The sequence below is a fragment of the Rattus rattus genome, chromosome 16, assembly GCF_011064425.1.
Source record: "Rattus rattus isolate New Zealand chromosome 16, Rrattus_CSIRO_v1, whole genome shotgun sequence".
Classification (NCBI taxonomy): Eukaryota; Metazoa; Chordata; class Mammalia; order Rodentia; family Muridae; genus Rattus; species Rattus rattus.
In genome coordinates, this window is record NC_046169.1 from 16872922 (window position 1) to 16944288 (window position 71367).

The 71367-nt window shown below is 50.1% G+C and overlaps 2 protein-coding genes across 2 annotated transcripts; both read left to right on the forward strand.

Annotated features, from left to right (window-relative positions):
* The first annotated feature begins 1389 nt into the window (after positions 1 to 1389).
* Positions 1390 to 12386, forward strand: LOC116885206 (mucin-17-like). The gene is made up of 10 exons (XM_032886439.1): positions 1390 to 1714; positions 3345 to 3466; positions 3816 to 3874; positions 4948 to 5102; positions 6095 to 6166; positions 6608 to 6770; positions 9130 to 9291; positions 9471 to 9568; positions 10350 to 10429; positions 11832 to 12386. The coding sequence occupies exons 1-10, from the start codon at positions 1423 to 1425 to the stop codon at positions 11871 to 11873; spliced, it is 1245 nt and encodes a 414-aa protein (XP_032742330.1). The 5' UTR covers positions 1390 to 1422; the 3' UTR covers positions 11874 to 12386.
* Positions 12387 to 31949: 19563 nt separating this feature from the next.
* On the forward strand, positions 31950 to 34982 carry Trim56 (tripartite motif containing 56). The gene is made up of 2 exons (XM_032887010.1): positions 31950 to 32151; positions 32282 to 34982. The coding sequence occupies exon 2, from the start codon at positions 32283 to 32285 to the stop codon at positions 34485 to 34487; it is 2205 nt and encodes a 734-aa protein (XP_032742901.1). The 5' UTR covers positions 31950 to 32151; position 32282; the 3' UTR covers positions 34488 to 34982.
* Positions 34983 to 71367: the final 36385 nt, after the last annotated feature.

The following is a 71367-nucleotide window of genomic DNA, read 5'->3' on the forward strand; positions in this document are numbered from 1 at the left end:
AGGTTGGGGAGATGCCTAGTCAGTAAAGTGCCACCTATGCAAGGATGTGGATTGAACCCAGATCCCCAGAACCCATGTAAAGAGCTGAGCAGGCCAGTGCACATCTGCAATCCTGCAAGGCAGACACAGAAGGACCCTGAGACACACTGGTCAGCAAGGCTAGGGAGAGCAGTGAGCTCTGGGCTCCGTGAGACTTAATCTGAATATACAGAAGTAAGGAGGGTGGAGAGCAGTTGAGACAGATACTGATATCAACCTCTGGCCTACACCACACCACACACACACACACACACACACACACACACACACATACACCACACCACACACACCACACACACACACACACCACATACACACACACCCCCACACACACATATCACACACACCATACACACACACCCCACACACATACCACACACACACCACACACACACCACACACACACCACATACACATACACATACCACACACACATACACACATACACACCACACACCACACCACACACACGCACATACATACATACACAACCCACACCACACACACGTACATACACACACACCTACACACCACACACACACACACCACACATATACATACATACATACCCCACACCACACACACACACACACCACACACATACAACACACAACACACATACACACCACACACATACACACAACACAACACACATACACACACATACACACCACACACACACACCACACACACTACACACACACACACACACACACACACACACACACTGTGTGCATGACATGAAATAAGTAAATAAGACAAAAAACTTAGCTACTTCAAGCTGCTCTCCGTCGGTCATGAGGAGTTATGAGCAGCTCCTGCCTATCTATTTAAACAGTGTCTACTCCCTCAAGCCCCATGTCTCTAGAAGTCAGGGATTATAGGCAGAACCGACAGACTCCTTGGGCACTGAAGAGCTAGCTCAATACTAGCCACCCTTGGTGGGATCTGCACTGCTCGGCTGCCCCAGCCCACTCAGTCTTTGTCTCTGTCTCCAATATGTCACCCACTCACCAAGAGTTTTCTCTTCCATGCCTTTGAGTGGCTGTAGTGCAAACTGGACTCCAAGAAGGGGTCAAGCCAGCCATGGTGGGGTCTGAACGTGTGAACAGGGGTCTCATCTACATTGCTTCTGTCTGGGACATGAGGGTGATGCTGACTCCTGTGAATAGAGGGTCTTGTCAGAATGTCTCATTACATGGGCACACTGGGTGTAACCCAGACATGGTCGTCCATTCCTGGCCTCTAATCCCAGGACTCAGAGGCTGAGGCAAGAGGGTTGCAAGTTCAAAGTCGGCCTGAACTACATAGTAAGAGGCTGTCTCAGAGAATAAGAGAAGTTGAGAAAGAGGGAAGGAGGGAAAGAAAAGAAATTTTAAAAGGATGGGGGGAAAAAGAAGGAGAGAGGGAGGGGTAACATGTCAAGTTGTAACATTCTATGGAAATGTGTGTTATCAGATCTCTGCTTTGTCTTTTGCAGTGAATTGCCTGAACGGAGGGTACTGGTCAGGTGCGATGTGCGTCTGCCCCAATGGCTTCTCGGGGGATCGCTGTCAGAACAGAGTCCCCGTGGTCGACTGCCAGAACGGAGGCACGTGGGATGGGCTCAAATGTCAGTGTACCGGCCTCTTCTATGGCCCAAGGTGTGAGGAAGTGATGGAGAGTGTAGAGATAAGTAAGTGAAATTCAATTGGACTACAAAGTGTGGGCGGGGCTCTCCCTCCCCGGTGTGGGCGGGGCTCTCCCTCCCCGGTGTGGGTGGGGCTCTCCCTCCCCAATACCAAGCATAAAAAGTCCCCACAGACACTGGTCCTTGCCTTACTCCTTATGGCCCATATTTTTAAAAAAGATGTATTTGTGTGCATGTGTACGCATGTGTGTACAAGGGCCAAATGTGTGAGCATCCACAGAGGCCAGCAGAAAAGTGCTGGATCACCTGGAACTTGAGTCACAGGTGGTTGTGAGCTTCCTGACACGGGCTGGGAACTGAACTCCAGTCCCCTACAAGAGCAATACACACTGTCAATCACTGGACCACCACTCCAGTCATCCCTTATCTTACATTTACCTAGTGGTAAAGACGTTTTTAAATGAACAAACAACAATAAACAGAAGCAAGCAAGATGGCCCTTGCCACCAATCCTGATGGCAAGAGACTTCGATCCCTGAAACCCACATAGCAGAAAGAGAGAACTGGTACCCACAAGCTGTCCTCTGACATGTGCACATGCATGAGAGTACACAGACCCCTCTACATACAAACAAGAAAATAAACAGAAGAATAAGACTCTGTTTTTACTTTGCTGAAACAGTAGTGCTATTCTGCAGAGACCCTGCTTCAGATTTTGAATCTTCCTCTGGGCTGGTGCCATGTGCCGTGTGGAGCCATGCTATCTCGAAGTGCTGAGCTGTAGCTCCCACAGTCAGACACGCAGACACACACAAGTGATCGGACTGGGGGTGGGGGTGCACACCTTTAACCCCAGGGTTTAGCAGAGGCAGAAGAATCTCTATGATCTGGAGGCTAGCCTGATCTACATAGTGAGATCCAGACCAGCCAAGGATACACAGCACGTGCACAGACACACACAGACACAGACACACAGACACACACACACACACACACAGACACACACACACACAGACACACACACACACACACACACACACACACACACACACACACACACTGAAACAATCAACCAGGCTGTGCTACCAAACAAGAGTGTGCTATAGGTTTCAGGAGCAAGTGCTCTACATATTGTGTGTGTGTGTGAGTGTGTGTGAGCATGTGTGAGTATGTGAGTATGTGTGTGTGAGAGAGTGTGTTTGAGTGTGTGTGAGCATGCATGTGAGTGTGTGTATGAGTGTGTGAGTATGTGTGTGTATGTGTGAGTGTGTGAGCATGTTGTGAGTGTGTGTGTGTGAGCATGTTGTGAGTGTGTGAGTGTGTGAGTGTGTGTGTTTGTGAGTGTGTGTGAATGTGTGTGTGTGTATGTGTGTGTGTGAGTGAGTGTGTGCTACATCCCCAGATTAAGGACATTTTTAATTTATGAAAAGTTCAATGTCCTATGGACTTATCAGGATATAACTCTACTATAAGTGGGGGCTGGGGGGCACTCTACATCCAATACAGTTGTCATCCATAAGCCCTAAGGAGTAAACTATGGCTGGCTTCCTCCAAGGGACAATATGCTGGAAGAGGCCCTCGTCTCTCCCTGCATCCAGGGTGGGCCTTCAGGGACTGAGGATTTCACTGGTAAGGGTCCATCTCAATGATCAGTGCTCCTGTCTGTCCCATTTAGAGCCGACGGTCTCTGCATCCGTGGAAGTGAGCGTGACAGTAACTAATCAAGAATATAGTAATGAGCTACAGGACCAAAACTCCACAGAATTCCGTAAATTCAATGAGACATTCACAAAGCAGGTAACCCTGAGAGAACCACCCCACCCAGCCCCCCCCAGGGCCCTCAGCTCTCCACCTCACCCCCATCCCCAGTCCCTAGGAGGAGTCTGAAGGGGTTAAGATGGCAGCTGGGTATGTTAGATGCATATTGTTCACAGTTTCCCTGGGTCCTCAGAGCCAGCCAGGGCAGGTGAGGGATGAGAACCAGGATTTGCCTGGTAGCAGGACAGACCTGGTCCCGTGACAAGAGAACTTTCTATTTGGTCTCTGTGTCACTGGTGGGTAGGATGAGAATCGGGGAGTGCTGATATCCCACACAGAGAATCCCAGAGGTGGGACCTGTGGGATAACATATTGCCTTGCCTTGCAGATGGCAATAATTTATGCTGGTATCCCGGAGTATGAAGGAGTTATCATCAAAAATCTGAGGTGAGTGCCTGTGTCTGGAAGGAGGAGGGCCGTTTGCATGGGAACAAGGGTCACGAACAAGGGTCATGATTACAGAGGCCATTTAGGGGGCTGCCTGCATGCCCCACAATGGGTGCCACGCAGGGACACCATCGGCTATAGCTTGAACAGCAGTAACGTGTTCTGAGCTCACAGCTCTGGAAGCCCCTGGAAGGCTGAGCTCAAGTACAGTGCGTTCTTCCCGCGTCCTTGTGTGATTTGTTTCCCCTGTGTTCATATGTTAACTATCTCTTTGTCTAACCAAATGTGTGTGTGTGTGTGTGTGTTTATACATGTGCACACATGTGAATGCATGTGGAAGCTGGAGGCCCATAATGGGTGCCTTCCTCAATCTTTCTCTTCTTCCCATTGTTTTTTGTTTTTCTTTTTTTTGGAGCTGGGGACCGAACCCAGGGCCTTGCACTTGCTAGGCAAGCGCTCTACCACTGAGCTAAATCCCCAACCTCTTCTTCCCATTGTTAGTGACGGGTCTATCACATAGCCAGGGGTTCATCAGTTTGGTTAGGCTTACTGGCCAAGGAGATCAAGGGACCCCCCAGTCTCTGCTGCCCCTGGAGCCAGGGTTACAGATGCATGCCAGGTCATCCAGGTTTCACCTGAGCACCTGAATCCAATTCCTCGTGTTTATACAGCAGAGACTTTATTAGCTGAGCAATCTCTCCAGAGCTCCCCAACGCATATATGTATGTATATATGTATGTATGTATGTATGTATGTATGTATGTATGTATGTATGTCTGCCCCCCCTCTGTGTGTGTGTGTGTGTCTGTGTCTGTGTCTGTGTGTGTGTGCACGCATGTATCTTTCTCTGTGCCTTTGTCTCTATCTCCCTTTTTCCCTCTCTCCATCTGTTTTTCCGGTAAAACCTTGCTCTGTACTCTAGGCTAGCTTAAACTCACTACATAGCCCAGGTTAGCCACAAGCTCTCCATCCTCTTGCCTGGAATTCTTCCCAGGATTGTAGAGGAGGCAAATCCTGTTCAGGGAAGGGATGGAAAGGATAAGTAGCAAGTGTGCCGCCCCTCTCTCCCCCAGCAAAGGCAGTATCGTGGTGGATTATGATGTCATCCTGAAGGCCCAGTACACCCCAGGATTCGACAGCACCTTAGATAACATCGTCAGTAACCTGGAGACAAAAATCAAGAATGCGACAACAATTCAAGTACAAGATGCCAATAATACCTGTTCAGGTAACGTAGTCGTAGAGGGACGCACTCTCAGAGTGTCCCATTCATCTCTCCACCCGAGAGAGACAGGTGGGATGCTGGGAAAGAAGGCAGGTGGAGCTTGTAGAACACTGGGATCTGTGTCCAGGGCTGGGGCTTGTCATTCCTGTCTCGCTCTGAGATAACCCTGGATGGAAGGGCACCGAGCAGGCTAGGATGGAGAATTCCCGTAGAGTGTCGATATCAAGGGGACTGAGACAGATGGCTGCTGGGTGCTAAGGCATCTCATGACTCACTACGTAATACAGTGAGGAGTGTGGGGATTTCGGCCGAGGGGGTGTGGGCCAAAGAGGAGCCACAGAATCCTGAGTGTGACCATCTGGAATCAAAGCCTGACATCCCCCTCTACGTCCACACCTACTAGTTAAAAGTGCCGTGGCCAAACTTGATGGAAACAACTCAAAAGAGGAAGGATTTCTTTGGCTCCTAGTTTGCAGGACACAGTCTCCCCTGGAGGGGAAGGCATGGCCTTGGGCAGCCCTGTGATAGTCAAAGCCTGCTCTCTGCCATTTCTTAGGAGGTTCTGATCTGGCCTATGTGTTGGCCATCTTAGAACGAAGCCCTTGGGGAGTCAGAAGCAGGCGGAGCTTTGCGAATTTGAGACCAACCTGGTCACACATTGAATTCCAGGACAGTCAGGGCTACAGGCACAGTGAAACCCTGTCATTCATAAACAAACAAACAAACAAACAAATCCTTAGAGCAGAAGGCTCAGATGAAAGTGGCATGGTCTATAACCTTCCAGCCTAGTCCCAGGGAAGTCCCATGACCTCCCCTAAAGGTGCCACAACCTTCCCAAAGAGCATCATCCTGGGAAACCAAGTGTCCAAACACACAAGCTGGCAGAGATCGCTTCCCATTTAACCACTGCGCTGTCTTGGTCCTTCCCTTCTTCCCCACACACTGAAGGTGCTAAGGGGCCTCTGTAACAAAGGCTTTATGTGTCTCCTTCACAGCCTTACTGTGTTTCAACTCGACTGCCACCCGGGTGGAAACCAATGTTACAGTAGTCAGTGACAATCTTGAGGGTACGTAATATGATGTGTGTGGTTCTGGGAAAGGCTGGAGAGGCAGAAGGCTGGGGCAGAGAGGAGCCGGGCAGGGGGCGAGCAGGGCAGGAGGCTGGGAGGAGCAGGCAGGAGGCAGGGAGGAGCAAGCAGGTGGCAGGGAGGAGCAGGCAGGGAGGAGCTGGGCATGGGGGGGAGCAAGGCAGGAGGCAGGGAGGAGCAGGCAGGGGAGGAGCTGGGCATGGGGGGGCAAGGCAGGAGGCAGGGAGGAGCAGGCAGGGAGGAGTTGGGCAGGGAGGAGCAAGGCAGGAGGCAGGGAGGGAGCAAGGCAGGGGGGAGCAAGGCAGGAGGCAGGGAGGAGCCAGGAAGGGAGGAGCTGGGTAGGGAGGAGCCTGCCAGGGAGGATCAAGGCAGTGTTCCTGGCCTCCTGATTCTTAACTGTTCTTCCATGCCACCCCCCAGAGATGTGCAAGAAGGAGGCTGGAGAGGACTTTGCAAAGTATGTCACCCTGGGGCTCAAGGACAATAGGTGGTACTGTGTCACGCCTTGTTCATCAGGCTACAGTACCTCCAAGAACTGCAGCTATGGCAAATGTCAGTTGCAGCGAAGTGGACCCCGGTGCCTGTGAGTAACCCCCTTTGCCCATGGGGCTGCTCCACTCTTGGAGACCAAGGTCATGAGATTCTATCCCTACACCTCTTGAAAGTATACAGTTGTGAAAGAATCAGAGTGGGTGGGTGTGTTAAAGGAGTACGGGTGGCCAAGTCCAACGTGACTAAAGTGGCTCAGGAACTGTCCAACCTGGTAGAAAACATCTCCAGGACAGAATAAGAGATGTTCCAGCTTCACGAGGCTCCTGGGCTAGCAGAGGACACGGGGTCTCTTTCTCAGAGGACGAGGACAGGTGGGAAAAGTGGAAAAGGTGCTCACCACTAAGCCCCAAGAGAACCAACATTGTCAAGTTCTCTAACCTCCACAACATACACACACATACACAGACACACACACACACACAGAGGGAGAGAGAGAGACAGAGAGACAGAGACAGAGACAGAGAGATGGAGAGATGGAGAGTAAATACATGTAATTTCATAATTTTTTAAAAATAATCTTTCTCATTTTAGAATTATAAATTTATTTTATGTATATGAGTATACTGTAGCTGTCTTCAGACACACCAGACAAGAGCATCGAATTCCATTACAGATGGTTGTGAGCCACCATGTGGTTGCTGGGAATTGAACTCAGGACCTCTGGAAGAGCAGTGAGTGCTCTTAACCACTGAGCCATGTCTCCAGTCTCAATTTCATATTTTTTTAAAATGGCCCCCGCTATAGAAATAGATAAAGAAAGCTTCGTGTCTCCATGAGGACAGGAAGCCCATGTAGCCTAATCACAGACACAGGACATAGGAAAGTCAAGAGAGGCATTGCAAACTGAACACTGAGTTAGTGCCTTGAATCTGTGTTGCCAGCACTTGGGAGGTAGAGACTCCAGGAAGATCAAGAGTTCATGGTCAGTCTGAGCTACCCAGAGAGGCTCTGTCTCAAAAACATCCGGGGCTTGAAAGATGGCTCAGCTGATAAAAATGCTTGCCAGGCAAGCATGAGGACGTGAGTTCCGATCCCCAGCGCCTATGTAAAAAGCTGGGGGGTTGGGGATTTAGCTCAGCGGTAGAGCGCTTGCCTAGCGAGCACAAGGTCCTGGGTTCGGTCCCCAGCTCCGAAAAAAAATAAAAAAAAAAAAAATGCTGGGCACGGGACCCACCTGGTGGCTGACAATCCCCTATAACTCCAGGTCCAGGAAATGTTATGCCGTCTTCTGGTTTCTACGGGTACTGAATGCATATGGTACCTCAGTGTATGTGCGGACACTGTCATATTACATAAAATATTAACTTACTTCAAAAATTAAAGATAATTTTAAAAACATGTTTCGGCACTGGCGACAAGTGGATCTGTGGGGCTGTCTGGCCAGCCCACATGGACTACTTTTCAAGCTCCGAACCAGTGAACTAATTACTTTTGTGGCTATGATGAAACACCATGACCAAAAGCAACGTATGGAAGGGCATTTATTTAGATTTATCGTTCTGTAGTGGGGTCTCATACTGGCAAGGAAGGCATGAGAGCAGGTAACCCGGACAGGAGCTAGCCAATCACCTTTCATCACACCGGAAGCTGAGGGAGCAAACCGGAAATGACGAGAGGCTATCGGGCTAGAAGCTCTGAAAGCTGACTTTGAGGTGCACTTCTAGCAAGGCCCCACATCTTAAAGGTCCCATAACCTCCCAAAAGAGCATCGCTAAGTAGGAGTCAAACATTCAAAAACTGTGGGGGACATTTTTCAGTCAAACCATTACAACTTGGAGTGACTTGTCTCAAAAACCCAGGTGGACAGTGCCCGAGGAATAACACCTCTGTCTCCACATGCGCACACACACATGCACACGGCTGTGAACATACACACGCACACACACGCACGCACATGCAAATCAGGAATAGCAGAAGGAACAATTCACAGGCCTGAATTGCTATCCCAGACTAACCTGAGTGGTTTCTCTGGGATAGCTTCTTGGAGCAGCGGCTCCCAAGCTGATTTTAGGTGGATCCAGGAAGAAAGGGATAGAGAGAGAGCAGCTCAGGCAAGAAAAGCTTGGGGCAGGAAAGACAGGCTCTGGATCAGAAACGGAGGCGAGGGTGTTTGCAAATAGGACTGAAACTGAAAACACCGAGTGACCACTAACTTGGGGTGTAGATGAAGGGAACCGGGTTAGAACAACTGCCCTGGGTCCCGGACTACTGTTGGGGGCAAAGGTCTGTAACTGGGCTTCTGGTAGGACCTGCTTAAAGAGATTGGACTTGGACCTGTCACCCGTTCATGTCCTCAGAACTCCATTCGAATTTGCACCCCATTAGGTATCCGTGAGCCCGGAGCAATGACTGACTCTCTTCTCTCCTCTCTGTTCCTTCTCCTATCTCAGCTGCTTGTCCACGGATACTCACTGGTACAGCGGGGAAAACTGCGACTGGGGCATCCAGAAAAGTCTGGTGTATGGGCTCGTGGGAGCCGGGGTGGCAGTGCTGTTGGTGATTCTCGTGATCCTTGCTGTGTTCTCCATCCACTACAGAAGAGATGCACAAAGGTATGGCGCATGCGCATTCTTCCTTCGCCATCCCTAATCCTCTTTCTGCTTTCTCTCCTTGGGCAGTCTCCGTCCTCGAGGAAGACGGTGGGCTGTTGGAAGCAGACTTGTAGCTCATCGCGGGTCCTTGTCTCTCGTCTGTGATCATAACTGGGTCCCATGGCTCTTTCCCCCAATAGGCAAAAGTCCAGAGTGTCTGAGATGTACAGGTGGGGTGAAGAGGAAGGCAGAGCATCTCCCGGAACCTTCCACAACATTGGCTTTGAGCACAACGAAGGTAAACTGGCAATCTCTGTGGAGATCACAATCAGAATCATAGGAAAGATGGGAGACAGGAGACCCGGGAGAGATCTGGGATCGTTTCCCATCTCTGAACACTTAGTGCACATTCAATGGCTTCCCTGGAACCTGGGTCAGACACAACATGAGGATTATACGGCAACAGCCTAGAGGAGGCACGGAGCCAGCTCATGGTCTAGGTTTCTCTAGAGCATAAATCCGTGCCTTATAGGGGCACAGATGAGGGCCCTGGAGTGAGTTTCCTCAGAAAAGAGGTTAACGTTATAATTTCTAAAAGCGGGGCTGAGGGGCTGAGTCAGTGGGTAGAGCACTGGCTGAGCATGCATGGAGTTTGACCTCTAGTGCCACATAAATCAGATGTGGTGGTGTGCCTGCATACTCCCAGTGGACAGGGCCACCAGGAGTCAGTCATGCTTCACTACACAGTGAATGCGAGGCCAGCCTACGGTGCATAAGACCCTGTGCCAAAAGGGGAAAAAAATGCCGACCTGGTAGTGGATACCTTTAATTCCAGCACTCTAGAAGCTGGAAGAAGTGGGTCTCTAAATTTCAAGCCCAGTGTGTCTGTGTACTTTCTGAGACACAGCTTATCTGTGTAACTCATACTGACTGCAACCGATTTACACAGTCTGTCCCATTCCCATCGGTTTTTGTTTCATGGTTGTGGGATGAAGCCTCCTTCCCATCAGTAGGGCCCGAAGCAATGGTAGGCATTGGTCTTCCTAAATACCCACTCCTTGTGCTTTTTTCTCCCTCAGAACAAGAAAACGATATTTCCTTGGACTCTGTGTACAGCAACTTCCAGCCCTCCCTAAGCCACATAAACCCTGAAGGAAAGGTAAGAATGACCCGGCTGAGCCACCCCTCCTGCACCCTGAGCCCTGCATTGCTCCTCAGGCAAGCAAAGCCATTGTGTGTTGGTCCAGTCAGTGGCGTCTGGAACACAGATCAGTGGAGGTACTCCAGAGGGCAGGAGTTAGGGAGGAGGAACTCCTGGCGTCAGACTCTGTTTCTTTCTGGGCTTTAGGTATGTCCTTGTTACCCTAGGGCTTTAAAGGTTAATTTTATGGGGGAGAGGCTGGAGAAATGGCTCAGTGGTGAAGCATACTGTTGCTCTTACGAGGACTGTGTTTGGTTCCCAGCACCCACATCATGGCTGACAACCATCCACCTCCAGTTCCAGGGAACATGACACTAGGAGACATGACCCCATAGGCACCATGCATGCATATGGCACATTTACATACGTGTAGGCAAACACTCACAAACATAAAATAAATAAATCTCTTCTTTAAAAATGTAATTTCTTCTTAAAGAGGATCTTACTGTGTCGCCCAAGCTGGCATCAAATTTGTGCTCCTCCTGCGCCCAAGCTGGGTCATTATACTGTTTAAAGTTTAGTGTGCTGCTGGGCATGGGGCTCAATTGATAGAGTGCCTGCCTAGCATGCACAGAACCCCGGTATCCATCCTGCCCTTTCATAAGCTGCTGGTACAGCCTGGTAGGGTAGACGCAAGAGGATCAGAAATTCGTGGTCTTCCTTGGCTACGGCATGAGTTTAAGGCTAGCCTGGGCTACATGAGACTGTCTCCAAGCATTTCATTTCAAATATGTGGACTATTTGAGGACAGGAGAAGCCTTAGGGTGAAGATAGATCAACCCATCTGGCCAGGAAGAGAGAATACAATTTGTTTGAATTAGACTCTAAAGAACAAGATTCCAGGGCAGGCAAGACAACTTGGTGGGTAAGGATGCTTGCCCAACAAGCCTGATGACTTAATTCCCAGGACCCACATGGTAGAAAGGGGAAACTAGTTCCCATTTGTTGCTCCTGGACACACACACACACACACACACACACACACACACACACACACACACACACAAAATCAAATGTAGAACCAGCATAGTAACACACATATTTAATTCCAACAGGAGGCAGAGGCAGGTGGATCTCTGTGAGTTCAAGGCCAACTTGGTCTATAGAGTAAGATTCAAGCTATCCAGGGATATATAGTGAGACTCTGTCTCAAAAGACAGAGAGAGGGGAGTGGGGGAGAGAGGAGAGAGGGGAGGGAGGAGGGGAGGGAGAGAGAGAGAGAGAGAGAGAGAGAGAGAGAGAAAAATAACTTTTTAAAAGAAAAGCTCCAGCCAAGTTTCTATAGACTCAATCCTTACATGCTTCTCAAACTTGATTTCTCCTGTGCTCAGCTCTCATCCGTTTCTGTTCCTCTTTTCAGATCCAGATTCAGAGACCCCAGGTGGTCATGACATCGTTGTAAATACTAACACAAAAACGGTTTTGCATGGATCTGTGGAGCTGAAGACCGAGAAGTGTGTTTGACCAAGCATGGCGGAACACACCCTACGTTGAGATTTCCCCATGGAGACTTATTGGGAAATAGACCCTGCAGTTAGCAAGAATGGATATGAGAGAGACGATGCTGGAAGCTCAGACAGTATGGAAACTGCAGTGGCCACGTTATGACGGCAAGCGATCCCTACCGGAACCTCATCCCCAGAGATGCTCTCCTTCCCGTGGGCCCACATTCAGCACCAAGGACAGTGCCTACCTGCTGCCATTGCCATTGGTATAACATTAGATTGCATTTTACAAAACACACTTCTAAGAAAGCTTACCTCCCATCTCCATGACAAGCACTGTTTTTTAACACAGACTATCCATCTTTGCAAGGTCATACTTAGTTTTAAGTTTCTCTTTAACATATTAAAGCTTTTATTTTGTTGAATTCTAGTTTACCTTATGTAAATAAAAGTATATGCTTATTTTCTAAGGCTTATTTTGTTTTTAATTATGCACATGTGAACGTATCTCTGTGTGTGTGTGTGTTTGTGTGTGTGTGTGTGTGTGTGTGTGTGTGTGTCCCGCACGCATGAGTGCAATTGCCCATGATGGTCAGAAGAGGGCATCAGATCCTCTGAACTGAGTAACAGGCTTTTATTGTGAGTCTTTTGTTCTAGAACTGGGAAGTGAGCTCAAATTCCTCTGTAAGAGCAGTCACACTCTTAATAGTCTCTCTGACCCCCCCATCCCCCATATAGGCTTATAATAACTAAAAGCAACCAAAGCAAATTGGTTGCAAGTTTTATAGATTCTAGAACTTTCTCTAGTTGCCCCATCATTGCAGGTTCCTGGGTTCTCTGTCCTCTTCCCTTCAGGATGTAATTCAACCCTCAACATTATGAGAGAGATTGTCTTCACCCAAGAAAGGTACCATCCCCCCCCACCCTTCCCCAGCATCACTTGCTGGTCTCTGGGGAATGACATGAGGCAGAACCACATTTATTCACACACCCGAGGATGGCGCTCTCTGCGGTTTGGAGAGAACACTTTTTGGGCAAGCATGAAGACTTGAGTTGAAACCCCCCACCCCAGAGAAAGATACGTGCATACATATACATACACAAAACACATAATTAAAATATACGAAATGCTTTTAGAAAGCTGTAATTGCCAGAGATGGTGCCTCAAAACTTTAATCCTTGCACTTTGAAAACAAAGGCAGGCAGGTCTCTGTGAGTTCAAAGCCAGCCTAGTCTACAGAATGAATTCCAGCCAGTCAGAGCCTGTCTTAGTCAGGGTTTCTATTACTGTGACTAAAACACTATGGCCAAAAAGCAAGTTGGGAGGGAAAGGATTAATTCAGCTTACATTTCCAGATCATAGTCCATCAATGGAGGAAGTCAGGACAGGCTGTCAAGCAGGGCAGGAACCTGGAGACTGGAGGTTATGCAGAGGTCATGGAAGGATGTTGCTCACTGGCTTGCTTCCCCTGGCTTGCTCAGCATGTCTCCTTATAGAACGCAGGACCACCAGCCCAGGGGTGGCACCACCCACAATGAACTGGATCCTCCCCATTGATCACTCATTGAGAAAATGCCCAACAGCTGGGTGTCATGGAGGCATTTCCTCAGCTGAGGATCCTTCCTCTCGGATGATTCTAGCTTGTGTCAAGTTGACATAGAAAACCAGCCAGTTTAGAGCTACACAGCATGTCTCAGAAAAATAAACATTTAAAAAAATAAAAAGCTGTCACCCACATTATCTGAACCCCAGCTGCCAGCCCAGCTGCAGAGCCAGGGTCCCATCTGAAGGAATCAGAGCGATGGAACAAGTCACCTGACTTTCTCTCCTCTCATCTCCGTGTGTGTGTGTGTGTGTGTGTGTGTGTGCACGTGTGTGCATGCTCGTGCACTGGCACACGCTCCACTTACACACATGAGAACACACACTCCACATATACACATGAGAACACATACATGTGCACACACATGCACACACACATGAGAACAGACACACTCTGCATGCACACACACATGCATATAAACTTCACATACACACACGAGCATTCATACACACTCTGCATACACACATGAGCACACACACAAATGCACACTCCACGTGCACACATGAGCACACACACAAAAACACACTCCACGTGCACACATGAGGACAGACACACACTCCTCAGACACACATGAGCACACACACATGCATGCACACATGTGCATATATTCCGCATACATACATGAGCGCACACACTCCACAGACACACACATGCATACATACTTCACATACACACACACATACTCCACATGCTCACACACACTCCACAGACACACACATGCATACATATGTCACATATACACACACACTCCACATGAGCACACACACTCAATATACACATGCACACTCTACATACATACAATAATAGTAAATTTGAAAACAACCCAGGTCCGGGGCACTGAACTCAGGTTGTCAGGCTTGGCAGCAAGCACCTTTAACTGCTAAAATATTCTCACTGGGCTCTTAGGCCCAAGTTTTAAATGTGACTCTTTTTTAGCTTTGTAAACGCATGCATGTACAGGTTTGCGTGGAGGAAGGCAGTCACATGTGTACCATAGATAACAGGAGAACAACCTCTGGTGTCCTCTGACTTCCCTCCCATCTTGGTTAAGAAAAGGTATCTTCCTGTTCACTGCTACCTGTGCCAGACGAGCTGAGCCATCAACTTCCAGGCGTTCTCCCACTCCTGGTCCCCATCTCAACACAGGAACACTGGGGTGTCAGACGTGTGCTACCGGTCCATCTATGTGTGATTCTGTGCATCCTCGCTCAGGTCTTTACACTTGCACATCACTTTACCCAGTGAGCCCTCCCCCAATCCTTGGGGATGATACTGTTTTGTTTTTTGTTTTTTTTTTTCTTTTTTTCGGAGCTGGGGACCGAACCCAGGGCCTTGCACTTGCTAGGCAAGCGCTCTACCGCTGAGCTAAATCCCCAACCCCTATTTTTTATTTATTTGATCTGTTTATTTATATTTGTGCATGCCTGCATGTATGTCTGTGTGACGGAGTCAGGTCCCCTGGAACTGGAGTTACAGACAGTTGTGAGCTGCCCCGTGCATATGGTGGGAATTGAACCCGGGTCCTCTGGAAAAACAGCCAATGTTCTCAACTGCTGACGTTTCTCCAGGCCCCTTATTTATTTACTTTTGAGACAGTGTCTCACTGTGGTAGCACTGGCCAGCTAAGAACTTGCTGTGTAGATCAGGCTGGCCTCTGACTTACAGAGATCCACGTGTCTCCTGAGTGCTGGGATTAAAGGCGTGGCCTGGCAAGAAAGGGACGTTCATTTTTTATTCTTCCGGTCTCCAGATTGAGTGTCCATTTTGCCCTTAGAAGGCCTCCCACTTCACTCCTCTTTAGAGCCTAATATAAGACACAGCCTTGACTCTGCTGCCCCCTCGTGTGCACGATGAGCATCTGCAGGCATTGGTCAGTTTCTCAACCATTCCCTAAGAAAATCTGCAGCCTAACACTTGGTTCATTCTTGCATGTACTCTCAAACCCCTCAGCGTGTTGAATCTAGAGGTCTTCACTAAGAACTGCTTCCCTGGGGACTGGCGAGATGGCTCAGTGGGTAAAGGCACATGCCGTCAAGACTAACAACCTGAGCTTGATTCTTGGGACCCACAGGGTAAGAGGGAGCCAATTCCTGCCAGTTGTCTTTGACCTTACTTGCCAAGGTGCACGCGCACACACACACACACACACACACACACACACACACACACACACACATGCATACACACCCACATACACATGCATGCATGCACATGCATGCACAAATGCACATGCACACATGTGCAAACACACATGTACACACATGTGAATGCACACACACGCATGCACGCACATGCACATGAATAAAACAAGTAAATTTTTTAATTAAAAAAATTCTCTCTCATGAGCCTGCCCATCCATGAAATGGGAAGGGAACCTTTTTCTTCTTTCTTTGCATCTAAAACAGGGTCTCTTGTAGACCAGGCTGGTCTCTCACTTGAGATGTAGCCGAGGATAACCTTGAACTTCTGATCTTCCTGCCTCTACCTCCTAAATGCTGGGATTGCAGACGTGAACTACCACACCAAGAGTAGGGCTTTCAGTGGACCATTACCTCCATTTCTCATGATCCATGTTGACACCTTTCCCTGCTTGCTCCCACCGACTCAGTCGAGCAGACAGTGTCTAGCTCCCACACTCAGCAGCCACTGGCCATGTGGGAAGGTCACTTCCTCCGGACCCTGTTGTCGAACTTGTAAAAACCGAGCGACCAGAACCTGCAGGATGACTCAGTGGGTAAAGGCACGTGCTGCCAAGCCCAACAACCCAAGTTCAATTCCTGAGAGCCACACAAAAGAACTATTGATTTCTTTCTGTAAGCTGACTCTTGAGCGCTGCACATGCACAAAGCCGTGCACACAACAGTTAATCATTAATTAGCTAAACGTGTAAAACGGAGTGACTGTTATGTCATAAATGAGGGCATCTGAGGCAGAGAACAGTGATTTGCCCAGAGCGCTGAAGAGACACTCTAAGGACACTGGCAGGCTGAGGCAAGATGATCATAAGGTCGAGAACAGCCTGGACAACATAGTGAGATCCTGTCTCCAAGATTGAAACAAGGATGACAGCAAACAGGCTCTTGCTAAAAGAGGGAGGACCCTACTCTAAAAGGTATTCTTTCCAAAGGGGGATGTTTGGACACAAAGACACACATGCTGAGAGCTCGCCAGCTAACACGGGGAGACGGGATGAGGCAGGTGATGAGAATACAAGCGGAGGACACCAGAGATGGCCAGCAAAATGTGGTGGGGACTGTTTATGAAGGTGGTTTGGTTTTGTTTTTTTCCCTGAGCTGAGGATTGAAACTAGAATCTCACCCATGCTTAAAACTCTAACCATTCAGCCACGCCCCCAGTCCCTCACTGGGGATTCTAAGCAGGTGCTTTCCCACTGAGCCACGCCCCCCAGCCCCTCACTGGGGAATTCTAGGCAGGGGCTCTCCCACTGAGCCACGCCCCCTCAGCCCCTACCACTGAGCCACACCCCCAGCCCCTCACTGGGGGATTCTAGGCAGGGGCTCTACCACTGAGCCACGCCCCCAGCCCCTCCCTGGGGGATTCTAGGCAGGGGCTCTACTACTGAGCCACACCCCCAGCCCCTCCCTGGGGGATTCTATTCTAGGCAGGGGCTCTACCACTGAGCCCCGCCCCCAGCCCCTCACTGGGGGATTCTAGGCAGGGGCTCTACCACTGAGCCACGCCCCAGCCCCTCCCTGGAGGATTCTAGGCAGGGGCTCTACCACTGAGCCACGCCCCCAGCCCCTCACTGGGGAATTCTAGGCAGAGGCTCTACCACTGAGCCACGCCCAAGGCCCTTCTTTTGCTTTTTGAGACAAGTTCTCACTAAGTAGCCCAGGCTGGCCTTGAAGTTTCTTCCATCCTCTTGCCTTCAGTCTTCTAAGTAGGATCTCGGCAGGCCTGCACCATCACGCCTTGCTCTGGTGAGGGATCTTGAGTCTTTCCTCATGCCAGCACCTGCCTTTAAGCTGACACGGGGAGGGCAAGGTCATGTACCCTCCAGCCCGCGCGCACAGCCTTCCCCCATCTTCCTTACCATGCGCACTTGAGCCCATGTGTGCCCAGCCTGGTAACCGCTGTGCCCACACTCACTCACTCCCCATACATTTGGGGTTTACTCATTCACACAATCTCCCCCGCCATTGTTCTTTTGTTCTTGGGGTGGTGATGGGGGAGGGTGAGGCAGTTCTTTCTAAGTAGTCCCAGCTGGCACAGAACTCACTGTGTGGCCCAGGCTCGCCTAGAGCGTTTTAACTAATGTTCCTGCTTCATTCTCCCAAGCGCTGGGACTGCAGGCTACAGGTAAGTGCCCCCACCCCTTCACCGCCACTCCCAGCCCTCCAGTTGCTCTTGACCTCAGGAAACCTCTGGGGTTCTCACCTCTATGCTAGCTAAGCTAGCCTGGCTTCCCAACCCCCCACCCCTCCTTGGCTCGTCCTCCCTCCCTCCCCTGGCTCCCTCCAGGAGGTGCAAACCTAATCAGACTGATTATCGCCCAAGTTCAATTCCACTTTCTCTGGCTCCAACGCAGGCTGTAAATTTCCTTCACTGCTGGGCTCCCCTGTGAGACTAGCCTCCTGTCTGGCAGCTCAACCTGGGTAGCTGCCGCCCTGCCCCCGACATGCTGTATCATCACAGATGAATCAGACCTGCCCCACCTGGGGGTGTCACTTAAACGCCATCTACAGAGGTACATCACCGTCCTGGGTTATGCGGGGACCCCCCAGGGGATCTAAAAGCCACATGGTTAATGGACTGGAGACCTGACACTTTCCCCCCAACTGTCCTCCATCTCCGCAGACTCTGGAGGTAGGCACTGGCATTCCTTGTGGCTTATTTATTACACGATAAACTCCGAAGCTCTCTCTGGCTTAATTTCGGACTTCTGTCCTCCCCGCTCCTTATGTCTTTTAGAGTGTGACCGGAAAAGAACCAGAGATGGAGAAGAGGCTGCATTTACAAAGCCCGGGTCCCCTGGGATGGAGAAAGAAGCCCCGTTGGCCATTCCTTTTGCTTTATTTCCTTCCAGAGGAAGGTTGCGGGAGGCCTGGCCCTGCTCGCGAGGAGAGGAAAGCGGAGAGAACTCTGAGAGGGGAGCAATGATTCAATTAAGCGCTGGTGCTGGCTTAACAAGCCAGACTTGCATCTTCTGTACACAAGGCACAGGGTGTCGGGCGGGCGGGAGCGAGGGGGGGAAGATGGAGGCAGCCAGGGAAGGAAGACAGGAAAGAGGAAAGGAGTGGAGTGCTCGAAGTCCGCATAAGAACCCCAGAAACTTGGGTAAGAGACATTTGTTTGTGAATGGCTATATCCCAGAGGGCTTCCTGGAGGAGGTGGAATGGAGTTACATTCTAGACAGGACGATTCTGGAAGAGGAAGATGATAAGATGTCTATGTAGCAGGCATTGGGTGGAGTCCCATTTCTAGGGACCTTGAAAGAAAACACGTGGAGAGGTGTGACATTTGCTTTGACAAGAGAGTGGGGCTACTGGGGAGTCGGGCAAGTCCTGAGGCTGACTGGCCACCCAGCTTAGCAGAAACCGAGGGCTCCAGGTCTGACGATTAGCATAGAATGTCAACTGGACCAAATCCAGACATGCCCATTAGTTGAAGTGGAAAGGCCTGCCCATGTGGGCAGCACCATTCCCCTGGCTGGGATGCTGGACTGTATCAGTGGAGAAAGGGAGCTGAGCATTGCTCTCTGCTTCCTGATTGTGTGGGGGGAGTGACGCTTGCCACCATGGATTCCTCACCATGGTGACCTGCACCCTTGGATGTCACCCACAATAAATCCTTTCTTGAGTAACTTTCATCGGGATTTTTTTTTTTTATCACAGCAACAGGGAAAAAACAAAAACAAAACAAAACAAAACCTAAGACAAAGCTAATAAAAGTCAACAGAGACCATAAAAAAGGAGACCCAAGGTTGACCTATGGCCTTCTTCTGCATGACCTGCCTGACAGACTACACTACTACACTACACAAATCTCTCTCTCTCTCTCTCTCTCTCTCTCTCTCTCTCTCTCTCTCTCTCTCTCTCTCCCCTCTCTCTCTCTCTCTCTCTCTCTCTCTCTCTCTCTCTCTCTCTCTCTCTCTCTCTCTCTCTCTCTCTCTCTCTCTCTCTCTCTCTCTCTCTCTCTCTCTCTCCCTCCCTCCCTCTCTCTCCCTCTCTCTCTCTCTCCTCCCTCTCTCCCTCTCTCTCCTCTCCTCTCTCTCTCTCTCTCTCTCCCTCTCCTCTCTCCCTCTCTCCTCTCTCTCTCTCCTCTCTCTCCTCTCTCTCTCTCTCTCTCTCCCTCCTCTCTCCCCTCTCTCTCTCTCTCCTCTCTCTCTCTCTCCCCTCTCTTCTCCTCTCTCTCTCTCTCTCTCTCTCCTCTCTCTCTCCCCCCTCCTCCCCCTCTCTCCCCTCTCTCTTCTCTCTCTCTCTCTCTCTCTCTCTCTCTCTCTCTCTCTCTCTCTCTCATTGTTGGCTGCTGTGTGTGGCCTGTGAGCTTCCAGGATTCTGTCTCCGCCTCCCTCCTCACTGAGAAGGTGCTGGGCTGTAGATGCACGTTCTTCCATGTCCAGCTTCTCCCGAGGTTCTCGAGACCCAGACTCAAGTGCTCAGCCTTGCGTGCAAGTACCTTGCTTGTTGAGCTGTCTCTGACGCCAAACTCAGCAATTTAAAGAGACATTTTCCTCAAACACGGATGTCACGTTTGTAAGACCCAACACTGACTGGCCCCAGAAGCATATCCCAGTGAATTCCAGGAAGGGAGGGCAAATACTCCATGAAGGGCATCTACAGTGTGTCAGGAAACAATGGCTGATGGCTGCTTCTGGGAGTCTTTAAGGAGGTGTGTGTGTCTTGTGCATTTGTGTTTGTATAGTGTGTGTAAGGTGTATGTTTGTGAAGTATGCCTGTGTGTATGGGGTGTGTGTGGTGTATAGTGTGTGTGTGTGTGGTGTGTGTGTATAGGATATGTATGTACAAGGCATGTGTGTGGTATATGTGTGTACAGGATGTAGGTGGAGTGTGTGTGTGTTGTGCATTTGTGTATGTTTATATACTGTGTGGTGTGTGGTGTGTGAATTTGTCTGTGTATGTTGTATGTAGTGTGTGTGTGTGTTCATGGGATGTGTATGTGTGGTTACACGTGTATGTGTACAGGATGTGTGTGTACAAGGTATATGTCTGTACAGGATTATGTAGAGGGGGCATTGTTTGTGTTGTATAGTTGTGTGTGTTTGTATAGTGTGTATGTATGTATGTGGTGTGTGTGTATTTGTGTTTATTTGGTGTGTGGTATGTACATGGTGTATATGTGATGTATGTGTATATGTGGTATTTGTGTGTGTACATGGTGTGTATGTACGTCGTGCGTCGTATGTGGTGTCGTCTTTATGTATGCGTCTTGCGTGGTCTTGATAGGTGCATCGTGCGTGTGTGTGTGTGTGTGTGTGTACATGCCCTGCAGAGGACAGCTTTCAGGAATCAGTTGAGTTTTTCAGGAATCTCGATGAGTCTCATCTTTTCTGCCATTGTCGTGTACGACACAGAAGCTTCCAGGTGCCGCTCCCACCTCTGCCTCCCACCTTCATGCAGGCCAACTGGGATTACCATGGTGCCCTGCATCCAGTTTTTTACACGGGTTCAGGGAGGAGCTGAGTTAGTGTACACGGAAAAGCCTTTCCCCACTGAGCCGTCTCCCCAGCTTGGGATCTTTATGGAGTTAGGAACCCAGAAATGCTGTCTTGTGTGTCCATCTGTGAAAGCTCTGTAGACTTCACCATTGGTAACAAAAGCCTAACCTGACTATGGCCTTAGGGGTAGAGCCTTCCAGACGTGACTAGGGCTGGACTGTTCATCAGTCTCCATGGTTAACTCCAGTGGCTTGTAGGAAGAGAGAGAACCAGAAGGTACATGTCCAGCCTCCCTGTCTCTCGGCCCCTGGTGACCTGTGTCCTCTTGGCTCTGAGGACCAGACCCAGTCCTTCACCCTCGTGCCTCCAGGACCGAGAGCCAAAACAAACCTCTTTCCCTTATACGGTTACCGGGCCCCATGCCTTTTGTTATAGTCACGCAAGGCAGACTAACTCACCATTTTATACAAGATACAACATAATTGGATTATAAAACCAGATGAGCTCATTCAGGGAAGAAGCCTGGGGAGAACAGAGATAAAATGCTGTGACCTGCAGGTCAGGATGGTAAAACTGAGGATGCGGCCCAGCTTAGCAGAGATTCCATTTCCCAGAAAACTGCCTAAGTCAAGTGTGGTCAGAGAACACTCGTGATCCCAGGACTGGGAAGGCTGAGTCAGAAGCATCAGACATTGAAAGTCACCCTCTGCTTTCTGCTGCATGAGACGGAGAATGTTAACAGGGCAAATGGAGGTCAGGGAGAAGCCAGATAAGCCAAAGGGACTGGGGTGTTGTGAGAGAGGGGGAAGTGCAGAAAAGAGTCCGGAAGTGAGTGACGACCCACCTGTCAGAGTCCCAGGCAGAGGAAATCACTAACACCAATTGCATCCTTTTAAAAAGAATTGTTTCTGTTTTTATAATTGTGTGTGTGTGTGTGTGTGTGTGTGTGTGTGTGTAGCCAAGAGGTTACTGTCAAGTGTCTTCTCCAATGTTCTCTCTCTTACAGGTCGAACCCTGAGTTCGTCTATTCAGCTAACGTACCTAGCCAGCTTGCTCCGGGGACCTCCCGTCTCTGCTTGCTTGAACCCTAGGATTACAGTCCAGCCATTTAGGCCTGTCTCGGTATTTACGTGGATGCTGGGAATCCCAACTCTGGTCCTCACACAAGCATTTTATGAACCGAGCCGTCTCTTAGACCCCATCTACTAATATTAAAGTAGGCTTACAAAGCAATGAGCTTTGGGACAGTGAGGTGGCCCAGCGGATAAAAGCTCTGGCTGCCAAGCCCGAGTTACACACACACACACACACACACACACACACACACACAGAGTGATTTAAAGGCGGTTTCAGCCACAGGCCAGGTCTCTTTCCACTGTGTTGGGACTCAGCCCCTCCCTCACTGCCTGACAAAAGCAATTCAAGCAGGAATCGTTTATTGTGTTCCCACATGGTGGGACAGACAAGACGGCTGGAGTGTGTGGCGGATGGTCACGTTCCATCTACAGTCCAGGACTCCAGTCTGTGGGACGCCACTGCCAATGTTTTCAGGATAGGCCTTCCCCTCAGTTAATCCAGTCTAGAAACTCCCTCACAGTCAGCCCCGAGATGTGTCTCCTAGGTGTTTCTAAGTCCTGTCAGCTTTAGTCATCGCAATAGCGGAGAGACACGGTCTTGATGGCCGTGCTGAGACGCGGGTGAGCTGTTAGGCTTGGAGTCTGAGACAGAGAGGTTAAAAGAGTTAAGTGAAATACTTCTGTTTTCAGACAGTCTTATGTAGCCAAGGCTGGCCTCAACGTCTCTGCCTAGTGGAGGCTGGCCTTGGTCTTCCCACTAAGTATGAAGAGCTGGGATCCTGAGTGCTGGGATCACAGGCTTCCGCCCACCTTCCCTGGGTTAGGCTTTCTGCAGACTAGAACTGAGGACTCCATGTATGCTACATGAGTACTTATCAGCTGAGCCAAATCCCCAGCCTGGGAAATGCCTACAAATGAGTTAGTTAGTGGGGCTTCTAATGAGAGAGACATACAGGCACACCAGGCCCTCACCCACTGCTCTATGGCTGTCTATGAACAGCCCAATCCTCTCTGCAACAGCTAAACATGGAAGGGTCACCACAAAAGGGTCTCCTGTGTGTGTGTGTGTGTGTGTGTGTGTGTGTGTGTGTGTGTGTGCGCGCGCGCGCGCGCGCGCGGAGCCGTGGGAAGCCTGGAACTTACTACGTAATCCTAGTTGTCCTTGAATTTATGATCTGCCTCAACCTCCGGAATGCTGGGATTATAAGATTAAACGGCGCCCCAGGCCGCTCAGGCTGGCCTTAAACTTGATATGTAGCTGTGGATAACCTTGGATTTCTGATCCTCCCGCCTCTGCCTCGCCTTTGCTGTGACTGCAGGTGCGGACCCAATGCCAAGTTTAAATGGTGCTGGGGTGGGAAACCAGGGTTCTGTACAAACTAAAAGGCTCGCTGCGCTCTGAGCCACACCCCGCAGGCCCATTGTCTTGGAAGCTTCTCAGAACCTCTTTGACTTTCCCCCAAAGGAGCCTCTCACGGGGGAGTCTTTCTATCCCAAGCCAATTGGCGAAGGAGAAAAACACAACGAAGGCAGCGTTGCCATAGCAACGTTATGATTTGTTAGTTGGAAGGCTGTAAATCCCAGGGGAGGCACAGAGATAAGGACCCTTTGAGGTTCAGGAAGGAAGAGAGGTGGTTTTAATGGGGACTGGAAAGCAGGGACTCTTTGGTGAGGGTAAGGTCAGCTCTGGAAGGTGCCTAGCGCCCTCTGGTGGGCAAAGGTAGTAAAAACCGCTCTGGAGTAGACGGTTCCAGATCTATCTAGGGCAGCCCTGGAAAGAGGGCTTCGCCCAGCAGAAGGGGGCACGTTCGCTGTTGTACAGTGCTAATTTGTTATTTTCTTTTCTTTCTTTTTTTTTTTTTTTTGCTCGTGTTGGTGGATCTAGCCCCAGACCTGATTTTTTTTTTTTTTAAGCTCAGGCTAGCCTCGTACCTCGTACTCCTTTTATTAATCGGACTTCCAAGTGTCAGGATTACAGGGCCATATCACACCAGGCCTTAGGTGCACTTTCAGATGAGCATCAGTGGCCAATAGGCAAAGGTGCTTGCCACTAGGCATGAAACCTAAGCCCAATCCCCTGGACCACACGGTGGCCAAGGCACACAGAGTGAACCAACTCTCACTGTCCTCTGAGGTCCACACATGCCTGCTCCCAGTACACAAAATAGAAATGATGTGTCATTTTTAACTCCTTAAATAAGCATTATGAGCCCATTTTATTCAATGCTATTTTCATTATGACTACCCCAAGAATGTAAATATCTTTTTAAATTATTATTACATTCATCTACTTATGGGAGAGGAGCGCCACCACACATGTGTGACCATCAGAGGATAATTTGCAAGGGTTGGGTCTCTCCTTCCATCACATGGGTCCCGGGAATCGAACTCAGGTTGCTATTCTTGGTGGCAAGCCCCTTTACCTGCTGAGCCGACTAGCTGGCCCTGCGATGGTTCTTTGTGATGGTGGTTGTTGCTGATGCACCCAGTGGTAAGCCACGTGTAAGGGAAATAAAAGAGAACTGAGATTCAGGTGTTCCTCGTGAGAGCTACGTGAGCTCTCTAGCTGCTCTCGGTCACCTGGCAGAGAATGGCAGCCTCGGGCAGAGTTCCCGGCTCAGTTCATTAATTAACACCTAAACACAGATGCAGAGGAAACCCCAGAGTCAAAGGAAAAAGACCTGACTTTGATTCTCAGGACCTACGTGGTGGCTTCTTGTCGTGGCTGGGAAAGTGGACAGGTGAATCCCTGGGACTCTCGGACTGGCCAGCCTAGCCTATTTAGTGACCACTGAGAGATCCTATCTCAGAACACAAGATGGATGACACCTGAGAAAGGACGACCAGGGTTACCCCTGACCTACAGACACTCCTGCTGTCCATGAGGTAGACACAAGCACACAGGGTAAAGACGATGCTAGCCTGCCCCTCTGGCAGCAACTACTTATTAAAAGGAGAGCCCAGCCCTGAGAGATGGGTACACACCTTTAATCCCAGCCCAGAGAGGCAGGGTGATCTCTGTGAGCTCCCAGCCAGCCTGGTCTACATAGTGAAACCCTGAAACGAAAGAGCAAACATGTTCTTTACTCTGAAACTCCCCACCCACTCACCAAGAACACGCTCTTGATCAGTTTCCTCTCAGTAAGAAAATGGCCATTTGTTTGGGCTATAGACTATTCTAGGTACTTTCCTGATTTCTTTTACTTACTTCCTTTGTACACTGTGTGTGTGTAAAGACACCAGTGGGTGAGCCCCAGTGTCTTGCTCTCTTTTAGCCCAGGCTAGCCTCAAATCCACTACATAGCTGAGGATGACCTTGAACTCCTGATCTTCCAGCCTCTGCCTGGGATTGCAGGTAAGGATCACCACTCCTAGTTTAATGGTGTTTGGTGGGGGGTGGACAGGGTGAGTTATGTGGAAGTCAAACTTTAACTCTATCAGTCAACTTTGGTTTGGTTTATTGTTTTCAAAGTCAGAGTTTCTCTGTGTAGCCCTGGCTGTCCTGGAACTTGCTCTGTAGACCAGGGTGGCCTCGAACTCACAGAGACCTGCCTGCCTCTGTCTGTGGAGTGCCAGGATTAAAGGTGTGTGCCACCACCACCCTGGCTCACTGTGTGGCAAGGTCTCTCACTGGCCTGGAATGTACCAGTGTGACCCCCAGGCCCTGCCTCCCAGCACTGATGTAACACGTGCCAGTCACACGGGCTCTGAGGCTCACACTCACCCTTACTCAGCAAGCATTGGCCAACTGAGCTCTCTCCCCAAACACATTTTTTTTAACTAAAATGAAATATCTTTATCAAGATCAGACAGGGGATGGAGAAAAACATTGTTTCTTTGAAAATACATTCCTTCTCCTTGAAGAACATTTTTATATGAGTGCTTTATCTGCATGTACACCTGCAGGCCATAATAAGGCACCAGATCTCATTAGACGGTTGTGAGCCTCCATGTGGTTGCTGGGAATTGAACTCAGGACCTCTGGAAGAGCAGCCAGTGCTCTTAACTGCTGAGCCATCTCTTAAGCCCTGAAGAGTACAGGGCTTAAGGCTCTCTTAAGGCTTGTTTGGTTGGTTGGCTGGTTGTTTTGAGGTAGGGTCTCTCTACATATCCCTGACTCTCCTGGAACTCACTGTGTAGGCCAGGATGACCCAGCACTCACCGAGATCGGACTGAATGCTGGGATTGAAGGTCAGTGCGAACACACCCAACTTAGAAACACTTTTACAACAAGGCTTGTCTTTATGGTCCAGTAAGCTACGTTTACCACCGAGAAAAACAGTAAGTCAGGTGTGGTAACACACATGTTCTCCTGTAATCCCAGCCCTTGGCAGGGGAGGCAGAAGAGCCCAAGTTCAAGGTCACCTTTGGCTACATAGAAACAATGAAGCCAGCCTAGGCTATATAAGACCCCGTCCTAAAAATAGTTGCAAACAGTACTCTGTGACAGATGGGCAAATCTGACCTATTCCAGTGGTCTCTGCCCCAAGAGACAAGAGACTATATAGGCTCGATATATGTGTATGTACATGTGTATACATATATATGTGTATGTATAGTGTATGTAATATATATGTATATACATGCATTATACACATATACACATATGAGGGTTTCTTTGTGTAGCCCTGGCTGCCCTGAAACTAGCTGTGTATGTAGACCAGGCTAACCTTGAACTCACAGACATCTACCCTCCCATTTCCCAGGTGCTCTCTCTCTCTCTCTCTCTCTCTCTCTCTCTCTCTCTCTCTCAAACACAACACACACACAGCACATACACACTACAAAATCTAAACACATACTTCTAATAACCTGTAGATGAAAAAAGATAGTAAGTAAATTAGAAAATATTCCTAATTTTAATGAAAATTAAAAATACAGGGCCAAGGCTGAGAAGTAAAGAAACTCACTGCCAAGACTGGCAACCTGCATCCGGGCCCCTGGGAAGAGAGTCAATTTGTGCATTTCGTCCTCCGATCTCCACACACGTGCAGGGACACACTCATATACACACACGAAATAAAGACCTTGACTAAGAAATATCTTTAAATAGGAAAACTGACCGAAAGCTGTGCTTGGGTGGGTTTGCATCAGCTCGTGGGAAGTTCTGTGCGTCTCTCCCCAAATTCATGTTTTCCAACTTCACACTGACATCTTCAAACCCTCCATCCAGGGTAGGAACACTTATACCACAGAAACGTGCGAGTGGAGCCAAGAGCAGTCTTGCACACTCGTAACCCCGCACTCCAGAGGCTGGAGGCAGGAAGATCGGGAGTTTGAGGCCAACCTCTGCTATACAGTGAATTTGAGGTCAGCCTGGGCTCCTGGAGAGCCTGTCTCAAAAAAGCATAAACCAGTAAATGGTGTTTTTTGCTAATTTTTTTTTAAAAATTCTGTCCTTAGAGATCTAGAGCATGAACACTTAACCAGCACAGATTGCAGGAAGAAAGAGTAAGGCTTCCGGGTCAAAAGTTTATTTCAGAAAAGAACAAAGAGGGAGGATGAGATGGCTCAGTGGATTAAGGGGCTTGCCACCAAGCCTGGAGACCTGAGTTCGATTCCTGGGACCCATGTGGTGGAAGGAGAGAAACCCATAGGAGACTTCTGTAAGTTGTCCTCTGAAGCCCATTACCTTGAGCTTTTTAGTTTCTTGAGCTCTCAACTCAAGAAACTAAAAGTAAGGGCAAATTGAACCCGAATTAAGCCCAGATGGTGTTGCCTGACTGTAATGACAGAGCCTTGGGAGTCTGAAGCAGGAGGCTTCCGAGCTCAAGCCTGGATAATAAACTGAATTGCATGTTGGCCTGGGCTATGTAAAGACTGTCAGGGAAGGACAGGAATGAGAAAGGTAAGAGGGCGAGGGGAGAAGAGGGAGGAGGGAAGGGAGAGGGAAAGGAGGGAAGGAGAAGGAGATAAAGAAGGAAAGGAAAGAACAGAAAAGAAAAAGCTAGGGGGCTGGAGAGATGGCTCAGCGCTTAAGAGCACCCGACTGCTCTTCCAGAGGTCATGAGTTCAATTCCCAGCAACCACATGGTGGCTCACAACCATCTGTAAAGAGATCTGATGCCCTCTTCTGGTGTGTCTGAAGACAGCTACAGTGTACTTATATATAATAAATGAATAAATCTTAAAAGAAAAAGAAAGGAGCTGGGGATTTAGCTCAGCGGTAGAGCGCTTGCCTAGGAAGCGCAAGGCCCTGGGTTCGGTCCCCAGCTCCGGAAAAAAAAACAAAAAAACAAAAAAAAAAAAAAAGAAAAAGAAAAAGAAAAAGCTAGAAGTCAGGAGGTGGTGGCTTGCACCTTTAATCCCAGCGCTTGGGAGGCAGAAGCAGGTGGAGCTCTGGGAGTTTCAGGCCAGCCTGGTCTACAGAGCGAGTTCCAGAACAGCCAGGGCTACATAGAAAACCCTGCCTAGAAAAAAAAAGAAGGGGCGAGGGCAGCGAGTCTGATAAGAACTCCTGTTCAGGTGTGTTCCTCTCTGAGCAGCGTCCCCAGATCCACCCAAGGGGGGCCCAAGGGGCCTTCTTAGGGACACCCTTTCTATATCTTCACCCTTTATCAGTAAATGGAACTGCTGGGTTGCCTGGAAAGGGGGTGCTGGGGTAGACAAACTGACAAGGTAAAGCTATGGCTCACAAGACTCGCACAAGGGATTAAGCCAGTTTACAATACAAGGGTCTTCTCTGGCCCCCTGAAAATCACAGGCAGACTGGGAGAGCAGGATGTACTGGATCCTGTTTTTTTTTTTAAGCCTCAAGCCCCCTTCATTGCTACCTTAACGTGTTTTAAAAGTTTAACTTGATTATTAATGTGTGTGGGCACACAAGTCCCATGGGCTAGGCGTGGAGGTCAGAGAACAGCTATGGGAGTTGTGGGAATTGAACTCCGGGATCCTCAGGTTTGGTGGCAAGCCCCTTTATTCGCTGAGCCCTATTGCCTCACAGCTATTTTAGTGCTGTCATTTGAAATACCTCAAGCTGGCAACCTTCACAGCAAAGGTTTTAACTCTGCTGGAATCCTTTGCTTTTCAGTTGGCAAGAGACTTTAACCAGGTCTGAGTGAGGGGCTCTTGCTGTCCGGTGCTCCGAAGTCCACATCCTTTTGTTTGTTTGTTTGAGACAGGGTCTCATGTATCTCAGACTGGCTGGAACTTGCTATATATTGAGGATGACCTCGAACTCCTGATCTTCCAGCCACTGCCTCCCAAGTGCTGGGGTTACATTTAGTTTATTAGGTGTTGTGGGTGGAATCCAGGGCTTTGTGCATGCCAGGCAAGCCTTCTACCAGTGTGAGCATATGGGATGAATCCGCCCCCATGTGACCTTGTCTTTCTATGCTGTCTGGCTTCTTCAGGCCTTCCCCTTAGAGTAGTAATTTTTTTTTCCTAGGCCAAAAAATTCAAAAGATGTGGGTGGTGGCACGCACCTGTAACACCAACACTCAGGAGGCTGCGACAGAAGGATCTTGAATTTGAAGCTACCCTAAGCTGCATAAGGAGACTTTGTCTCAATAAACACATAAGGGCCAAAAACAGTTTTTACTTAATGTATCGCTTTTACGCCATCATGTTGCAGAAACTTGGGAGAGAAAAAAAAAAAAGAGAGGTAGACAGATTGCCAAGGGGAACCATGTTAAGTCAGGCAGCACCTGAATGGCTTCCTGTCCTTATTTTGATTGACGACCTAGTCTGTGGCACCCAACAATGTAGTCAGTTCCTCCCTTTACCACGTCCTGTCTGCCACAGTTCACAACGTCCCCTGCGATTCTTTTTGTCAGACGGGATTCAGTAGCTCCCACGGGCCTTAAACTCGCTAAGTATCTGAGGCTAGCTAGCATGGAACCTCTCTGGTCTTCCTCTAGCTCCCCAGCGCAGGAATTACAGCTGTACCCCACCACCCCAGACTGAGGATCTCAGATCTCCTTCCTCCGTCCCCCACACACCTGTTGCTCTCAGAAAGTTCTCGTTCCGGGAAAACCCGCAAAGCTGTGAGACCTCCTCAAACACCTCTCTAGATAGAGCCTCCTCCAGGAAGACTGAGCTAACCCCTAGACGAGATGTTCTTATCTGGGGCTCACAGCTTCAACGGTTAGCAAAGGATCCTCCAGGAGCCTCGCCCACTGGCCAATCACCCACCTGTCATTCCTTGCCACACATAAACACCCTGACCCGATAAACATGCTCAGAGAACAGATTCTTGTCTTGTTTGCAACACAGTGAATACACTGACGCCCTGCCCTGTGGCCCCCAGACTTTCCTGCTGGAGGCCGGTCTGGCCTTACAGCCGGGGCCAGAGGGGAGGGAGGGTTCCAGGGTGGGGTGGGGAGGAAGGCGGGGCTTGCGCCCCAGAGTAGCTGTCCCGGGCCGGGGACGGAAGTTACACACCACCACAGTACGATTACTTTCAGTTTTGTTTCTCTTGCAGGTAGCCAACTGCCGGAGGCAGCGGCAGCGGGTTTTCGGGGCTCCCCGGGTCCCTCTGGGAGAATCCAAGATCTGCTGTGGCTGGGTAAGGGAAGCCGGGGGAGGCGGGTAGGGGTAAGAGCCAGGACCCAGAAAGACGAGGCTTGGGGGAGGGGAGAGAGGAAAGGGGAGGGAAGTGAGAAAGCCCGGGAGAGGGAAAGGAAGGGAGGGGAGAGAGGGCAGAGGGGACCTGGAAAGCTTAAGAGGACAAGCTTGGAGCCAGGCCTATCCCTCAACCTCCCACCTTGCGTCCAGAATCCTACACTCCCTGAGTGTAAGCAGCCGCACCCCCACCCCCACTCCGAGTTTTCTCTCCCTACACTGGGGGAAAAGTAAATCAATCTCTCTCTCTCTCTCTCTCTCTCTCTCTCTCTCTCTCTCTCTCTCTCTCTCTCTCTCTCTCCAACCCCCTCTCTCCCTTTTTAAAACATAAGTCTCTCTGTAGGGCAGGCTCAGCCAGAACTCACAGTTGTAGCCCCAGGCTGCCCTGAAGCTCACTTTGTAACCCAGGCTAGCCCGTGTCAGGCTCCTGAGTGCTAGGATTCCACCAACTCTCTTTATTAAGTCGCCACAGTGCTGGGGACTTATAGTACCTTTCCTCCAAACAATTCCAGAATGCATTTGGTAGGGAATGTTAAAATCAGAGGGCTCCAGGAGTCAGTCAGGCCAGATCTTCATGACCCCGAAGTCTAGCAAAAGGAAGGAAATGAGCCCCCCCACCCCAGCCTTCATCCTGATCAGTGATTACTTTCAAAACTAGTTGGGGCAGGAAGTAGGCTCCCCTCCTTCCCAGGACACCTTCTCAGACAGATGGACAGACAAAAGACTGCGGGACACCGTCCGACATGGAAAAGCAGGGTGCTGTCATGCACCTGACCTAGGTGTCCTTCCTGGCTGCCCCTTTGAGCCCCAGTACCCACTCATAACAGGACCCCATGACCCAGATGAACGTGGTGGAGCTTGCCTGTAATGTGAGCACTCGGGAAACTGAGGCAGGAGAATCACACGCTTGGACCTAGACCCTAGGGGTGTGGCTGGCTTGGTAGAGAACTTGCCTAGCATGCAAGAAACTCCAGGTTCCTTCCCCAGTGCTACATAAACTGGGTGTCCTGTCACACACCTGTAATCCCAGGCCTCCGGGAGCAGAGGCAGGAAGTTCAGAGAGTCGAGGTCATCCTGGGCTACTTGGCAAGTTTGAAGCCGGCCTGGGCTACATGAGCCCGGAAGGGCCTGGGCTATACCTACCTTTGGCCCACCCTGGTATGTTACTAATTAGATTGCTCCATCTCTGAGGCCTGGGGGCTCCCTGGTCTCATTTTCCCCATAGGCTCAGCACTTCCTACCGTGTTCGCGTGTTTATGATCGGTGAGTGAAGGAGACAAACTGGGAAAAAGAAGGCCTTCCCTTAGCACCCAGTGCCTCTCACAACGCAAGCCAGAACTTACCAGACATCCAGGCGAGTGTGGACACCAGGAAATGGGGGGGGAGGGACCGGGGTGAAGTGTGTTTGTGGGGAGCGGGAGAGGGGAAGAAACAAGCTAGGGGCATGGCCCGGTGACCTCTGACCTCTGCCCCTTCCCTTACAGTATGACCTCCAAAGTCTCTTCCCCAACCCTGCTGGAGACACTGAGCAGCGATTTCCTAGCCTGTAAAATCTGCCTGGAGCAGTTACACACGCCCAAGACTCTGCCATGTCTGCATACCTACTGCCAGGACTGTCTGGCCCAACTGGACATCGGTGGCCAGGTCCGCTGCCCCGAGTGTCGGGAGACTGTGCCTGTCCCCCCGGAAGGTGTGGCCGCCTTCAAGACCAACTTCTTTGTCAATGGGCTCTTGGATCTTGTCAAGGCCAGAGCTGCCGGGGACAGCCATTCCGGGAAGCCAACCTGCGCTCTGTGCCCTCTGGTGGGGGGCAAGAGCTCGGGGGGACCCGCGACAGCCAGGTGCCTGGACTGTGCAGATGACTTATGCCAGGCCTGTGCTGACGGGCACCGCTGCTCCCGACAGACCCACAAGCACCGCGTAGTCGACCTGGTGGGTTATCGAGCCGGGTGGTACGATGAAGAAGCTCGAGAGCGCCAGGCATCCCAGTGTCCCCAGCACCCCGGGGAAACCCTCTGCTTCCTGTGTCAGCCTTGTTCTCAGTTGCTCTGCAAGGACTGCCGCCTGGGTCCCCATATTGATCACCCCTGCCTGCCCCTGGCGGAAGCAGTGCGTTCCAGGAAGCCAGGCCTTGAGGAGTTATTGGCGGGTGTGGACAGTAATCTGCTGGAGCTAGAAGCCACTCGGGTGGCAGAAAAGGAAGCACTGGCCTTGCTCCGAGAGCAGGCAGCCAGTGTGGGGACTCAGGTGGAGGAGGCGGCCGAACGAATCCTCAAATCCCTGCTGGCCCAGAAGCAGGAGGTGTTGGGACAACTCCGGGCCCTCGTGGAGGCTGCTGAGGAGGCTACGAGGGAGAGGCTGACCAAGATAGAGAGCCAGGAGCAGGTGGCCAAGGCGGCTGCTGCTTTTGCCCGTCGGGTGCTCAGCCTGGGTCTGGAGGCGGAGATCCTTTCGCTGGAGGGAGCGATCACACAGCGCCTGCGCCAGCTTCAAGTCACTCCCTGGACATCTGGGCCCACCCGCTGCGTGCTGCCCCAGCTGGAACTCCACCCTGGGCTCGAGGACAAGAACTGCCACTTGCTCCGACTCTCCTTTGAGGAGCCAAGGCAATCCCAGAAGGACGGTGGGAAGGTTGGAGCTGGCACCCAAGGTGGAGATGAAGCTCAAAGCCAAGGGGATGACAGAACCAAGACAGGGAAGCAGGGCGGAGCCCAGCCCCTGATTCCCAAGGAAGGCAAAGCCCAGAACCCCCCAGAAGATGACGAGGTCCTAATCGAAAGGGGTAACAGACCTAACAAGAAGAAAAAGTGCAAAGGCAGGGGCAAGTCTGTCTCTCGGGAGCCCAGCCCCATCCTGAGGCCAAACCTGGAAGGTTCGGGCCCCCTCCCTCGGCCTGTGTTCTCCTGGAGTTTCCCCACGAGGATGCCTGGGGACAAGCGCTCCCCACGAATCACTGGGCTCTGTCCCTACGGCCCCCAGGAGATCTTGGTGGCCGATGAGCAGAACAGGGTCTTGAAACGCTTCTCCCTCAATGGCGACTACAAGGGCACAGTGCCGGTCCCCGAGGGCTGTTCCCCGTGCAGCGTGGCTGCCCTGCAGAATGCCGTGGCTTTCTCGGCCAACGCAAAGCTCTATCTCGTCAGTCCTGAGGGGGAAGTTCAGTGGCGCAGGTCCCTGAGCCTCGCCCAGTCCAGCCACGCCGTGGCCGCGATGCCGTGTGGAGACCGGGTGGCTGTCAGTGTGGCAGGCCACGTGGAGGTATACAAGAAAGAAGGCAGCCTGGCTACCCGGTTTATCCCTGGAGGCAAGGCTAGCCGAGGCCAGAGGGCGCTCGTGTTCCTGACCACCAGCCCCCAGGGCAATTTCGTAGGGTCAGATTGGCAGCAGAACAGCGTGGTTTTCTGTGATGGGCTAGGTCAGGTGATCTGGGAATACAAAGGCCCTGGGCTCCATGGCTGCCAGCCAGGTTCTGTGTCTGTGGATAAGAAGGGCTACATATTTCTGACCCTTCGAGAGGTGAATAAGGTGGTGATCCTGGATCCCAAGGGGTCACTTCTGGGTGACTTCCTAACAGCATACCACGGCTTGGAAAAGCCCCGGGTAACCACCATGGTAGATGGCAAATACTTGGTGGTGTCACTTAGTAATGGGACCATCCATGTCTTTAGGGTCAGGTTTCCTGACAGTTAAAGGGGCTTACGGCTGGGGTGGAGGGCAGGTGGGAAGGGAGGGGGGAGGGCATAATAGAATCAGAGCCACTTGTAGAATGAGGTGGCCAAGGGCATTTTCCCAACCAGAAAAACGCTTGCTCCTTTTGCTATGCGGGGATAGAAGATACTGAGTGATGCTGGCGGCGGCGTGATAGCTCTGAGCACACAGAGGTGCCGGGAGTCAGCAAACCGCTTGCTTGCCAGTGCTCCCTGCACCTGTGGCTGCTGCTATGATTTAGGTGTCTTCAATCTAAAGCCCGATTCTTGATTTGTATTCTTCACAACCATTCCTGGGATGCGGGCCTGGCTCCTCTGTAGAGCGCCTGCCTAGCTCCTACCACTGAGGAGTCGGGGCCCTGCTAGCTGTAGAGGGCCTGTCTAGAATCCACCAATGAGGGTGGAGATGTGGCTCAGTGGTAGAGCCCCTGCCTAGAATCCCCCAGTGAGGGGCTGGGGGCGTGGCTCAGTGGTAGAGCCCCTGCCTAGAATCCCCCAGTGAGGGGCTGGGGGTGTGGCTCAGTGGTAGAGCCCCTGCCTAGAATCCCCCAGGGAGGGGCTGGGGGCGTGGCTTGGTCTTAGAAGACTTGTCTGGTCTGCAGGAAGTCCTGAGGTCAATTCCCAGGCATATCTTCCTTCCTAGAAACAAAACAAAACAAAACCTTGGAGCAGGGGAACTAGAGTCCTATGGAGGTGACGTAAGTCATCCTCTAAGCAAAGGAAGACCCAGTACATGTCAGTCAGGGTATGTTAGGCATACTGGAAAGAGGATGAGAACTGGCCGTTCTCACAGGGGAATATGGAGTCAGAAGAGGCTAGAGATCTCAGAACAGCAATAACTGCGATGTTCTGCCAATCCATCAGGGAGTAGAAACTTCCTCGGTGAAGCATGGGGTGGGTTTCAAGAAGCCAGGAGTGCAGGCACAAGCAAAGGCCATAGGTGTGAGTTTAAATCCAGATGCAGGGGGTTGGGGATTTAGCTCAGCGGTAGAGTGCTTGCCTAGGAAGCGCAAGGCCCTGGGTTCGGTCCCCAGCTCCGGAAAAAAAAAAAAAAGAACTAAATCCAGATGCTGAGGCAGGAGAATCATGTTTGAGCCTAGCCTGGGCTACATGCAGAGACTGTAAAAAAACTGGTCTCTCTTGCAACTCTCGAGCACCAGTCTGTCCCACAGAAGCCCCATCTCTGACTGCATATTCAAGTGGATCAGCAAAGATGCCCACCGTTAAGATAGATCCTAACTCTTCCTGATGGTGGCTGAGGGGTGTCCAGAGAGGAGGGCTGACTCACGGAGGCCGTGATTCTGCGACCATTCCTAAGTTCTTCACCAAGTACATGGACCACACCATCCTGTCCTTATTGCCCACAAACCAGACATCTCCCAAGTTCTCGGAAGGCAATGAAGCTCTCAGAAGCCATGAGGATGAGATCTGGGCGGTGCTGAATAAGGCTCGCCAGCTGCAGACGCAGCAGCTGGTGGGGGAGGGGTGCTTATGGCTGCTGGTGAAGCCCATCGACACTCCAAGGTGGTCAAAGGCTACATCAACTGGTTCTAACTGGACAAACAGAAGTTCTTGGAGACAGAAGAGCAGAATCTTATCAAAGATACCAGTCTTCCCTGAAGGACCCCCTCAGGAAACTCAGTGACCTGAGGGGTAGCAGCCTGGCCAGGGTCCCATCACAAAGGAGATGTCCACTGTCTGTAGGAGACAGGGTAAGACGAGTCGGTGAACAGGATACGTCAGAATATGGCAAAGGAACATCAGGTCCTTCCTGGTTACGTCCTGGGCTTGCGGGAAATGCAGGAATTCTTACAGACCTCGGATATCAGCAAGTCTCAGGCCTTGAAGTCAGAGATGTGGGACATTGTGAACAATGTGCAGACGTAGGGGTCTGAAGGACTGACTCCCTGCCACCCTTGCAGCCTATGAAGGGTGGAGGTCTCAATGGCAGTGTTTGGGCTTGACTTCAGTGAGGGCGTGGACAATGTTGAGTGGGTGTCTGGCAAGGACAATACCACAAGATCTACACACACTCCAGCCCTTCCCCCACCATCAACTGCAAGATCCCAGGTGCCCACACCAAGGAAGATGGTGAATTCCAGCTCGCCTGATGCCGCTAGCCAGTAACCACGTCATTCAGGTAAAGCTGGGGGACCAAGGGCCGCCAACTGACACCTCACCCCACCTTCTAAGGCACAAGTTGACTCCCCCACCCTGAGCTGCTGGCTCCTCCTCCCACCATCTCTGCGCCTGCCCAGGTGGGCGCGGCCTGGGAGGCAGAGATTAGGGAGGTCCAGTGTCACCGTGTTTCAAGGTCTGTAAAAACTTAGTCATGTTTCCTTGGCTCTAGAGTAAGAAAAACACCATATATCTTTAAAAGCCATATGGGGCAAGCAGGGAGGCAGTAGTGATGGTTGGATGCAGAGTGGTAGATTTAATACGCAAAAAGTGGGTATCTTTAATATATAATCCTAGAGGCAAAATAAAACCACTAAACAGACAGTTTAGGCAATCTGAAGTTAAATAGGATTTAACTTTTAAATAGGATGTGACATTTAAACAGGGCATGAAATCTCTATAATACTTTCTTATGCTTTCTACGTGTTTCCTAGGATCTTGTTTATGCTTTTTGTTAGCTTTCTCGGCAAAATCCCTTTTCGGAAATGTTAGTCTTTATGTGAATGACGTGAAGTGATTTCGTCTGTGATGGGAGAGGTGTGACGAGGTGCTGAAGCCAAAAGGCCAGCATGGGATTGGAGTGCCAAGCAGAATTTGGGAAGCCAGCAGTGGCGGACAGGGTGGGGTGGGGGGGAACCTAAGATAGGTGGAGACATAAAACTGTGGAGGCGGATACAGTTGGAAGCGAGCCACTGTCACCTCAGCGCTTTGAATCTGTGGTGGCGTCTTTGGATGGAGATAGTAGAGGTGGCTGCCGAGAGTGTGTTTAGCCAGGGGCTGTGAAAAAACGAGGCTGAAGAGAGACTTAAGATAGGGATCGTGGGGTTGGGGATTTAGCTCAGTGGTAGAGCGCTTGCCTAGCAAGCGCAAGGCCCTGGGTTCCGTCCCCAGCTCCGAAAAAAAGAAAAAAAAAAAATAGGGATCGTGATGATTCAGTGTGTAGGGGAATCCAGGGGTCTTTGGGACAAAGTCTAGATGGAAGTTTAAGGATAGAGAAGGGTCGTCTGTTTGTAGAAACCAGTGCAGGGAATCACCAATTACTAAAGGCTGGCTATGGGGGTGCAAGCCTGGTTGTAATCCCAGGACTCAGGAGGTGTGGTAAAATTGTGAGTTCAAGGGGGTTGGGGATTTGGCTCAGTGGTAGAGCGCTTGCCTAGGAAGCGCAAGGTCCTGGGTTCGGTCCCCAGCCCCGGAAAAAAAAAAAAAAAAAAAAAAATTGTGAGTTCAAGGCCAGCCTAGGCTCCATAGTGAGACCTCCCCCCAAAATAAAAAGCAGGAAGGGCTGTGGCTGGCAGTTGGCACAGTGCTTGCCTGGCATACCCAGTCCCTGGGTTTGAGCCACAGCACTGAATGAAATCAGGTATATCACACACCTGCAGTTCCGGCAGTCGGGTGGAGGTGGGAGACTCAGAAGCTCATGGTTATCCTTGGCTACAAAGCAAATTCAAAACCAGCCTAGGCTACACAAGACTTTGGCTCTTAAAAAAAAAAAAGCACTCTTAAAAAGAGCAAACAAACAAACAAACAAAAAATCCAAAATGGATAAGTAGAGATCAAAATATATACACGGAGAAGCGTAAAGAAGACGCGAGAGCCCGTGGGATTACAAACAGCAGAGAATTCTGATTTGATAAGGAAAAGCTGAAATGCTGGCATTCTGGCAAAAAGAGATGCCTAGCTGGACAAAGAACAAAATAGTTTATGTACCCAGGGGAGGCATCTACGAGCAACGACTTGTAAAACGAAAAAGAATTCACCAAATAAAACCGCTGGCATATGCCAAAGATAAAAATGTGTTCTGAAGAAACATGTAGATTCCTGGCACTATAAAATAATGCCTCCCAGGGAGTCATTTGGCAATATTTGCCACAATTTTTTTTTGGGGGGTGTGTGTGATTGTAAAACTATGTTAATCTCAGCCTGCCTAGAATCCAACAGGGGCTAAGGATTAGAGGGCCAGTGAGTGGCTCAGTCTCTGGCATTGGGGTGGGGTGGGGGTGGGGATGTTATCCCCCTTTGGGGAATACATTCTGGGAAAATAATTCGGTAGCAAAAAAATATTGGCAGAGAGACCTTTATAGCTGCTTCATTAACTGGAAACCGCTCCGTGGTGGGGCAACGGCTGAGTAGACTGTGGTGTGATAGAAGAATGAGCTTTAGCGGCTCACAGCTATGACAAGCATTTGGAAGAAATTGTGTGGGACGCAGTCATAAGAGAGGGAAGGGAAAGCACGGGGCTGGGGAGATAGCTCAGTGGGTAAGGATGCTTGCTCTCCATTCTTCAAGGATGTGAGTTCAAGTCCCCAGTGCCCATATACAAAGCCAGGTGTGGCCCCAGGTAGCAGAACTTATAAGGGTGGGGGACAGAGTCAGACCTGTTTCCTGGCAGGCTTGCGGGTCCAGCGACAGACCCTGTGACAGCAAAGGATTCTCGGTGTCCTCTAGACCTTGTGCCGGCGCGCACGCACAGGGAAGGAGAGAGCTCGATTGATTGGATTCTGACTGCGTCATGTCAGCGACCAGTGGGACTGTGTCTGAATAACTGCCAGGCAGACAATGGACTCCTCATCTGTAAATAGTGATTTATTTCTGAGGTTAAGTCTTTTTTTTTCTTTGAGTTATTTGGGCTGATACTCACATCTGTGCACTTCTACTTCAGTTAGTATTATATGCTTGAATACTTCAAGAAAAACATACTTCTATAAATAATACTTAAGAATAACTAACTAGCCGGCCAGATGCGGTTAGTGCACACTGGTCACTCTAGCACATAGGGTGAGGCAGGAGGATTGCTATTTTGAGACCGGGTGGTCTCCACAGGTGAAGGGATGGCTATGAAGTTCCCAGCATTCGTTAAGTCTTGAGTCTCCTGACCAATCCAGACCAAGTAGTGGGAATACAGAACCCGGTGGGGTCAGAGCAGTTGTATAAAGGGCCAGACGGCGTGTGTGTTGTCGCTCTAGATCTGCACAGGTAGCTGCTCATTAAACGTCTGTGAAGTGACTTAATGTGTAGAGAGATCAAACAGCGCTCTGACACCAAAGGTTTCCTAACCTCAGTATGCCACAACCTTAAGCCATCCAAACTGCAGTAATCGTGGCTGGCGGGAAGTCTCCAGCAGGGGGCACTGTTGTGCCTCCTAAGATAGACTTCAAAAGCAGAGAGAAGATTGGGATGTCCCGCTTCTTTTAGGAAAGGGAGGAGTAAGGGACAAGACTGTAGGGGCTCCTGGGCAGGCGTTTTTTTTGTGTAGCAGCAGAGACACAGAGGTGCAGGGGAACCCAGATGGTGTGGGGGTGGGGATGGGGGGGTGATTCAGTGAGAGAGAGCTTCAGAAATGAAGCCAGGCCTTGTAATGCAGGCTGCTGCCCCAGCATGTTGGGAGACTGAGGCAGAAGAATAGTAGATTCAAGACCTTCCTTCACAACTTAGCGAGACCATATTTTAAAAGAAATAGGGTTTGAGGGGATTTAGCTCAGTGGTAGAGCGCTTGCCTAGCAAGCGCCAAGGCCCTGGTTCGGTCCCCAGCTCCAAAAAAAAAAAAAAAAAAAAAAAAAGAAAGAAAGAAATAAAAGAGGGTTGGGCTGGTTGGGCATAGAGGGCTTGCCTAGAATCCCCCAGTGAGGGGCTGCCCAGCCTGCCACCGGAAAGAGGGAGGAGTCTCCTGGTTCTGAGAGAGAATCCCACAAATGCTTCAGAGACAGAACCAAAGGCTTCTCTGGGGACCTTGGAAGATGAAGGGAGATGCTGAACTCAGTTTGTTTACATTCAGTATTTGTATTACTTTCCAGAAGTTACACAAACAAGCCACTCAGCAAAGCATACAAGTGACCACAGAAGTACGAGGGACCAATGGTCCTGTGGCTAAGAGCCAGGGCCATTCTCTACGCCAGTTGGGAATTAGCTGCTCTGATCGAGGACCAATTACCCTTGACATTTCAGGAAAGTTTGATTTTATTTTCAATATGGCAAGAGTGGCCCTGTTTATCTTTGGATAGTTTAGAGAAAATAGGATTTGGGGGAAGTGGGGCAAGATCGTGCTCTTCCAGGATTGAATCTATTACTCCATAGTATCATTTCCTTAATCCCTGTGGGTACGGATGGCCAAGGGAAGTTTTTAAAAATGTGTTTAAGGAAATGGGTGGTGATGGAGATCTGAGCTAGACAGAGTTTGAGTGACGGGTGCCAGGGTCCAGGGGCCTGGCCATCTCTGTTTGGCAGGAAGTTGAAGGTGGAAACAGTCCTCTAAGGGGGGATTGCAGAGGAGAGAGGCAGATCTGTGAAGTAGGGAGAGAGCACCGGAAGTGGGCGTGCTGGAAGGTACCAGAGTCGGCCCACCAAGTGACTTGTGGACTTAGCATATCAAAATGACTGGGGTGGGGGGGGATGTTAGATCTTCAGGGACTTTCAGACACCTGGCATTGGTGGAGCAGTGACATCAAACATTCCTCCCTCTCCTCAAGATACCTCAAGGCGAGGTATCTCAGTGACCAAGTAGAAGACAGTGGGCATACACAGGGAAGAAGGTCAGAAGAAGGCGGAACCGTGGGAAGACAGCACAAGGTGTCTCCAGAGGAAATTGTAGCTGGTTAGGGACCAGGAAAGAGTGGGTCGAGGAGAGATCCTGAGGGTCAGCCCCGCCCACTTCCCCCGTTGCCATGGGACCAAGTGCCTATGCTGTGAAGCCTTATCGTCACATATTTGTACCTCCTGTTTCTAATAAAGTTCTCTGGAACCATTCCTGTATCAATTACTTTTGTGTACCTAGCCTTCCTTGCCTTCTGGGGCAGTGCGAAAGACATCATGACCAAAAGCAGTTTGGGAAAGAAAGGATTTATTTCAGCTTATAGCTTACTGGCCTGCTCCCCCTAGCTTGCTCAGTTTGGTCCTTTCTTTCTTTCTTTCTTTCTTTCTTTATTTATTTATTTATTTACTTAACTTTTTAATTTTTTTTTTTTTTTGGTTCTTTTTTTTTTTTTCGGAGCTGGGGACCGAACCCAGGGCCTTGCACTTCCTAGGCAAGCGCTCTACCACTGAGCTAAATCCTCAACCCCTATTTTACTTTTTAGAATGCGTGTCAATATTTGTCCTACATGTATGTCTGTGCAGCACATGTGTGCAGTGCCCTCAGAGGCCAGAAGTCAGATCCCCATGGTTGTGAGCCCCTGTGTGAGCTGGGAATTGAAGCCAGCACCTCTGGAAGAGCAGCCTGAGCCATTTCTCCAGGCCCCTGGATTGCTCTTTTATGAACGCCACGCAGGCCCATCCGCGTATCACCCTTAATAGGCTGGGCCCTGCTACGTCAACTGTCAATCAAGAAAATGTCTCACGGGGCTTCCCTTCTGGCCAATCTAATGGAGGCTGCTCCTCACTGACATTCCTCTTCCTAGATGACTCGAGTTTGTGTCAAGTTGACAAAGAAGCTGGCCAGGACAGTGGCTGTGACTGAAAGTACCTCACAGGGCCTGGGGAAACGGCTCAGAGAATAAAGCGTTTGCCAAATGAAGCAGGAGGGACTGAATTCAGCTCCCCAGCACCACCCGGCTTGCTGATGTGCCGATGGCCCCCAGTCCTGGGGAGGCAGAGGGCAGATCCCTGGGGTTCACTGGTTAGCTAGCCTAGCTGAATCGATGAGCTTCGAGTTAAATGAGGGGCCCTCAGATGTGTAGTGACAAGTGCGCTTGTCACCAAGCCAGATGACCTGAGTTTGATCCCTGGAATCCACCTGGGTACAAACGTAAGATGACTCCTGCAAGCGGTCCTGTAGCTTTCAGACGCCAAGCATGGCATGAGTATGCCCCTGCCCCAGGTATAAACCCAAAATAACACAAAGTGTGTGTGTGTGTGTGTGTGTGTGTGTGTGTGTGTGTGTGTGTAAGAGGGGGGGATTTATGAGGACACCCAACATTGACTTCTGGCTCACATGTGTATATGTACCCCACACAGACATAGTTACACAGACCAGCACACACAGTAACCCTGCAGAGACAAGGTTGGAGAACTGCGTCTCAGCTCACAGTTTCAGAGGGTCTCAGTTCGCCATGGCAACAGGAGTGTGTGACAAAGACTCCATAGTGCAGACTGGGGCCAGGGGTAGGTGTGACTTTCCAAAGCTCACCCTTGGTGACATAGCCCCACCTCCTCAAGACTCCGCCCCTCAGCCCAGCCTTCAGAAGACGACTGTAAGCCAGGAACATGAGCTTGGAGGTGGTGAGAGTTAAAAGCATGTACTGCTCTTGCAGAGGCCCTGCGACGAGTTTCCAGCATCTCATGAACCTCCCTTAACTCGAGTGCCAGAGGATCTGACTCCCTCTTTTGGCTTCTGCGGGTACTGCATGCAAGTGTCCATGCCCAAACACAAACCCACACATACACCTGGCTGAAAAGAAATAGAATCTCAAAACATGAGCCTTGTGGGAGACATTTCAGACTCAAACCGAGGCAGATGAGCTCTCGGGCCTGGAGAATTCAACACCAGGACCTAGGAAGCAGAAAAAGATTGCGTGGCTGCCTGGTGGTCACTCCCAGGATGGCCACAGCTGCCTTGGAGACATTGTAGGAGGCAGAGTAACCCACACAGTGACTGCCTGAGATCCAGCCCCTCTCAGCCCTGCTGCTTCTGCAGGACAACTGGAGCCTTCCATAGTAAAATGCTACTTCTGATCTGAGCCTTCCCAAAAGCCAGGCACTGGGCCAGCAAGATGGCGCAGCAGGAAAAGACGTGTGCTGCCAAGCCTGAAACCCATGGGGTGGAGGGAAAGAAGTGTCTCTCGTGGGTTGTCCTCTGACCTCCACACATAGGCAGTGGTGTACACACATAGACACACACACACACACACACACACAACCAATAATGTTTTTGTTTATTTGTTTTTAAGAGAGACACGATAGCATGCCCTTACAATCCTAGCTCTAAAGATATGGCTCGTTCTGGAGTTCTCTGGCTAGTCAGCCTAGCCTACTTGTGAGTCCTAGGCCAATGAGAGACCCCGTCCCAAAAATACACGAAGTAAACGGTGCCCGAGGCCCAACAGCCATGGCTGCCCTCTGGTTTCTGCTACCTCACGCCGGCTCACACGTGCACAGAAACGCCCACACACAAAACAGGAAGATGGAACAAAGGGGGTTGGAGGCCTTGAAGAAGGCTGTCACGGGGATATGGGAAGATAACTCTGAGACGTTTTCCACTCTGGGCTCCCGCCCCCCCCCCTTCCCTCCACTGCCTTGTTCTTCCAGCCAGGACCCCCAACAAAGAGAAAGAATGACAGCCTAGGAGGGAATGCTGTGAATGGCCTGGCTCAGGGACAGCCTCGCTGCTGCAGTGACAGCCTACAGAAGAATTCTGCAATTCATTCTCCGATGACTAAGCCCAGACCTGGGCGCTTGGGCGAACCCGGGGGAACGTGACTCAGGAGCAAGCTGAGGGGCCTGGCGGCGACAGGAGACTGCCTCAGTCCATGTGAGCCAAGATTACAGAGAGGACAACCAGTTCCCAGCTCCAAACCCCAAGGCGGAAAGCCTGCCTCTGTGGTCAGACCCACGAGGGGCTCGTGCTCCAAGGCCATGTGGCTGCGAGCCTCCTCCCTCCAAACCCGCTTCTCTCGCTCTGCACTGGGGAAACCATGGCTACACCAGTGTCGGGGACCACCCCGGCGCCCACAGCTCTGGGTGAAAAGCCTGGTTGCAGGGAGAGTGTGGGTCCCAGAGAGAGCAAGAGAGACACAGAGAGAGATGGGGGATGGAGAGACTCTTCCGGGGCTGGAGACATGATCTGGGCTTCCTGCCTGCCTTGAGGAACTGGAGAAGGGAGCTCCAAGGCTTCACTTTTCTAAGGGGCCAGCTCTGAAAACGTCTTTGTGTATTCAGAAAGAAGAGTGTCTTAGTTCTCCTCTCCAGACCAGTCCGATGGCTCCATGAGCTGTCTGGAGGGGACGTATCCCCAGCTCTGCCTAGTGGGCGGTGCCTGTAATCCCAGCACCTAGGAAGTAGAAGTGAGGGAATGGAGAGTCCAAGAGGCAGCCTCTCAGCTACATAGCAAGACTGTTTCAAACGAAGAACACACATGAATGGGGGAAGGAAGGAAGGAAGGGAAGGAAGGGGAAGGGGAGGGGAGGGGAGGGGAAGGGAAGGAAGGGAAGGGAAGGGAAGGGAAGGGAAGGAAGGGAAGGGAAGGAAGGGAAAGAGAAGAGGAGAATAACATTCTGAGAGGGGGGGTGAGGGAGAGGGAGAGAGACGGGGAGGAGGGGGAGGTGGGGGAGGAGGAGGAGGAGGAGGAGGAGGAGGAGGAGGAGGAGGAGGAGGAGGAGGAGGAGGAGGAAGACAGGCGGCGACGGACGACAGGACAGGAGGGAGGTAGGGAGGGAAGGAGGGCACCATGGCCGTGGCATGGTCATGTAAAGAGAATGCCTCTCACACACGACCCATCTTCCTCTACCCTTGGCCCTTGCTGGCATTCATTCCTAAACCTGTTTAGCATTGGCAGGCTCATACACACACAGGATAAGGACCCTGACTCAGCAGAGTGCATTCTGGGTAGCAACTCTCTAACGATCTGCAGGCTGAGAAAGCACATCGTGAGTTTGTGCCAAACCTCGTTCCTTGCTTCCAGCTTGAACCCGGCCTTAGGAGTTACTGGCAACTTTGTAGTTGGGGTAAGGCCCTGAGGCCCAAACACAGGGATGGATTTTCCTTAGCAGGGAAGCGTGAGGAAGACTGGAATAGCTCAAATCTGGGAAGAAAAGATGCTGGGTTCATCTAGGAGAGCTTTCTCTTGCAGGTTTTATTTAGTTTTGAGATGGTTTCAGATAGCCCAGGCTGGCCTCACACTCACCATGTAGCTGAGGATGACTCTGAATTTCTGATCCTCCTGCTTCTGCCTCCCAGTCGCTGGGATGATGGAAGTGTATCACCACAGACAGTTCATGTGGTACTGGGGATTAGTGCAGGCCAAGCAGGCACGGGGCCAACTGAGATACACCCCTAGCTCTGCCCTGGGTTTGGGGTTTGTTTTGTGGGGTGGTGGGGTGGTGGGGTGGTTTCTTGCTGTTATTGTGTTGTTATTGTTTGGTTTTGGTTTGGTGTTTTTTTTTGTTTTTTGTTTTTGTTTTGTTTTGTTTTATTTTGTTTTGGTTGTTATTTTTCGAGGCAGAGTCCCTGGCTTCAAAGTTGTGACAATCCTCCTGCCTCAGCAACCCAAGCACTAGGATTGTATGCAGGAACCACCACAACTGGCTCCTTTGGGCTTTTATGGAACAGAGCCTTGTTTTGTGAAGCCCCAGCTGGACTCAAAATCAAGATCTCCTCCAATATTGAATATTGGGCTCCTGAATATTGGGACTGTAGTCATGCACCCCCACACAAGCTAGAAGCTTTGTTTGCTCATGGATAGATGATCATTCCTTAGAAGAGCACCTGGAAGGCCGAGGAGATGGCACAGCAGGTAAAAGAAGTCTGCGCACAAGCATCAGGATCGGAGTTCAATTCCCAGCACCCACCTAAAAAGCCAGGCACACACACAAACCTCTAACCTCAGTGCTGGGGTTAGGGGGCAGAGACAGGAGGATGACTGGGGATTCCTGTCAAGTTCCAGGTACAGCGAGAGACACCGTATCAAAGGGCTATGATGGAGAGTGATACAGCAAGACACTGACATTCTTCTCTATGTGCACATGTATGACAGACACACACATGCATGCACATGTGAACACACAGGCGTGCACATGTGTACACACAAAATTATTAAAACCAGTTAAACTGGAAAAAGGACAGTTCCTGAGATATCCGTGAATATATCAGGTGAGTGGATGGATGGATGGATAGATGGATGGATGGATAGATGGATAGATGGATGGATGCTCTCCAGGAACACTAGGTCTAAGCCAGGCCCCTTTCTAGCCCTGTGTGTTAGCCATGCTCTCTCCCCAGCTCGACACAGTTGACCTTACTGCCTATACTGCCTATTTTCAGGCTGTGGAATGTGAGAGGACAGAATTATGTGATACATGCAGGATTGCCAGGAGCCAGGCAGAGGCCAGAGCCCTCCAGGGCCTACTGAGGCCAGCTGTTGTCACAGCCTAACAAGGAAAAGCTACACTGGAGACCTTCCCAGGAAGCGAAGCCACACCCCATATCAGATCTGGCCAATATCTCCCTAACCCCGGTGTGTGTGTGTGTGTGTGTGTGTGTGTGTGTGTGTGTGTGTGTGTCTTTCCAACTTCTCAATGGACACCATTCTAGCTCCCTTCATATTTCTCTGCTAGGATATATACTTTCTCTTCATCTGGGGAGAAACAGGAGTTGGTGGGAAGGGGGAAGTGGCCAGTGATGGCAGAGATCTGCCCCTTCAAGCTGGCCTGAAGCTTCAGGTTTTTCTCTGCCCTCCAAGGGGGCCTAGGATGTTGGAACTTAGGTGGTGGTAATGGTGGTGTTTCTAGCTTTCGATTCAAGGTATTACTGGTATTAGTATTATCCCTCTCTGTGTGTTGGGATTGGGTATCTGCACGATCAGTGCTCATGGAGGCCAGAATAGACCACTGGATTCCCTGGGGCGGGAGTTATAGTCAGTTGTAAGTCATTTGACGTAGGTAATGGGAACGGAACGTTGAGAGAAGCCCTCTTAACTGCTAAGCCATCTCTTTCAAGCTCCATTTTGCTGTTGTTATAGTAACACATGTGCCGTGCATATTCCAGGATGGATGAATGACCATGTATGTAAGCATTTACATGTATGTGTGCATGTGGAGGTCAAGGGACATCCTTGGAAGTTGTCCTTTGGAACACCAGCCACCTCCTTTGAGACAAGATCTCCTCTTGGTCTAGATCACCTATTAGGCTGAACTGGCTGGCCAGCCAGGTGGAGGGGTTCTCTTGTCTTGGCCTCTGCAGCTCTGGGACTCCCTGTGTGTATCCCCCATACCTGGATTCTTTATATAACATCTGGGGTTCTAAGTCAGGTCCTTATGGTTTCAAGGCAAACACATTGCCAAATGAGGCATCCTCCCCACCACACCCTCGCTCCTGCCCGGGAGCTGGTGTTACGGCCAGCAGGGCTTTTCTCTGCTGGAGTTTAGCTTTACAGGCAAGAAACCCACAAGAAAAATGGGGCGAGTCCCTTCCCTGCTCTTGAACTTGGGAAGCTCCTGGGCAGTCTATCAGAACAGGCACGGAAGCTAGGGGTTAAGAGCAGTGGGGTCTGGGCTAGAGAGATGGCTCAGCGGTTAAGAGCACCCAACTGCTCTTCCAGAGGTCATGAGTTCAATTCCCAGCAACCACATGGTGGCTCACAACCATCTGTAAAGAGATCTGATTGATGCCCTCTTCTGGTGTATCTGAAGACAGCTACAGTGTACTTATATATAATAAATAAATAAATCTTTTTAAAAAAAAAAAAAAAAGAGCAGTGGGGTCCTTGGGCCCATGAGCCTCCCATCTGTTCGAATAGGAACCCACTCCCTGCCTCACCTCTGTCTTGATCCTTCCTCTGGGTGGGACATGACCTCCCAGTGGTCTCTTCTGGCCTCCAAGGGCGCTGAGCCGTTGTGATGACCTCATGAGAGCAGGAGCTGAGACCCCCTCATGAGGCCACTTTCCTCTTGGACATTCCAATCCCCACGCTATACACAGTAAACAATGGATCGGGTGGGACATTTCCATGCTGTAGCTGCCTGTAAGTCATTTAGGGGACTTTCCAGGGAGGTAGCCAACTGTGAGTCACCCCTGCCCCTGAAAGTTACCCCAAATAAATTCATTGGTTCACCAAGCTAGACTCGGATGGAATCCTTCTTTAGTGTGTTGGGATGCTCTCTGTCTGGGATGAATAGGTACTTATGTCTACTAGACAAAGTCAGGCAACTCTCAATCTGTTTTCGGTTGCTATAACAAAATGCCTGAGACTTGACCATTATTTATAAATAATGAGTTCAGCTGGGAGTGGTGGTTCACAGCTCGTAGGAGGCTGAGGCCAGAGGATTATAATGGATTTGAAGCCAACTTGGGCTTTGTTCTGAGTTCCAGGGCAGCCCAAGCCACAGACAGAGAGCCCATCTCACTCAATAAAGAACAATGACAAGCATGCTGCGTTTGCTTAACTCACAGTTCCAAGGAAGTCCAAGGGCACAGTGCTACCATGTGATAAGGATCTTCTTGCTACTTTAACATGACACATGACATCTTATGCTGAGTCAGAACCAGCCTGTGCCACGTCCTTTATCTTCTAAGAAGTGGGTGGTGGCCCCACCCTCAGGACCCTGTTTAATATTCCCTCCCTAGGTCTCCCTTCCAGACATCATCAATATATGAACAGAAGGCTTAATGCACGTGTGTGTTTTCAACCACTACCGGTCCCCATTCACCCATCAGCTCTTACTTCCTGAAGAGGAAGAAAAATATCTTTGCAGTCAAAGAAAAGTTGCCCATCAAGGCAGAGAGAAATTTCTTTTGCAAGTGATTTCAGGTTATGTGTGAGAATTCCAGAGACTGAAAATACTGACCAGTCAGGCATGGCGATACCCGCTCCTAATTCCAGGCTTCAGGAGTCAGAGGCAGGAGGATGGCTGCAAGTTCAAAGCCTACCTAGTTTACATAGGGAAACTTGTTTCAAAAAAGAAAGAAGGGAAAAAAGGAAAGGAAGAAACTAGGAAAGTGTCTCCATCGGTTAAAGTGCTTTCCACACAAACGTGAAGGTGTTGGTTCAAATCCCAGAACCGGGTGTGAAAGCCAGGCAAGGCAGTACACCTACCTGCATCAGCACTGTTCACAAGCAGTTATCTCCTTGAAGCTTGCTGGCCAACCTAACCTACTTAGTGAGCCCCAGGTCTCTCACTGAGAGTCCTACCTCAAAACATAAGGCAAGTGTGGGGGGAGGGGTGTTGAAGAGATGACTCAGGGGTAAGAGCACCGACTGCTCTTCCAGAGGACACAGGTTTGATTCCCAGCAACCACAAGGTGGCTCACAATTGTCTATAACTGCAGTCTCTCTCAGGCCCCTTCTGGCCCCTGAAAACACCAGGTGTACATGTGGTGCACAGACATACATGCAGGGCAAACACTCACACATATGAAAATTAATTAATAATTAATTAATAATTTATTTATTTATAATAAGATAGGGCCAGGGAGATGGCTCAATAGGAAAAGTCTCTTGCTTCCGACCTGATGACTGAGTTCAATCCCAAGACTGACTCTACTAAGTTGTCCTCCGATCTCCACATACGTGCTGCACACAGTGCATCCCACACACGTATCATGTACAACCATAAATTTTAAAAATAATTCTAAAATATTTTTTTAAAAAGGAAAGGGAAAATACTGACCACACTAAATTACCTGGGGGTGTGCATTCATGTACACTTCAATCCTTACCAGAACATAGGGGGAAATTTGATCCAATCTGGCTATAATAGACATCGGCCTCTGCCCAAATACTAGTTCCTCAATGATCCTTGCGAATGGGATGGGAGAGGCCCCGTGTGGTGGTTCTTGTCTTTAATCCCAGCACTTGAGAGGCAGGGCAGGTGGATCTCTGTGAACTTGAGGCCAGCCTTGTCTATGTAGTGAGTTCCAGGCAAGCCAGTGCTGCATAGTAAGGACCCCTCGAGAGTTTGAAGGCTCACGGCTTATGCTCTGGGAAGCACAGAGATGTGACATCCAGGAAGACCTGTGTCCATGTTAGAGGTAGTACCATGGACTCTGCGTGGCGCCAAGGGTGGTTGTCCTCATCCACGGGAGAAGAGATGGGATGGGTCATTTGTCACTTTGACACAACCTGGACACACTTGGGATGAGATCATCCATGTGAGATTAAGTAGATCAGGTTGACCTGTGGGCATGTCAGGGTGGGGTGTGGATTTTCCCGATGGCATTAATTGATGTGGGAAGACATAGCCCACCATGGGCAGCACCATTCCCTAGGCAAGAGATCCTGGGCTGTAAGCATATATGCATTCATTTCTCTGCTCTTGGCTGTGGGTTTGATGTAGAGAGGATATCTCATGTGTTGTATGGATGTATCACCTGTCAATTAAAAAGCCTATGGCCTGTGGCTTAGGCAGGAAATAGAAGGTGGGATGTCCAGGAGGAGAAAGAATTCTGGGAGGAAGTCAGGTGGGAGATCTCCCCTGGGAAGATGTGGCCAGACAGATGCCAGGTACCTAAGCACAAGTAACCAGCCATGTGGCAGAATGTAGGTCAAAATAATCGGGTTGTCTAAGTTTCAATGTAGTCAGAGTAGAGCCTAGCTATATTGCCAAGGTATTTGTAAAGATATTTTGAGCCTGAATCTTCTTGAGAGCATGGGGCTGGGAGGAGGATCCAGGCCTAATGACAACAGTGTGATATCACCAGCTTTTTCCGTTCTCTGTCCTTAACTTGTCTCCTTTCTGTATATTTTATCACAGCAACAGAAACGAAACTTGGACTGTCAGGGTGCTCCCAGGCGCTATGCCAGAGCTCGCCTCTTTAAATAATCAAGACTGGAATTTCCCCCTGGAAAGCTCATTTCCTACCATTTAATCCTTAGCTGAGGACCACAGCTGCCAAGTCTAGCTACCAAGGCTGAATACTGGATATGGACAAGGAGCCGGGCCCCTCCACAAGTGTATTCCTGTCTTGTCTACCTGTAGGAGTTACTCACCCTGTTGCCACAACAAAACGTCTGACCAGGAGCCAGCAAGAGGGCTGGGCAGGCAAAGGTGCTTGCCACCAAGCCTGATGACCTGAGTTGGATCCCTGGAACCCACACGATAGAAAGGGATCCTCCGACCTCCATATATGCATCAGGGCATAAATATGCACACATATGGGAGTGCGCGCACACACACGCATACACACACACACTTCAGGTACACACACTCACAGAAAAATAAATACAAATGTAGCTTAAAAAAATACACGATTGGGTCGGGGATTTAGCTCAGTGGTAGAGCGCTTACCTAGCAACCGCAAGGCCCTGGGTTCGGTCCCCAGCTCCGAAAAAAAAGAAAAAAAATACGCGATTAAACCTCTAAGAGGGCGGGTTTATTTTTGGCTCATAGTTCTAAGGTCTAGTCCATTGTGGCAGGGAAGCTATGGTGGGAGAAGCTCTAGATAGCTGGTCACATTGCGTCCTCAGTCAGGAGCTTGGCTCCTATCCTATAAAATGGCACCACACACAGTTGGGGGTGGGGTCTTCCCACCTCGGTTTCCCAGATCATCTCTCACAGGCATGTTCAGAGGACTGCCTTCTAGGACATTCTAGACCCTGTGAACTTGGTGATCCTAACTACCACTCCATCCCTTTATCCACAGGCATCCCTCTGTCCCAATATAAAAGGTATGTCTTCGTGGTGTTTTGAGTGAGAAACCGTCCCCCACAGGATCACGTGTTTAAACACTAAGTCTCCAGGTGTTGGCACTGCTTAGGACGGTGGAGCCTAGCTGGCGGAAGTACGTCACTCAGGTGGGGTTTGTGGTTTTATAGCCGGGCCCCACCTTCTGTCCCTTCTTTCTCTGCTTCCTGTATTCAGATGAAATATGATTGGCTGGCCTCAGGCTCCTGCTGCCCCGCCTTCCCCACCATGATGGAAGGAGTTCTCTCTGCAGCTGTGGGTCAAAGGAACGTTCTCTCCCTTAAGTTGCTCTCGTCTGGCGTTTTGTCAGTGATGTGATATGTTAATTAATATTGCCATCTTCTCCTTGGAGGGAGGACATGGAGAGCAGAGCTCGACTGAATTCCAAGTCACTACTCGCCTCACTGTTGATGGTGGTGTGACCTCTGCATGGAACGTGGAATGCTTGAACCCTGAACAACTTCTCCCTCCTCCTCCTCCTCCTCTTTCTCCTTTTCCTCCACCTCCTCCTCCTCCTTTTCTCCTCAACCACCTCTTCCTCCTCTCCTCCTCCTCCTCCTCCTCCTCCCCTCCTCCTCCTTCTCCTCCTCCTCCAACTCCTCCCTTCTCTTATTTTGTTTTTGTTTTTAGGGTTTTTTGTTTTTTGGGGGTTTTTTGGGTTTTTTTGTTTTTTGTTTTGTTTTTTTTTTTTTGAGGCAGGGTTTCCTGTGTAGCTCTGGCTGTTGTAGAACTCGCTCTGTAGACCAGACTGTCCTTGAACTCAGAAGTCCACCTGCCCCTGCCTCCCGAGTGCTGAGATTAAAGGTGTACACCAACATCTCTGGAAATCTGTGCTACAGTTGGAAAATGGACACCGTAAACATGTCATGAGACTTCGGAGACATGTAAGTGACACTAAGAATGTCAACCCGGGAGCTGGCGAGAGAGGTCAGCAGATTTTCGAGTACCTGCCCTGCAAACCTGAGGACCTGAGTCCCATCGCTGGGACCCACTGTGGAAGGAGAGACCCGACTCCCTGAAGTTGCTCTCTGACCTCCACAGGCACGCGAGGCACATGCATGTCCATGCTCACACACACAAGAATCGGAGTGCTTTTGTAGCATGAGGGAGGCCCCAGTACTGCATCATCATCATCACCACCACCACCATCATCACTATCATCAACACCACCGCCACAACCACAGTATTTATTTATTTTGAAAGAAACTCACCATCTTCAAAGGATAGCCTATAACTAACACAGCACAGACGTACAATGGTAGTCCCAGCACTCAGGAGGCTGAGGCAGGAGATCATGAGTTATAGGCCCAGCCTAGGGTATGCAGTCAGATCCTGTCTCATAAAAACAAAAACAAAAATCCCCATAGCCCCAGCAGTTGCTCATCTCGCACACGCACGCGCGCACGCACACACCCACACACACACTCACACACACACTCCTCTCTGCACAGACGTTGGACCTAACTGTCTCTCCAGGATAGCGCTGTCCGGCCAAACCCCTACGCCTTCCACCTGCTGCGAGGCCGGAAAAGCAGTCAGGCATTCCAGACACAACATGACCTCTCATCTGCAAGCCCCTGGGATTCTCAGAAGGAGTAGCTGGGAGTTTCCAGAACCTTCCATCCCATCCGCACGCTCAAGCACTGCCGCCCATCTATCGCCACACTCATTTCCCTGAGTCCGTGAGCCACTTCTAACGGCAGACGAGAGCAAAACAAATGTTGGCTCACCATTTCCTGAAGAAATAACGACTGGGAAGTAAAGCCCTTTGACAGCAGCTCCGGTAATTTAAGTTCGGAGATAAGAGAAGCACGTCAAAGTAGAGTGCTGTCTGTGTTTGCTAGTCTACACTTACATTACACAGTGGAGTTTTATACAGAATGCCTTACATCCACACAGTGGAGTTTTATAAAGACCTAAGGAGGGCCAACAAAATGGTGCAGAGAGTAAAGGTGCTTGTTGCCAAGACTTATGACCCAAGTTCAATCCCTGGGGCCGACATGGTGAAAAGAAAGAACCAATTCTCAAAAGTTGTCCTCTGACCTCCAAACGCATGCTCCCCCACAATACATAAAATAATGTTATAAATAAATGAATTATTTAAGAAAGAAAATTAAGTCAGGTGGAATGGTATAGTGCTGTAATACCAGCTTTTGTGAGACCAGGCAGGAGGATCATGAGTTTAAGGCCAGACCATGCTACATAGCAAGACCGTGTCTTTTTTTTTTTTTTTTTTTTTTTCTTTTCTTTTTTTCAGAGCTGGGGACCAAACCCAGGGCCTTGCGCTTGCTAGGCAAACGCTCTACCACTGAGCCAAATCCCCAACCCCACAAGACCGTGTCTTAAAAAGACAAAGAATAGGGGTTGGAGAGGTGGCTCAGTGGTTAAGAGCACTGGCTGCTCTTCCAGAGGTCCTGAGTTCAATTCCCAACACCCCAGCACCCATGTGGTCACTTACAACTGTCTGTAATTCCAGTTCCAAGGAACTGACACCCTCTTGCAGAATGCATGCAGGCAAAATACCAATGACGTAAAGTACAAGGACATAAATTGTTAAAGAGATAAGCAATACAGTAAAATAACATAATTTTCAGGAATATGGGTGAGACTGGAGGTCAGGAAGTGAAGTAAGTCAGACTCGGGAAGAAAGAGGTTCTGTGATTTTTCACAGACGTGAGATCCAGATGCTTTTTAAACCAGACAATAGAAGCAGAGTTGTTTGAGAAAGGAGGGGGTTCAGTGGGGGGGTGGGGGGGGGGGGGTGGCGGAGGGAGACAAGAGAATGATAGATTGTGACTGACCAAAGCACATGATACACATGTGAAAAAGTCACATGTACACACACTTGTGCGAGCACGCACACACACACACACACATGCGCATGCACACATTTCACTAAGTCAGTGATGCAGCTGGAAATGAACTTAGTTGAGGGAGTGTTCCCCTAGCATGCATGAACCCCGGACTCCATCACCCATACTGCATAAACTGAATGTGTTGGTATAAGCCTGACCATCAGTGCTGTGCTGGGAGGGATGAGGTCCTAAGTTCAAGGCCATCCCCTGCTACATAGTAAGTTAAAGGCCATTCTGAATTCTATAAGACTTGGCCTCAAAAACAAAGCAACAGGGACTGGAGCGCTAGCTCAGAGATTAAGAGCTTTGGCTGCTCTTCCCCAGGACCTGCATTTGAGTCCCAGCACCCACATTTGCAATTCTGTGTAACTTTAGTTCCAGGGGAACGAGTGTCCTCTTCTGTGGGTATGGTACACATGTAGCATAGAGGCATTCACACAGGCAGAGCACCCACACACACATAAAAATTAAATTCAATTAAAATTCAAAACAACAGCAATAAACAAATACATGTGGTGTCGGCACTTGGGAAGCTGAGGCAGGAGGGTTGTGAGTTCAAGGCCATTCTTCAACACAAGGGAGACTGACCCTGCCTTGAAATTTATCATTTTGTACAAGGCACGTACACTTAATAATGAAAAAAAATCTTATGTCTTTTTAAATCAGGATTCAGAACGAGAAGGGAAAGCCCATCTTTCCTGAACCTCAAAGCCTGCTTTAGCTGGTTTCTCCAGTCCACTGGGGATCCCTCTGAAGGAGCTAGGCTTGGAAACACAGTTAGCCACAAGCTTCCCGAGACAGCCAGTTCCTTCCAGGACGTTAGCTGTTGCAGACTGAGGGCTCTGCCTGCAGGGCCTGAGCTGCTTCTGACCCGGGCACACCCGGGGCTGTCTGGATCTGGGGAATAGTTAGCTGGCAGGCCAGGCTGTAGCCTGGGAGTCAAGATTTAAGCTGTGAATAACCAGGGCCTCATCGGCTGGCCTGGAACAGCAAGAGAGGAAGCACCTGGCACTGACTCACACAGCAGGTTGGGGCAGGTGAGTGACAGACAGGCAGGGAACAGGGAGGCTCTGCCAGGCTCCCCTGAGGCCAGGCTCCATCAGGGCTTCCCATTTCCAAGCTCTCCGGTCCCATTTCTACCCATCATGCCCCATATTCTTACTCCACATAGGTCAAGTCTGTGGACTTTCTCTTGCTTACCCCGATCTCAATACCCTCCCGGCCGAATTGCCCATTTTAAGAAGTAACTGTCACAGGCTTCTCTAGAAGCTTCTCTTGTGTGGGTGCTGGCAGGCATAAGGAGTGGGGGGAACAGGAATAACTGTCAATAAAACGCAGGAGGGTCCGGGTTCAATTCCCAGCACCAACATAAAAGCCAGGCACAGTAGTATATAACAAGCCCACAAACCCAGCTCTGAGACAAGAGGATTCTGGGGCTTTTTATCAGGCGTAGCTAAATCATTGAGTGCCGGGTTCAGGGAGAGATCAGAGACCGTGTGTCAAAGACTAAGGTAAGACTATGGAGAGGCATCAGCCAGCAAAATGTTTGCTGCACAAACCCGAGGGCTGGAGTCCAGCTCCTCAGCCTTATCTGAAGTGCTGAGTGGGGGGCGGGAGGCACTGGCTGTAAGCCCAGGGTTCTGGAGACAAGGACGGGTAATCTCTGGAATAAACTGGCTAGCTAGATTAGTGACATCTGCAAGTCAGGGTCAAGTGAGAGAGCCTTCCTCAAAATACAAGGTGAAGAATGAGAAATGAAGACACCCGGTATCAGCCTCCAGCCTTAACACACACACACACACACACACACACACACACACACACACACACACAAAACACACACACTCACACACACACACAGACACACACACACACACACAGACAGACAGACACATACCCAGAGATACACACACACACACACTCACACATACACACACACACACACACACACACACACACACACACACACACACACACACACACACACACACACACACACACACACACACACACACACACACACACACACACACACAAAAACACACACACACACACACAAAAACACACACTCACACACACACATATACACACAGACACACACAGAAAACACACACACAGACACACACAGAAAACACACACTCACATACACACACACATACACACACACACAGAAAACACACACATACACACACACACAGAATAATATACAAATTAATTTTTTTTCCTTTTCTAGACAGGGTTCACTGTATAGCCTTGGCTGTCCTGGAACTCACTCTTTAGACAAGGCTAGCCTTGAATTCACAGAGATCTGCTTATCCCTGCCTGCCTCTGCCTCCCCGGTGCTGGGATTAAAGGTCTGGGCCAGCTCATAAAACATGATTTTAAAAACCATTTAAATATACCAAGTAAGGTGTTGAATGACAAAGGAAACATCCAGAATCAACCTCTGGGACTTACGCTTTTGTACACACATGTGCCAAACACATACTAACATAAACGAACAAATATTAAAATGAAAAAGGTTAACGGTTTTAAAGATAAAGGTGAAACATCCGAGTGTTCATCCTTCCCTCCGTAGACTCAGAGTCTCTCTGGGTCACAAGACAAAGAAACGTTTTTCAGATGAAATCATTTTAATGACCCATTTTAGTCCAGCCTCACCTCCCAGCCCATCTCCAGCCTTGACCTTCTTGGGAAATTGACTGAATTCTTTTCAGTCCCTGGAGGTCTACATTGAACCCTGGGGCTTCCAGTATGACAGAGGACTCTGACTACACCACCTGCCTCGGGGCAGCAAGGACTTCAAATACCATGACGTTTGCTGTCACCTCCATCCTAGATGCTCCTAGACAGCGACAGAACAAAATCAAACCCAAACAGCCATGTTCTAGAATTCCGATGAGAATCTTCAGATTTTTCTCCAGTTATCTCTAAAGTTCCTGGGAAAGGCCCTAGGGAGATGGCTCAGTCTGTCATAAAGTACTCGCTTGCTATGCAAACTTGAGGACCCAGGTTCGATCCCCTGCACCCACTTGAAAACCAGACATGATGGCAACACACCTGAAATCCCACCCCTGGGGAAGGAGACAAGCCCAGAAGCATTCTGGCCAGTCGACCCGGCAGAATCAGTGAGTTCCAAGTTCAGTGGTTCAGGGAGAGACCCTGTCTCAAGCGGGAAGAGGAGGAGGAGGAGGAGGAGGAGGAGGAGGAGGAGGAGGAGGAGGAGGAGGAGGAGGAGGAAGGGGGAGAACTGGCTTAGTAGGTAAGAGGACTTCCTGTGCACGCAGGAGGAGCTGAGTTTGCATTTCAGTACTCCAGTACAGAGCCAGGCGTGACTATGAATATCTGTCAACCCCTGGAATCTGGGGACAGAGACAGGTGGATTCTGGAAGCTCAAACTTTTTATCTACTAGTCACAGAGATGTTAAGTCAGATGAAGAGGTGGTCAAGAAATAACTATGAAGCCAGGCGATGGTGGTGCACACCTTTGATCCCAGCACTCGGGAGGCAGAAGCAGACCGGTCATTCTCTGTGAGTTTGAGGCTAGCCTGCCATACAGAGCAGGTTTTAGGACATCCAGGGCTACACGGAGAAACCTTGTCTTAAAAAAACAAGGGAGGAAGGAATGAAGGAAGGAAGAAAGGAAGGAAGGAAGGAAGAAGGAAAGGGCCATGAATGCCCCCACTCCAATAACTTGGATTTTTTGACTACAACATCACCTCTTCACAATTCCCAGCTTCCAGTAATGCTGGGGAATTGTCAAGATTCTGGCTTCTTCAAGGAGTTTTGGTCCCAGCAAGGTACCAACCCCTCTGTGTCTCCATTTCTTTCTGCACAGGATGGGCAGCGAGCCATGCCCACTCTGAGCACTGTGATGAAGAGTGATGGGTATGAAATAGGATTTGTCCAAAGCATTGGCCCACATGCTTTAGTCATGGTCACTGTCCAAATCTGGGGAAGGAGACCCCCAAATCTTAAAAATTAGTTGAGTTTTGCAGAAAGGAAAATGGCCACACTGACAAAAAGACCAAACACCATTACAGACTTTTAGACACCTGTTAACTTAGGTTGGGTATGAGTCCTTACTTAAGCCTGCTTTTGTAAACTGGGCCTCATTAACGTTAGGTAGGGGCTCTCCCACTGAGCCACACCCCAGCCCCTCATTGGGGGATTCTAGGCAGGGGTTCTACCACTGAGCCACACCCCCAGCCCCTCGTTGGGGGATTCTAGGCAGGGGCTCTACCACTGAGCCACGCCCCCAGCCCCTCACTGGGGGACTCTAGGCAGGGGCTCTACCCCTGAGCCACGCCCCCAGCCCCTCCCTGGGGGATTCTAGGCAGGGGCTCTACCATTGAGCCACGCCCCCAGCCCCTCACTGGGGGATTCTAGGCAGGGGCTCTACCACTGAGCCACGCCCCCAGCCCCTCACTGGGGATTCTAGGCAGGGGCTCTACCACTGAGCCACGCCCCCAGCCCCTCACTGGGGGACTCTAGCTAAGCCTCTTGTGTTCCTTCTTCACTTTTGAGGCTTTCTTCCTTCCTGATTGGCTGTACCCTACCTGAAAGCAAGCTGTGTCTGAGCTCTGAAGGAAGAAAGAGCTGGCATGGTGGCATACCTGTAGCCCTGTAATGTCATGACTGGGGAGCTAAAGCAGGAGGATCAGGAAGAGTTCAAAGTCTACCCGGACTATGTGGCTCAGAGAGAAGACGCTGGAGAGCTAGTTACATGTCTTCTCTAGTCAGTTACTCAGATAGTAACTCTGGGATAGCCTCCTCTATCCATCATGGAGTTGTCTGCATTTCCCTAAAACCTACGACCGTCTTCTTGGTCTCTAGAGGCCACTTTGCCGCTGGTGTCTGTGGCTGTCCTGGCTTCCACACTCGACATTCTTTACCCAGATGTTTCTTCAGTACACCTTTGGACTTTATTTTTTTTTTTTCTTTTCTTTTTTTCGGAGCTGGGGACCGAACCCAGGGCCTTGCCCTTGCTAGCCAAGCGCTCTACCACTGAGCTAAATCCCCAACCCACACCTTTGGACTTAATCTGATCCCTGTGACCCTAACTCCTTCTTTAAAGTATATGTATTTATTTTACTGTGGGGGGGAAGTGATGCATGCTGCAGCGTGTAGAAAGCAGAGAACAATTTGGGAAGTCGGTTGGGACCGAACTCGGGTTGTGGGGGCTTGTCAGCAAGCCTCTTTACCAGCTGAGCCAACTCGCAGCCCCCGCTGGTCTAAACTCTCCTAGAAGGAATTCATCTACCTTCTGGCCAGAACATGATGTAACAGAGAACTACTCTCCATGGTTTCAAAACAGAGGACCGCTTCCCAACAGCTCCTCCCCGACAGCTCAGACTCCCATATGCACACCTGGAGGGTGGCATGTAGCCGGGGCTGCCCCGAGGGCATTTATCCGGCTAAGGCAGGAAGGTCCTGTTATTCTCCTGGATCACAGCTCTCTGGAGAATGGCTTTCCTCAGCTTATTGTTTCCTTTCTGGTGGAATTTCTGCTCTGGAGGACATCGTGTACTGCTTCACAGATCCTCATTTCCTCCTGTCCAGACGTGAGCTGGCCACGGGTCAGAGGCTTGCCCACTGGCAGAGTAGCCTGATGCCCTCCCTTTCCCTCTCCCTCTCCCCTTACCTCTCTCTCTTTCTCTCTCTCTCTCCCCCTCTCCTTCCCTTCCTCCATCTCTCCTCCTCCTCTTCATTTATTTAAGACAGAGTCTCATGTAGCCCAGGCTGGCCTCTAACTTCCTACGTAGCCTTTGTCAGTATGGTGGTTTAAATGTGCTTGGCCCAGGGATCGGTACTATTAGGAGGTTTGGCCTTGTAGGAGGTGTGGCCTTGTAGGAGGTGTGGCCTTGTTGTAGGAGGTGTGGCCCTGTTGGAGGAGGTGTGGCCTTGTTGGAGGAAGTGTGTCACTGTGGGGGGTGGGCTTTGAGACCCCCCTCCTAGCTTCCTGGAAGTCAGTCTTCTCTTGGTTGCCTTCCCATCAAGATGCAGAACTCTCCTTTTCCAGCACCATGTCTGCCTGCACACTGCCATGTTCCCTGCCATGATGATAATGGACTGAACCTCTGAAGCTGTAAGCCAGCCCCAATAAAATGTTGTCCTTATAAGAGTTGTCTTGGTCATGGTGTCTTCACAGCAGTGAAAACCCTAAGACAGCCGGCCCCTAGCTCCCTGCATCACTGAGAATGACCTTGAACTTTTGATCCCCCCGCCTCTAGATCCCAAGTACAAGAATTACAATATCACCACCATGCCCAGTTTACGTAGGGCTGAAGATTCAGTCCAAGGTTTCGTCCATGCCGGCTGTATCCCCAGCCTTAGTTTGTGGAGACTCAGGGTATGACTCTGTAGCCTAGACTGGCCTTGAACTTGAAACCTTCCTGCTTCAGCCTCGGGTGTGTTGGGCTTACGGCTGTAGGCCACCATGCTGGAGCCAGTGGCATTTGTAAGGCGAGAAGGAGACATGAATCAAATCTTGCTATCACTCACATGCTAATTTCAAGAGAGCCCTTGATTCCTGGCATACAAAACACACCCCAGGTTAACCCACTCTTCCAGCTACTGAGCAGAAGCTGCCTCATATCTGCCACCTCAGCTCTCCTTGCCCCCTGCAGCCCTGGCCCCTCCCCTGAGGCCCCCAGGAAGACCGTGCTTCAAAGTGAACTGATATGAATAACGGTTACTCGGTTACTCGCCCTGCCTGCATCAGACCTTACTCATCCCGTCTGGTAGTTCCTGACCCGGATTGGGGAGCACAGCAGGGGTGCAGCAGAGTCACCCCCAGGAAGGGAGGATAGTGAGTCTCTACACTGGCGAGGAAGGGATTCTGGGAGTGGGTGGGGCCACAGCAAGTACCAGCCTGAAGGTTCTGCTTTGGGTCCAAGTTCCCTCCATAGTAATGATGAGTCCTTCATTTAATTAGTTAATTAACTTTGTTTGTTTGTTTACTTGTTTGTTTGTTTTGGAGACAGAGTCTCACTGTGTAGCCTTAGCTGGCCTGGGACACTATTTAGATCAGGCTGACATCAATGTCTCCCAAGTACTGGGATTAAAGACATGATCTTGCCACTCCGGGCAAGCATATGGGTGGGGCCTTTCCTACTAGGTTGGATGCCAGGAAAGCCAGAGCTTTTGGCGGCTCTTCTCACTCTAGCACTGGCCACTTCACTTCGTTTTGCTACTGGGGTCTCTTAACTGAAGGACTTAATTTATATACTACTCCCCCTTTAGTGCAGGAGTCTAGGCCTCTAGCACCAAGAGCCCAAGGGATGGAACTGGGGAGAGAATTCAGAGGCTAAGACACTTATTGTGCAAGCATGAGGACCTGAGCTGGATCCTTGGTGTCAGGTGCAGGCTATATAGGTAATGTCAAAGTCAGGGAAGCAGAGACAGGAGGATTCTCAGACTTGCTAGATAGGCAGTCTAGTCGAATTGGTGGGCTCCAGGGTAAGATACAATCTCAACCAAAAAAAAGGGGGGGTTGGCAAAATGGATCAGCTGACAACCTGAGTTCAATCCCTGGGTCCCACATGGTGGAAGAAGAGAACTGACTCTTTTAAGTTGTCTTCTGATCTCCATACACACTCGATGCTTTGAATATGCATGTGCGTGCGCGCGCGCGCGCACACACACACACACACACACACACACACACACACGAGCGGCCTGGCGGAGCTTCAAGGATGACCCTGAATGTCTTGATCTTGTGTCTACTCCCCAAGTGCTGGGATTACTGGTGTGCACCATCATGCCCAGTTTAGTGATGCTGGGGATGGAACCCAGGCCAACACTACCGACTTAGCCGCATCCCAGCCTCTTAAATATCCTTATTCTGAGGGCTGCGCGAGGGCGGGGCTGCGCGAGGGCAGGAAGCTAAGTGGGACACTCAAGCGATGGCAGGATTCTGGTAGGGATGGATATGGGACTGGAAATGGGAGCGGACATAGGCAATAGAGATAGCAGGAAGCATGGGGCAGGGAGAAAGGATTGGGACAGCCATTCCTCATGGCCTCCATCCTAGCAGGAGCTGGAGAGATGGCTCAATGGTTAAGAGCATGTTCTACTCTTAAGGAGGACCCACACCTATCTGGAAAGGTTGTGTAAAACCACCCCCAGAAAAGACCCTAAGCCGGGGCTGAGCAGATGGCTTAGTTAATAAAGTGCTTGCAACCCACACCTAAGGGCCTGAGTTCAAGTCCCAGCCCTCACATAAAAAGCCATGGTGAGGCACATTGGGATTGGCACAATTCCAATGCCCGGGGTAGGAGGGGAGGCGGAAACGGGGATTAAATGGGATTTGCTCACCCATCAGGACACCCAAGCAAAGAGCCTCAGGTCACAGTGAGAGACCCTGTCTCCAGAATCAAAGTTGATGACTCTTGAGAAATGACACCCAAGATTGGCGTCTGGCCTTCACATGTGGTAACACACATATGTACACAAATAAACCTTGAACACTGTGTGTGTGTGTGTGTGTGTGTGCATGTGCGCATGCGTGCGTGCATGCGTGCGTGTGTGTTTGTGTGTGAACATGGTGAATCCTGTGTGGAGGCTCCAAAGACAACTTACAGGAGTTGATTCTCTCCTTCCACCCTGTGAGTTCTGGAGATTGGACTCGGGTCATCAGGCTTGGCAACAAGCCCCTTTACCTACTCAGCCATCTTGCAAACCCCTTTGCTATGATTAGCTGTGTTGGAGGAAGAAGGACAACACAAATCCAGGGGCTCCCTGTCTGGTCTAGTGTCCCCCATTCTCACCCTCTCACACCAGGCACCTGCTCTCCTACTTTTGCACCCTGTGCATGGGGTTTGGGGAAAGAAGGGTTTGGGGTGTAGGGCAAAGCAAAGCAAGGTTGTAACCTGGCTGCAGTATGGTGGGAACAGCAGAATGAGCTAGGGGTGACTCAGACGAGGACACATTGGAGAGTCTTGACCCCATGTGATGAAGCTAGGGAGAAAGGAATGGTGACTCGGGGCACCCCGGAGTCCCTGTGGTAAATTCCATTAAAGCCTCATCATCTCATCTGCTCAGGCTCTGGGCCTCAGCTTTCCACATACCTCCTACTGACCCCACTCACCACGTCTCTGGGGCTTTGTCTGGTTCTGTGGAAACTCAACAGGAAAGGCATGTCCAGGACCTAGGTGTGAAGCTTATCTCTTGCCTGGTGGTACTGGACTCTAATCCAGACTGTTCAGGGTTAGCTTTGCCTGTGTAGAAACTTTGAAGCCAGCGTGGATATAAGAGATACTGTCTTTAAAAAAAAACAAACAAAAAACCCAAAATAAACAGTAGTGGAGGTGGGAGCTGGAGAGATGTCTCAGTCATTAAGAGATTCCAAGATTAATTCCCAGCACCCATGTCAGGTGACTCGCAGTTGCCTGTGACTCCAGTTCCAAGGGGTCCCACACCTTCTCAGGTACACACACACACACACATACATACACACATGCACGCACGCACACACATGCATGCACACACACGCATGCACACACACATACACACATGCATGCACACACACGCACACACACGCACAAAGAGAGAGAGATACATATAAGTAAGTAGTAAAAAACAAACTTTTCTCTTTTCTTTTTTTTTTTTTTTTTTCAAGACTAAGTCTTACTGTGTGACTCTGGTTTGCCTTGAACTCACAGAAATTCATTTGTCTCTGCCTCCTGGGTCCTTGGGTTAAGGGCATGTACCACCATACTCAGCCAAAAATAAATTAAAAGAAAAGGTATTTCCATGCCAGCCAGAATAGCCCAAGACCATCTATTTCAATGAAATGGGTAGAAGGTTCCAGAAAATGCAGAGACCTACAACATGAAAGCCCCTAAAGAGAATGAGACAGGGACTAAGTTGTTACTTAATAGCAGAGCAGAACACTTGTCTAACTATCTAGCAGTCAGTACCCTGTGTTCCGTCCCCAGAGATAGAGAGAGGATGGTTGTTCTCTCCAAATGAAAGCATGCTGTTCTATTGCTGTGAAGAGACTCCATGGCCAAGGCAGCTCTCATTTTACAAAAACAAAACAAAATAAAAAAATTTAATTGGGTCTTGTTTCCATTTCAGAGGCTTAGTCTATTATCATCTTGGCAGGGAGCATGGCCCTGGAGCAATAGCCGAGAGCTACTTCCTGATCCATGGGCAGAGAAGACAGACTGGACTTGCTACACTTTTGAAACCTTAAAGCTCATCTGCAGTGGACACCTCCTCCAACAGGCCACGCCTCCTAATCCTTCTAATCTTTTCAAACAGTTCCACTCCCTAGTGACTAAGCATTCAAGTATATGAGCTTAAAAGAGCCATTCTTATTCAAACAGAGAGAGGGGGAGGGGGAGGGGGAAGAGGAGAGGGGGAGAGAGAGAGAGAGAGAGAGAGAGAGAGAGAGAGAGAGAGAGCTTTTCTCGCAGTGTTTAGTGTCTCCCGACCCACCTCATTCACAATTTTCCTCCCTGTTTTTCTCCCAAGGGCAGGGAGCCTCCCTCAAAACTAGGTACCAGCTTCACCTCCTCCATGAAGTCTTCCCTCCTTTACACACCTTCAGCAGATTTTTATCCTACACCCCAAGTCCTTCAATGTAGCTTCTAAGGGCCTGGGGAGATGGCTCAGTCAGTAACACACGTCACACAAACGTGAGGGCCTGAGTGGTAGGTTCACTGCTCAGACGACTTAGCTGAGTTGGTGAGTTCCAGGTTGTTCTCCTCCAAAATAAGGTGGAAAATACAACCTTACATTTGTTATGTGTGTTTGGTTTTTTTCCTGGAGGCGGTGGGGGTTGGGGGTGTTGTTATTTATTAAGACAAGCCCCCCAACCCCCGTCCTGGAACTGACTATATAGACCAGGCCAATCCAGTCTACAATTGATACAATGTAGGGGTCTTGACTGGGCTTGTTTTCTCTACCACTTAGAGAATTAGCGGGCAGGAAAACATGCGCAACAAGGAGCAGCAGAGAGAGAGTTCTCAAGCTCCACAGTTAAAGGAAGCTGTTTCTTTGGGGTAAAAAACCCTCCATGGCAGACACACAAAGAGAAAGGCCTCTGCCCAGCACAGTGGGAGCTTGGGGAACCGAAAGTCTAGCCTCTTCTTGAGGTCCAGGGGTTTACAGTTTCGAAGAGTCCTTGCCTACTTTAGGGTTGGTCCGTTTGAAGGCTGGCATGGTGGTTGACTGGTCTGCAATTGTGGTGTGACAAGTCCTGACCAAGGCCTTGAACTTGATGAGCCAGGCCATCAGTGGGAAGCCTGCTGATGTGAGACAAAAGCTGGCAGGCTGGCAGGAGGTTGAGGAAGAAGCCGGCGGCCATCTTAGAAATTTGACACCTTTGTTACTAGCCACCAGGAGAGGTCCCTGTCTGCCCACTAGGGAGTCTGTCTAACTCTGGTCTCTGAAGACAGTCCTTGAACTCACAGGTAATCACCTGCTTCTGCCTCTCTAGTGCTGGGAGTAAAGGTGTGTGTCATCATGCTAGCCCGTACTTGTTTCTTTTGTTTCTTCCTTCCTTCCTTTCTTCCTTCCTTTTCTCTTTCCTTTCTTTCTTTTTCCTGCTTATTTTAGTAGGCTCTCACCTAGCTCAGGTTGGCCTTGAAGTCACTACATAGCCAAGAATGACCCTGAACCATCCTCCTGCTTCTACCTCCCGAGAGCTAGGATTCCAGACATGTATGTACCACTATGCCCGGTTTGTGCGCAGTGCTGGGAATTGAACGGAGAGCTTGGTTCATGAGGCAGACATGCTGCCCTCCCCACCCCCCAGCCTCTTTATGCTGTTTTCTAGTCACCTGTGCCAGTTAGGCTTTGGTCTCCAGCATGCGTGTGACATTTCTGAGGGGAAGGGAGCTGTTTCTCTTTTCCTTGGTGTTACACCATGGAGCATGAGTAGCAATTGAGAGTTGGTCATGCCTGGGGAAGCCAAGAGCCAGGGCAGAATGCAGGCAGCCGGTGTCCAGAGAAAGAGCTAAAGGGACACTTGGGAATGTAGAGAATGCGGAACAGAGGCTAGCCAGGAAGAATGTGAGTCAGACCTGGGCCACCCAGACTCTTGAGAAAGAACTAGATGAAGGGACAGGGTGCCGTCAGGGCCTTTTAGGTCCTAAGTCTCCTTATTGGCTGACAGAGTCAGCCTCTGTGATCATCTCCTCCAGACGCTGTGAGCACCACCCTCGCCTGCTGACAGACTTCCTCTAGGCGGCTCGTTCTTGCCTCAGATGCTTGAGGGTCATTCATGCTTGTTGAACACAGCTCATAAGAGACCCAGCAGTAAACACCCTCCGGAAATAGAATCCAGACAGGGCAATTTATATCTGGGATTCCAGTATTCCAGGAGGGAGGCAGGAGAATTATAAAATCAAAGCCATCTTGGGATACACAGCAAGATCATATTGAGAGAGAGAGAGAGAGAGAGAGAGAGAGAGAGAGAGAGAGAGAGAGAGGAAGGAGGGGGAGGAGAGGGAGGGGAGGAGGAGGAGGAGGAGGGGAAGAGAAGAAAGGATAAAGCGGGGTGTGGCGGGGGAGCTGGGACTCTAGCTCTGTTGGTAGACTGCTTGCCTATACAAAGGTCTTGAGTTTGATTCCCAGTGCCTCACAAATCAGGGAGCACTCCTGTAATTGCAGAATGCCTAGGTGGAGGCAGGAGGATCAGAAATCAGAAGATTGCCAAAGTCAGCCTCAGGGGGGAGGGGGCAGGGGGGGAGAGGAGTGTCTTTAATCTAGGACCTAGGAGACAGAGGCTGGAGGTCCTTGTGAGTTTGAGGACAGCCTGTGAGACCCGGAGAGCAGGAGTTGTGGATAGTAAAAATTATGTCCTGTTGGCCTCTCTGGAAAGGTAAGTCAAGCTCCCGCTTCTTCCTTGTACACTTAAGAGAGGAAGATGCATCTGGAGGCCAGTGATTTCAACACAAAGGAGACTGAGATTGGAGGCTTTTGAGCTGAAGGCCAGTCTGGACTCCGTTGAGGTCAAAGCTACTTAACAGGGACCTGTAACCAAACACAGAGGTACACATGGGTTGTCAGAAGGGCCCATATAGCATCCCCTGTTCCCAAGCAGCAACAGCAGCCAGTGGGGATTGGTCAGGGTGGGTACGAAGCCAGGAAAGATCTGGCCTAGAACAAACGAAAGAGTGGCTGGCAGCTGTGCCCTCAGGAAGCAGTCACTTCTACCGTCAAGATATCTGAGGCCAATGCCACTAAACACGGGAAGTCCAAAAGGCGGCCTCCAACATTCCTCCTTTAGGGAGTTTGCATTCTTTGAGAATTAACATGTCGGCTGTCTGCCACTCAAAAACAGCTACTGCTTACTGAATGTTCAGACTGGCGCCCAACACTGGCTATTCGCTAGACATGGAATCCCTAATGGTCACAGATAAGAAGCTGGGCCAGTGAGGTGGCTCCAGGTGCAGGTAGAGGGTAGGTAAAGGCACTCACAGCCAAGCCTGATGACCTGGATTTGGTCCCCAGAACCCACATGGTCAAAGGAGAGAACAGCCTCTAACCCGCCATGCTCATACGACACCCATACCCATACACACTGACACCCACACGCTTGGTAAACAAACGTCATTATAACCTCAGAAAGAGAGAAGGAGGAGGCTGGAGAGATGGCTCAACAGGTAATGAACGTGTTTGACACAGACACGTGAGGTCCTGGGTTTGAACCCCCACCCTGAACACAGATTTCGAAAACACTTGACCATAAATACTGCAAGATTTATTATTATGGAGACAGAGACAGATGACCCTTGAGGCTTGCTGGCCAACTAGTCTTGCAGAATTGGCCAGGGCCAAACTCATCGAGAAACTCCGACTCTGAATAAAAGAATGAATGGATAAATAAATACGGCGGCGGGCAGCTCTTGAGTGCACACATACAAGTACAAGCGAGATGCTTGCATGCACGCACACGGGGTTAATAATTAGCCGGCAAAAGAGCTGGGATCTGGCAGAGGGTGTGACTTTGCCTGGTTCAATTCCCAAAACAACAGACAACAGTTAAAACAAACAAACAAAACACACTCTAGCCCCACAAACCAACACAGTTGAAAAGAAAACTAACTCCCATTGGTATCCTCTGACCTCCCCTCCCCAAGACTGTGGTGAGCACAAACCTCTTCAGCAATCAATCAATCAGTCATCAACAATGTTTATTTATTTATTTATTTTGGTTTTTCCAGACAGGGTTTCTTTGTGTAGCCCTGACTGTCCTGGAGCTTGCTCTGTAGACCAGGCTGGCCTCGAACCCAGCGCTCTGCCCACCTTAATTAAAAATAACTTAAAGCTAAGGCTCAAAAGGGCTAAGTTATGCTGGCTGTGGGACCACACAGCTGCTATCTGATGTCTGGAAGGCTGAGGCAGACAGATAGAGAGTTCAAAGCCAGCCCGCTACCTAGTAATCTCCAGGTCAGTGTGAAGTACACAGAAAGACATTTCCTTAGAACAAGCAGACAGACTGCTCCCCACAAAAGGTTAACTTTTGCCGTCATACACATCCTTGTCAAGCCCAGGTCCCTGCCTGGAGGCCAGCTGATCTCACTGCCAGCATCCTCCCATTTATGGAACAGTTGCTGTATGACCGTAGCTCATCTCTCAGCCTCTCTGAATTAAGCAATCCTTCCAGCCCTCCGATAAGCAGCGTCAGGTCTCTGGGGACAGGCTCTATTGGAAGGTGACTACCATTCTTCCATTTATAGAACAGTTGCTGTGTGGCCATAACTCATACCGTGGCCTCTTTGAATCAAATAACTTTTATGGTCCTCAGTTTTGAAACTCTATGGTACGGGTGTGTATACGTGCGTGCGTATGTACGTACGTACGAGCGCATGCGCATGAGTATGTGTGCATGCATTGATCCCCAGGTTGAATGAGAGAATCAACTCTGGATTGTCCGAGTATCTTCCTTCACACATGTGCCATGACACGCACACCCACACATACATCACACACACACACGCACACACGCACACACGCATGCACTGGTTTTTTTTGTTTTTTTTTTAAGTCATTCCCAACAATCAAGGGCTACATTATAGGGACTATGGAGGGCTGGGACTATGAAGGTAGAAGAGGAGAAAGTCAACAATGGAAGCCCCAAACAGGCTGAGACCAGACAGGCTGAATCTGGCTGTCCCAGAGCCATGACTCCAAATGAACAGAAGCCAAGGCTCTGACCACTCCGCCCAGCTCACTCCTAGAAAGGGCAGAGACATCCCAGCCCAAATATGAGAGCTATTTTCAGAACTGTGTTGTTTGGAGAGCCACCAGGCCAGAAATAGTGCGTTCGAGTTAGCGGGGGATCTTGTCTTCTCCCACCCCCAGCTCTCCCAGTGAAATCACCAGGCATGGGGGGGCAGACCCAGCATTCCAAGGAGCCTGTGTAACTGGAAGGAGGCTGACCATCCTTCCCAGAGGAAGGAGCCTGAGATTGACTGTAAAAGGGATTTTAGGAGGCAAAAGACAAGGAAAGAGGGATTGAGTCAGAGGACGGAAGAGAGGGAGTGGGGCGCACGCACAGCTGCCTTTGAAGGAGACAGGACAGAAAAATGCAAGAGAGCAACTAGAAGAGGAAGTGAGGGGCAGCTTTATCTTGAGTGACAGGGGGAGTGAGCAAGACGTCTCAGGGGGAGAAGCAGAGACAGACACGCAAAGAGGAAGGGCAAGATGAGAGAACAAAAGGGCAAGAGGTCAAGCGGAGGTCTGAGAGACAGCTCAGCGGGGAAAGGCGCTTGCCACCAAGGCTGATACTACGGGTTCGGTTCCTGGACCCAGGCTGTGGATGTCAGAGCTGAATACTAAAAGTTGTTGTCCCACCTGCACACACACACACACACACACACACACACACACACACACACACACACGCAAAAGTGGGGGGAGGAGCATAGGTAGAAGAATGACCATGACTTCCCAGGCCCCAGTAGAGTCAGTGCTCTATGAGAGAGGGCAAGGGTGGGAACAATCATGGAAAATGTGAGTCTGCTCCAATTACAAAGCACCTGCAGAGGAACCAGATGGAGCCATCTTCCTGGGCAGTCGATCTGGGAACTGTCCCAGAAATCCACAGCCCCACGTAACTCACGCTCTTATCTCTGGTCCCGGGGAAATCAAGGGTTGAGTTATTTCAACAGCAAGGACTTTTCTCATTCTGTCCATTTGATCCCTGCCCCTCCCCCGCCACTTACCAAAGGGTCAGAAGCTGAAGAAAAGAGGATGAGGTCAAAGTGGTTTTGGGGTTCCAGAGGGGAAGAAAAAGAGAAAGTGACACAAGCCTGTGACTCAGGTTAGATTCTGAGAAGGGTGTCCTGGAGAAGGCTTGGGGAATAAGCCACTCTCCGTCTCCTCCAGGAAGCCCTCAGGAAACTGCATCCTGTGTGTGCAAGACTAGCTGTCCCCCATGCCCGAGGACAGACAAGGTCATGGGGGTGGCGGGGAGATGCAGGGACCAAGTCGAGTCTGGGATTCGGATCATCTAGGCAGCCCTAATTTACAAAGAAACAGCGGCCTC

Coding starts and splice junctions, on each gene's coding strand:
- LOC116885206 (XM_032886439.1), top strand. CDS start 1,423: ATGGGGGGAAAAAGAAGGAGAGAGGGAGGGGTAACATGTCAAGTTGTA. Junction 5,103..6,094: donor TGCCAATAATACCTGTTCAG/GTAACGTAGTCG, acceptor TCTCCTTCACAG/CCTTACTGTGTTTCAACTCG. Junction 6,771..9,129: donor CGAAGTGGACCCCGGTGCCT/GTGAGTAACCCC, acceptor CTCCTATCTCAG/CTGCTTGTCCACGGATACTC.
- Trim56 (XM_032887010.1), top strand. CDS start 32,283: ATGACCTCCAAAGTCTCTTCCCCAACCCTGCTGGAGACACTGAGCAGC.